This window comes from Anomaloglossus baeobatrachus, chromosome 4, assembly GCF_048569485.1.
Source record: "Anomaloglossus baeobatrachus isolate aAnoBae1 chromosome 4, aAnoBae1.hap1, whole genome shotgun sequence".
Lineage (NCBI taxonomy): Eukaryota > Metazoa > Chordata > Amphibia > Anura > Aromobatidae > Anomaloglossus > Anomaloglossus baeobatrachus.
In genome coordinates this window covers 68,923,737-68,995,825 of record NC_134356.1, presented here as the reverse complement: position 1 = coordinate 68,995,825, position 72,089 = coordinate 68,923,737, and the positions used below count along the sequence as shown (strand labels likewise).

General features: G+C 44.0%; 1 long non-coding RNA gene across 1 annotated transcript; it reads right to left on the bottom strand.

Annotated features, from left to right (window-relative positions):
• Window positions 1-27,955: 27,955 nt before the first annotated feature.
• LOC142301221 (uncharacterized) lies at window positions 27,956-44,919 on the bottom strand. Its single transcript, XR_012752715.1, has 3 exons — window positions 44,698-44,919; window positions 29,463-29,525; window positions 27,956-28,718 (listed from the first exon to the last, which is right to left on the bottom strand). It is a non-coding gene; the product is annotated as an uncharacterized LOC142301221 (long non-coding RNA).
• Window positions 44,920-72,089: the final 27,170 nt, after the last annotated feature.

The window sequence follows — 72,089 nt, the reverse complement described above, 5'->3', positions numbered from 1 at the left end:
TATAAACAGGCCAGAGTAATAGGAGACTCTCCGATCTTTTCCCGAATTTCAGCTCCATGAAGGAGGAAGAGAAAACATATATCCTGCTGGGGGAAGAAGAGAGCGCAGTGGAGATAGCAGCGCAGTATGTGAGCGAATGTCATAGACTCCGAGAAAGAGAACTATGATAAGCCATGGACTTCCATAGCCCCCCATCCCAGATGTGGCCCCCCAATCCCCACCCTGGATATGCCCCATCCACCGTTAATACAGTCCCCACCCTGGATATGCCCCATCATAAGCCATGGACTTCCATAGCCCCCAACATCCCCACACTAGATGTGCCCCATCCATTCTTCCTATAGTCACCACCCTGGACGTGCCCCATCCATCCTACCTACAGTCCCCACCCTGGATGTGCCCCATCCATCCTTACTATGGTCCTTACCCAGCATCCCCACAGTCCCAGTCCCTATTGTACACTTGCTTTGTCAAAACTAATTTGTATTTGATCCTGCCAATAAAGCTTATTTGATTTGATTTGTAAAAAGTATCGCAGAATTGTATGGTGCCCAACCTTGCACAGTTTTGCCCTCTATATTGTTTGTGTATATATGTACTGGGATCAAATCTGTGTGCATATTTAGTAATCCCGCACATTATTGAGTTTCTGTAGTATATGAACATTTACCCACATTACTATTATGTCAATTTTTGATTGAATGCTGCATTATTTCAGCATTTCTTGCCTAGTAGTCTTATTTTTTTAGTATTATGCATCTTATTGTACTTTGTACTTTTGTTACACCTATGCAATTTTGCATTGAACTACTTGACAAGGTGTTTTTTCTGATATGCATGGCACAAACATAAAGGTCTATTTACCATCACTGGATCATATTGGAAGACTGTGATCCCATCTAACTTTTGTCATGGGTGCCCAGGGAACACAGGGTAACTTATGCTGGCCCTAAGACTGCGGCCCTTGCGCTCACCCTCATACCCAGAGGTACCCTTGAAGATAGGGACGTCCGAGTCCCTAACCTGGCCCAATCTGCTGTCCTTGTCCCTGATGGTAAGACCCCCTCTTCAACCCATCATCCAGGGGGAAGGGGCAAGAACTGAAGTCAACAACCCTACCGACAAATAAAGACTAACAGGGGTAACAACGACAACTTGGACACACGTCAACCACACTCAAACGAGCCACTAAAAGTGCACAAGGGGAAACAACAGAAAAGGGGGGGTAGAAAACAGATTACAGAGTAACTTCCAAACCATACAACAAGCATACTACAAACTGCTGCAGCCTGCACCAATGCTGCAGCCAACAAAACAAAACAAAGAGGGTCTCTCCAGCTTCTTACTCCTCCTGGCCAAGCTTCCAAATGAATGAAACTAACCAGCACCCTCTGTTGGAAGTAGAGGGTATATATAGGACCTGGGAGTGGTTCCGATTGGAAACACCTGACCAGTAGTCCGGAGCTGCTGAAAGGTAAACTGACATTAACCCTCTCCTCCTCAAAGGAATGAGAATCCTATTAATCAGCAGAGTCCCACAAGATAAAGTGAGACTCTGACCCAGAACCTGTCACTAAACTCTACAACAGAGAGAAGATGTGACAATTTTAGACCTCTTTTGGTCCATATATACTGGCCCCTGTACCTACTATACCATATACATCACCAAAGACCCAACTGAAAGACCATAGTGTTGAGGCTGAAAAAAAAGGTGAACTACGAGAGGCGAGTATAATTTTTTTTTTTTAATTTGACCCCTTCTCTGCCCTCAAAACAATTCAATGAAAGGGCGTTTGCCTGGCTGGCATTTTGCAGGATAAGTGTGAATCCAATCCCAAAAATGTTGAATCTGATATTTTTGGAACATCATATGTAATCTAAATATCTGTTATGTAGTCTACCGTGCCACCGTAAAAACAAGACCTAACCAAAAGGTAAGCCCTAGCATTGATGTTACAGGGTTTTTGGACTGCTTACAAAATAAGCCCTATTCTAAAAATAAGCCCCAGTTACAGTCAAGGTTGGCGTCAAGGGGCAAACTGGGCTCTCACTGTCTTAGGGGCCTCCAGCGTTTCTATTTTGAGGATAAGAATGCTTAAAGGGGTTGTCTACTACTTTGACATTGATGTCCTATCTGTAGCTGCTTTCAGTCCCAGTGTCGGCAGCAGACAGCAAGAAATGCTCAGCTCTGGAGCTTCTTCATCTTCTAATAGTAGCTGCGGCCCAGTATTGTACATCCGCCTCCTATTGATTAGAACGGTCTCGGCTGCTATCGGAAGATGGAGCAGAACCGTAACTGAGCATTTCCGTCTTCCTACTGCCGCCGCCGGGACCAGAACAGCTGATGGGTGGAGGGTTGGCGTGTTGGACCCCAGCCGATCAGACAATGATGACCTAACCTAAGGATAGGCCATCAATGTCAAAGTAGTGGACAACCCGGACCTTTGCTGACTTCACAGTCATGTGACCATGATGTCACCAAAGGTCCTTTAACTGTGGGAGTTTAGAGGAACTGAATAGGAGATTGGCTGTTTTGTAAAGTATATGCAGAGTGTGTATAAACATGTGAATGTACAGAAAGTGTGTGATGACATGATTATATTTGAATAAATGTTTATTGTTTCTCCTGGAAATAAAATAAGTCATCCCCTAAAAATAAGCCCTAACCCATCTGTTGAAGCAAATAATAATATAAGACCCTGTCTTATTTTGGGGGTAGACGGTATATACCTGACTCATACTGACTGATATACACGAACCTGATACCTGACAATATATTTGGACGCAGAATCTAGTACAGACACTGTTTTACCATAGTATAAATAGGTCACTTACTTTCCTCTGTTCTATTTTCTTCATTTTCTGGCTCTCTGCTTTTCATTCCTGTATCTTTCCCCGTTCCTCCTTCCCTTCGCTTTGAACACTTCATGTGAATACAGATCCCTCTTATTTTTTCCTTTCTGTTGTGTTTAAAACAAGCAAATAGGAGAGGATAATTATTAGGTTTTTGCCACTTTCCATCAAGCCAGTAATGACATGCTCACTGCCACTAAACCTTGCATTGCAGTAATGGGAAGATGCGTGTGCAGCTATTGCTCTTTATTTTAATGAGCCGTTAGTGTCACCCAAAAGAAAGACTCACAAATGCAGGGCTGCAGTTAATTATATTATATGGATCCTCAACATCTTTTCTAAAGATTTTTATGCTAAAGGAGGAAAAAAAATCGAGGCTGGACTTTTATTTTTACATCTCCTCCTCCAGCAAATGTTCTACATTGGCAAGCACTGGGAGACAAAGGGAAGGCAGAAAGGCTTCTTCTAACGCCATCTGTTTTATTACTCACAGATTCCGAGTTAAAAGTTGGGGGTGTATTACACTACATACATCCTACAGGAAGAAATATCTATTATCTATCCATTATCTATCTATCCCTCTATCTATCTATCTATCTATCCCTCTATCTATCTATCTATCTATCTATCTATCTATCTATCTATCTATCTATCTATCTATATATCTATCTATCTATCCCTCTATCTATCTATCTATCTATCTATCTATCTATCTATCTATCTATCTATCTATATATCCCTCTATCTATCCCTCTATCTATGTATCTATCTATCTATTTATCTATCTATCTATTTATCTATCCATCCATCTATCTATCCATCTATCCCTCTATCTATCTATCTATCTATCTATCTATCTATCTATCTATCTATCCCTCTATCTATCTATCCCTCTATCTATCTATCTATCTATCTATCTATCCCTCTATCTATCTATCTATCTATCTATCTATCTATCTATCTATTTCTCTGTCTGTCTATTTCTCTGTCTGTTTAGCTATCTATACCTTTCTTTCTTTCTTTCTTTCTTTCTTTCTTTCTCTCCCTAACTTTCTTATACCTATTGCATATGTATCTAATATTTATCTATCCTCTCTCTCTGTCTACCTATCTATTATCTATCTATCTATCTATCTATCTACCTATCTATTATCTATCTATCCATCTATCTACATATTATCTATCTATAAATTATCTATCTATCTATCTATCTATCTATCTATCTATTATCTCTATCTATCTGTCTATTTATTCTATCTATCTATCTATCTATCTATCTATCTATCTATCCCTCTATCTATCTCTCTATCTATCCCTCTATCTATCTATCTATCTATCTATCTATCTATCTATCCATCTATCTATCCATCTATCTATCCATCTATTTCTCCGTCTGTTTATCTATCTATACCTTTCTTTCTTTTTCTTTTTCTTTCTTTCTTTCTTTCTCTTTCTTTCTTTCTTTCTTTCTTTCTTTCTCTCCCTAACTTTCTTATATCTATTGCATATGTATCTAATATTTATCTATTCTCTCTCTCTGTCTACCTATCTATTATCTATCTATCTATTATCTGTCTATTTATCTATCTATCTATATATCTACCTATTATCTATCCATCTATCTACATATTATCTATCTATAAATTATCTATCTATCTATCTATCCCTCTATCTATCTATTATCTTTATCTATCTGTCTATTTATTCTATCTATCTATCTATCCCTCTATCTATCTATCTATCTATCCCTCTATCTATCCATCTTTCTATCCATCTATCTATCCATCTATCTATCCATCTATTTCTCCATCTGTTTATCTATCTATACCTTTCTTTTCTTTCTCTTTCTTTCTTTCTTTCTTTCTTTCTTTCTTTCTTTCTTTCTTTCTCTCCCTAACTTTCTTATATCTATTGCATATGTATCTAATATTTATCTATTCTCTCTCTCTGTCTACCTATCTATTATCTATCTATCTATCTGTTTATTATCTCTATCTATCTATCTATTCTATCTATCTATCTATCCGTCCATCTATCTATCTTTCTATTATCTATCTACCTGTTTATTATCTCTATTTCTTTCTTTCTTTCTTTCTTTCTTTCTTTCCTTCTTTCCTTCCTTCCATCTATATAGTCATCTATATATCTATCTCTCTGTCTGTCTATCTATATTTTTTATTATATCTATTGAATATTATCTAATATTTGTCGATCTATCAATTCAATTCAAAGAAGTTTCATTTTATTGGCAAGACTAAATACACATTAGTTTTGCCAAATCAATTGTAATAGGGAATAGGGATAGAGACTGTAGGAACAATGGATGGGAACACAACCACAGAACCTTGACCTGAACCTCATTGGTGTCACTGGTTGAGCAGTTCGGCTTTCCGCCCACATGAAGGCAGCCATAAACAGATCACTTCCGGGGGTGGGAGGGTGAGTGTTTTTTTTTTTTTTTTTTTGTTTGTGCACACTACATGCAATCACACTGTTGCTACTCCCAGTGCAAGCCAATCAAACAGCGGAAGCAGCTCACACTGCTCCGAGCACCGAGTGTACCCGAGCACAGCGATACTCTCTCGAATAGTCAGCATACATAAAGCACCTGAACTCCGAACTCAAACACTAATTTTTTTCATAAAGTCTGTGTTCAGTATGAGTGCCAAACAGAACTGTTCGGGTTCACTCTTCTCAATGTGAAAAGACGGCTAAGGGATGGGTTCACAAAATGAGATCACAGTGTGATACGGATGCCTAATCTTCCTCCACCATTGTCTTAGACAGCAGTCTAACCTCTGTCATAACTTTGCCCCCAAAAGTTTCATGCCCTAATCACAACAAGCCCTTTCATTTTAGAAGCCAACCAACTAGGTGATTTGCATAGGCCTGGATTCAGATTAAGGGAAGAGGGGCCAATGCCACAGTGAGAGACGGTCATGGTCAGCGTGGGCCATAGCCAGGACTCCTGAGCTCGGGGACCCTTTTTTATAGAAAAAGTGGCTGCTGAGACAGGACAACCACAGATTTCTTGATTGTAACATCTGCCTGAATTTGGTTTAAAGGGAACCTGTCACCAGATTTGGTGACTAAACGTTGTGGGCACCATCAGTGAGCCCTTATACACAGCATTTAAGAATGTTGTATATAAGAACCCTGGCCACTCTGTAAAACATAAAAAACACTTACTTAATACTAATCTGTGAGGTGGTCCGGTCTGATTGGTGTCGCTGCTCTCCGGTCTGGTGCCTCCTCCCTGCTGCGGTCTCTGTCCTCCTTCTACCCAGCCCAGTATGGATGATGTTTCCTAAGTCATCCCCACAGGCGTGCATTGTGGTTCTGCACAGATACACTTTGATCTACTCTGCTGAGAGCACATCAAAGTACTGTAATGTGCCGGCGCGAGGAAAGGTTACAGACCGCTCGCACATGCGCACCACAATACTTTGATTTGAGCAGGGTAGAGAGACGTGTGGCTGCACAGGACCGCAATTCCATCCTGTCTGGATGATGTGGGACACATCATGCACACGGGCCTCAGAAAAAGGAAGACAGCAATCACCTGAGAGAAGAGGCGCCAGACCAGAGAGCAGCGACCGACACCCATCGGACCGGACCACCCCCTAAGTGAATAGAATAAAAGTGATTTTTTACCGTCTACACAGCAGCCTGGGCTCCTATATACAGTATTCTAGAATGCTGTATATAAGAGGTCACTGGTGGTTGCCGCAGCTTATAGTCGCCAAATCTGGTGACAGGTTCCCTTTAAGACTGCAATTTCTCATGAATCTGAGCAAATCTCCCAAATATTCTTTTTAAACAGATTTGTCCATACACATCTGAATCAGTAGGTGGCCCTCATATGCACATATAGTACAGACATCTAGTGACAGAGTATCCATGTATCATGGGTTGTTTTGTTTTGTGATATTACTCATCTCAGGGTATATTAAACCAAGATCGTTGACCATGACTATTGGCTTTCAGCCTCTCGTACAAGCTACATCTCTTCCATGGGAATCACATTGAAGCATCCTAGCATTGGGCCAACACTCAATGGCCTTCCAGGTAACCAAGAAGATTAATATCAGTTTCTGGAGAATATAGTTATCCATTTATGTGATTTCCCATGGGTCACGCTGACAACCTCTAATATTCTAAGATGAAGTTTTAACTATAAAGTAAGTTAAAATGGGAAATAGGATTGTACGTTTCCAAAACGTCTGCGTTCAGAATTGATGGCCAATACTTGTCTAATTTATTTTCATTATGTACTATTTGCACATTCCCAGTGAGAACTTACACAGTTTAGATTGTCAAGTTCAACGTTAATACTCTTTAAACCCTTCACCCATAAATTGTCCTGACAGGCATCACAGGGTGTGTTCTTGCATATATTTGCATCATCACTTAGTAATATGCATAAAAGCAAGTCCATGCATTAGTTCACATCAATTTGGTTTTACAAAGCCATGCATTTTTATACATAGTTAGAATGACAGACAAACTTTTAAGAATATATTATCATTTAAAGGGGGCATTTCCTCATCCGTTCGGAGAGGCTGTTACTGCAAATAACCATTATTGAAAGTTAAAAGCAAAGCGTCTGGATGGAGACGCTCATCTCACTTAACCTCTTCAATTCTCAAAAACCTGTTATTCTATAATGAATAAAAATGATTCAGGTAGGATTAGTGTGAATTTTATTTTGCTTGTTTTTATTTGTTTGATTTTTTGTGTGTTTTTTGTGTTTAAAATGGTATCATTTTTCTGTATATGGAAAATGTTTTTTAAATAAAAATGATAAAAAAATTTCTTTTGTGGGATGTGCTGTAGATTTAGGCTATGTGCCCACGATCAGGGTTCATGGGGTTTTGGACACAGTGTTTTCACTACATCCAAAATGCTGCATTGTACAGTACAAGTACAGTGGATTTCTAGAAATCCCATGCCCACTGTGCTTGTTGTTCCTGCAGCGGAAAAACTGACCTTTCCCAGCCTTTCCAGCAAGTTAATTCTTTGATGCGGTTACGCAAGTGTTCTCCGCAGGGAGAACACAGCGAGAGACCGCAAGTGCCCGAGCCCAGATCGTGGGCATGAGCAGCAGTGGTCTCCTGCGGAGGAGGCTCGCAGCCCCATAGGTGCATGTACCCTTACGCTGGGGCCACATGGACATTAATGCGAATGAATTGCATGACACTCGGCTCCCACTCTGCTAGAGTGTAAGCCGAGTGTCATGCTACTGTCAAGCCACTGTGATGCGATCACTGAGATCACAGCACAGCCACGGAGGACAGGGCGGGTGGTGAGGAAGAGAGGAAGGAATTAATATCCCTATCTTTTACAGTATCAGCTGATGTGATTCTTAAATTGCACTCGCGTAACACCAGTGTAATGCGAGTGCAGTATGATGTTTCTCTTGCACCTGTGGCACCCCAGTGGTCACGGGAGCCACAGTGGCTTTGTTCTCCTCACCGGGATCAATGCTGTGCTTGCTTGGAGGCAGTGTGGGGACCTCTCCTTGTCTGGAACATTACATGCAACATCTCCTACTCCAGGCCAGCAGGGGAGCTCATAACCTGTTTTGAAAGAAGTCTCTCTGTACATGCTGACCTGAGGATAGTGTTAGAGTGAACAGGAAGGAAGTGAGGCAGAACAGTGTTGGTGAGGAGAAAGAGCAGTCGCTGTTTTGAGCTTTTCAGGACCGAGCGCTAGGGCGGGACACCGGGGTCCTCAGTTACTGGGTGCTAACGGCCCAGTAGCATGCCCGGAGGGCAAGAGATTCTACATTCCTGGCCCACCTTAGTTCCAAGACGCAGCAGCAATATAGAACCCAGTATTGCAGTAATACAAGCGGATCCCTTAACCAGTTCACGCTGCCCGTCACAGGGAACAGTCATCTTCAAGTAAAGAGAGAGAAGGGACGCTGTGCTGCTCCAGGCCGCAATGGCTCCCACCAAGAGTGCATTAAGGAAGGCCTCCAACCCGCCAGGCAAGGAGAGATCCTTGCAGCTTCTGGGCTGACCGGACCACTATAAACCTGGACCATAACACCTGACCAGTAAAGGTAAAGAGGAAACTACCAACTTGTGTCATCCAGTTACTGTCGGCATCCCAGCCCTGCACCCCATTGCAAGCAGGTTGATGCCCGAATCTGCATGTGTTGATCAGAGACACCAGAGGAAACATAGGGAAGAGTGTCAGAATCTGCAATGTGAACAGGGCCTGACCTCGCCATGATATTTGGCGACGTTCGTACAAAACTCTGTGTGACATAAATAGCATCTTATGCTAATGACACTTGGCTCAAGCTTTGCTGTGAGCGTGAACGAATATAATTCACTGTGCTCCGATTCTTTTGCATGCGAGAATCAGAGCACAAGTGCGGAGAAGATGGAGAGAATGATTTCTCCATCTTCTCCCTTGTCTATGTCTGTGTATATTGAACTGCACTCGGATGTCATCAATGCAGTCCAATGTTTCACATAGACTTGTATGGGTGGCCATGATTCGATTTTCAGAGGCACTCGCAGCCTGCAGATTTTTTTCTTATGGTGATCCAGCATGAGAAAAAAAATCACAGATCTGTTCTGCCTCACTGAATAACATTGGTCATAGTGCAACATGATTTTTTTTCACCTTATACTAATCTGATTTTTATGTTTATGTGCAAGAGCCCTAAGATGCATTTGTAAACATGATAACATCTTGTTAAAATATATGTGTCACGGGCGGAGGAGGGGACGCCGCTGCGCTACGCTAACACTCGGGTCCAGCGCTGCTGCGGTTGCTGCTCGGTGGCTCGAGCGGTGGGCCGGATCCGGGGACTCGAGCGGCGCTCCTCGCCCGTGAGTGAAAGGGGAGGTGATTTGGTGTGGGGGATTTAGTGCGTGATGCCACCCATGGGTCGTGGTGAAGATGAGCACCACCGCTGCTGGTGACGGGGATCCCGGGAGCGATGGTGGGGAGCAGCTGGGATGTTGTTTACCCCCTCCATGGGTAGGGGTTGGTGGTCCCGGGGCCCAGTGATGTGATGGGGCTGCAGGGCCGGTGAGGTGCAGGGTCGCTGGGACAGCACAGCGCAGTGCCAGATGGCAGAGATGTACTCACTCAGCAAATGAGGCACAAAGTCTCCGGGAAACCAAATGGCTGGATGGACGGGTCCCGCAGCCGGCTGCTGTATCTCTCCCTGAACAGATGTTGGTGGCTGTCTCTCCCTGCACCTTAGTGTTCCTGTTTGACTACGATGGATTCCCAACGGTAGCCCGCTCACCGGTGTATGGATGCCGGAGGAGCCCGTTTGCCCGCAGGCGCGGGCCCTTGGGTCTCTAGCCGTTGGCGGTGGCTGTATAACCTCACGGTGCGGACGGTTGCCTTCAATCGGGACTTTTGCTGTTAGGAAACCCCTGGGGTTCTAGTCACATTCTGATTTGACTGTTGTCGGCGGCTCCAAGCCTGGTCGGGGTCCGATGGCCCTGCCTGTGTGTGCTGGCTTCACTTTGCTCCCCGATCGGTACCGGCGGGCCAACGCCCGACCCCGGTCCTACGGTTCGGCGTTGCTCCACCACTCCTGCAGATGGCCACCACCGTCTGCCAACCTTGCTGTCAGTGCCTGGGCTCCGACCAAGACACCCAAGTGTTTACTCCTCTCCCTTCCACCTCCTGGACTAAACGGTCACTTTTCCCGCCTCCAGGTCTGTGAACTCCTGGGTGGGTGGGGCCAACCGCCTTGGTCCTGCCCCCACCTGGTGTGGACATCAGACACTGGAGGGAGGCAACAAGGGTTTTGTGTTTGACTAATGTTGCTGTCCTAGGGGTGGGGGTGTTTGTGTATTATCTGTGACGACCTGGCTAGTCCAGGGCACCACATTTGTGCATCTTATAGTCTGCAGTCAGTAATATCAGCAGTGCCAGAACTCCCGGACTCCTTTCTTAAAGCATAGGGTGGAGCTGTGCTCTTATCGCTGAGAAAACTAAGTGGCTGCCTAGTTCTCTACATCTGTGTAATTAATGCTTAGCAGGAGAGACTAAGCTGAGCTTCTAGCAGGTTAATTAAAGCTTGTATCCATGTGAGAGTTACTAGAATGGATTTTTTTGTATGAGAAGGTGGGCAGATTCATACCCCTGAAGACACAAGCATAATGTGTAGAGTATAAATTAATGACAATAATAATGTTTGTGGGAAATGTTGCCATCTAGTGGTCAGTTTAGATAGTGAATGTGTAAACAGATGACAGAAGGATAAGAAAGAGTTAAGCAGTGGGATTAGCCAACAGGGATTCAGTTGCTGTGGGTAGAGGAGAGACTCCATCTTACAGTAAGTTGTAGCTATGGCCAGAGAGAGAGTTTCCGGTTCAAGTCTAGGCGTGAAAACTTCTGAACATCTGGAGTATAAGGCTCAGGGTTGGTGTTAAGATGGCACCGAAAAGCCCCTTCTGTATAAGGGTGGGAGACAAGTTATCGGGATGAAGAATGTTGGAGACTGATCCTGAGAAAGTGAAGCCTTGATAGTGCTATTGAAGACCCTATGTCTTGCGCAATACAGAGTCGGACCAGTTCTCTACTGTCAGATTCTCATGAAACATCTGGGGCACCAGGCTTGAAAAAGATGGTCTAAGTGAGGCAACCAGAACCCACTCCCAGTGGAGGAGTCCGGATGTGGACCTGTGGGTTTGTGAGAGAAGGTATTCTAGTGGTGTTGCCAGCCTAGAGACGAGAACAGCCTTAAAGTGTAATATAATATGAAATAGACTCATTGAAGTGTATTTGCCCATTGTTAGGTTTATCCAGTGGTTAACACTGTTGTTACTAGGGCTGAGCGGATCCGGACTGTAAGAGTCTGGATACAAGAGGTTTCAATGATGTCCGGGTGGCGGACCCGAGCGTGGGATAACCCTGTGCATGATCTGGATCCGGCACTGGGGAAATTAATTGAAAAATGAAGAAAACAAGAGTTAAGTGAGAGTTTCATACTTACGGAGACTTGGTGTCATGGCGGCAAACTGCTTCCGGGTCGCATTCATTTCCTGTACTGTGCAGCTTTTCGTGCTTTCCCCACCCACTGGCCGTCTTGTCATCTGTGATTAGTTGCAGGCAGACGTGTCCCCAGCCTGTGACAGTGTCTGCCTGCAATCATTGCTCATCACAGCTCAGACATAGGCTACACTTACAGCTGGCAATAGTTCTCTATGGCTGCTAGCTGTGAGATGTGTCGTCGTGGGACCTCGTGTGGATTATGACGGACCTGGAGGGGTGTGTTGGGGGTAATAAAGTGGTGAAGGAGGGTGTGTTTTTATATATTTTTCAAAATAAAGGATTTTTCTCTGTGTTTGTACTTATTTACTTTCATGTACAGGTTAATGATGGAGGTATGTCACAAACGCCTGTGCCATCACTAACCTAGGGCTTTTTAGCAGCTGTGTGCTGTTATTAACCCATTATTACCCGATTGCCACCGCACCAGGGCATTTCAGGAAAAGCCAGTATAGCACCGGGATTGTCACATCTAATAGATGTGTGGCGCCCCTGACATGGCCAGGCACCACTGAGTACTGCACCCATGCTGAGTGAGTACAAACAGGTAATCCCAAAGGCTGAGTGGGGTGTGTGCGCACAGGCACACTTTAACCAGGTCACACATACACATTAGAGGGGACCCCTGGGCAGACCCAGGAGGGGGCGTGGCCACCACATCTCAGTTAGTGTGGTGCTGTAGTGAAGCTGGGAAAAGGAGTTGTGCAGTGGCAGTCAGAGGAGAAGGAGTGGAGCAGCCAAGTCTGAAGTGTAGGGCTGAAGAGCGGAATACTGTCAGAACCTGTGGCTGCTGGCAGGGGAGAACATTACCACACAGTCAGTCTAAAAAACATCCGAAGAAAGAGAGCAGTTAGGAGTTGAGTACGAGGACTCCTGGTAATGAATGCACACATGGGGTACAGGTCCCTAGAGCCAGACATCTATTTAGTGGTCTGCTAAATCCTGAAGGTGGTGGGACTAGAGGTTCCACACCAACCATCACAGAACCCGAGCATCAACAGCAACGAGGGGGCCCATAAGGAGGATTGAGCCTGGAGCCATCTTTTCCTTGGTCCACGCTGTCATCAAAAGGGTCAGAAAGGGGAGAAAAGGCAGCTGCGACTTCCCTGGATGCATCCCACGGTACTTTAATTCAGGGGTGGTCCGAAACAAACGTGCTAGGAAGGCGAGTCAGCAGTCACCCCTATATCAGACTGAAGGATACCTGGTTCTCCCTAGTTCATCATAGCATCGCCCGGGTTGCCTCACACTACCAGCAAAAAGTGAGTAAACAGCTTGAAAGACACTTTGGACTGAAACTGCTTATTACTGCGACCTGTGGTTCTACACACATACACCCGAGTCCCTGGAGCCTGCCTCACTCTTGGGAGGCCACACCATCTAACTGCAAATACCATCAGCCCCATACGCTCATTAAACTGCAGTGGTGGTCCCCTATCACCCTGACCGCAAAACCGAGAGTGGCGTCACGACTCCTATGAAAGTGAAACTGACATACCTGTTGCCAGAAGGAGTCCCTACAGAGAAGTCCCCGCAGTGTCCCGCAGGCGACCGCAGCAGCGCTGCGGCCGGGTGACTCAGATGCGGCAATACCGGGCGGCTGCAGGCTGAGAATACCAGCCCCCAGCCGGCCTTATCTTGGCTGGGGATGAACATTAGGGGGGACCGCACGTCGTTTTTTTTCTAAAATTATTTATTTAAATAAAAAAAAAGCCGCATGCGCTTTCCCTTAAGCCGGGGTGACACTTGCAAGGGACTCGCACGAGTCTGACATCGCATCACCGCCACAGCCGCAAACTTCTGACAGGAGTGTGCATGTGTTTCTATGTACATGCACGCTCATGCTCAGAGCATGTACATAGAAACTTTTACTTTTACTTGTTCTATATAAAATAACTTTTACTTGGTAACTTTTGTTACCAAGTAAAAGTTATTTTATATAAAACAAACAGGGTGTTGCCTGATTTGCAGGTGGTGGGCTTTCTGAAATAGAGGAAATGGAAGGCAGCAAATAGCAAGTGAGTTTCACACATCCCATATAATTATTAGGGGCAACACTTTTTCTGTAGCATGCCAGGGCATAATAGTGAAAACCTAGCTCACCCACAACTTCCACCTGATGTCACCCTACTGGTGCACAAACTGAAGAAAAAAATTCTTAGGACATTCGATTTTCAGAGAAAATTATTTAATGTCCCTTTATATGCATTGGGGTCTTTATAGAAAGCAAAGCATAATAAACCAGATGGAAAAAAAATGGAAAAAAAAACCAAAACATAACGATCACCTCTATGTGGTATCAGTCCTAGAGCAGACATCTGGCATAGACTTGGGTGAATAGGTCAATACTGAAGCACCAATTAACAAACTTTGTGTGACGGTGGTCAAAACCATTAATAGCTTCGGGTCCCTGTGGGTCGGATGCGACCATGGCTGTGAAGGTCTCCATGTCTTTATTGAGTGGATTTTTGGTGTCAGACAATGAGGAAGAGGACATTCAAACAGTAGCATTAGTACCAGGAACCATGGAGCAGTCTGCAGTAAAAGTGTGCTTCAAAGTCAAATGTACCATAACTACAAAGTCAAAGTGTTGTGCCCATAGTTAAGGTGACAAAATACTGTGTGTAAGGTTTAGTAAAAGAAACCAAAATCTGTATCTGTGAATCCGTGGCGGGTGAATCCTGGTCAACATGAAGGCCTAAGCATAAGTATGGCTTGCACACACAAAGTCCACACACCCCACCAGGAATACCGCTACCAATTCCTTCCCCCTCACTCTGTGGAGGGGATCAGTGGTCACTGAAAGAGAACTGCTGAGCAGAGGCAGTAGAGTCCACTCGCCCATGACTACATCCCCGTGCACCTGCCCCTCTACACAGGCGAAAGATCATGGCGTCATGTGTGTGTTAACATGCGCAGAACAGTCCCAAGCCTCATCAGAGCTGGGTGACAGTGAAGAGCGGTGAGGACACAGAGGTAAACTGTAAGGTGACTATACATATATATTTGTTTTTAACATTTTTAAACCTTTTGATAGTTTTTGAGGGTTCAGAGATATGTCAGCCACAAGGACGCAAAATATAAAATCCCTGAAATTGGGTGAATGTGGACTTTTGTTAAATTTTTATAAATTTAATTTCACTCCTACACGTTTGCACCTCTGTTTCCTCCGAGCATCATTGCTGGAGGTCTATCTCCCCAGAAAACAAAGGATTCTATTCCACTCTAATATTTTCGCTCATCTCTACCAGTAAAGCTTCTTTTATTCCCCCAAAAGTAGAGCAGACGTTCGGGAACCATTTCCTGCATCATGTCTTATCATTTAAGTAACAATGCAAGATGGCTGACAAGCCTAAGCTGAAATCTCTCATGATTTCCCTGTAATCTGCTGGAGTGGTCTTATTATGTAGCATCCGAGACACAAGCAGAGCGGCTTTCTCCTGTAATCTTAGAAATAGCACATTATTCCTTGCGCGAAGCGGTATACAGAAGTTTACACAACAAAATAACAAGTTATTGCACAAATGTCCATCAAAATGCTTAGGCTCCTTCTTTTCCTCGTGGCAGAATCACTGACGGCATTGAAACAAAATAAAGACATGACAGCAAAAGAAATCAGAAAATGTAAAATATTCTTGTTACTCGAATACAGATGTCTTCTCTCTCCGACAAACATGATCCCGGGCTTGTTGATTGTCACATGCCGTTTCTTTCCCGGTGAGATGATTCAATTACTTAAATGGATGGGGCCTTTGCATACGTGTGGATTATTCTTATTTATTTCACATTTTTTGAATAGATTCTCATGTAACAGAATCGGTGACTCACATATCAGTTCCGGTCCACAATGTGACGGAACAGTTACTCATAATCCGCTCCCCTCCCAGCACACTTTAGCTGTAGAAGTTGCACTGCCTATTCTTGGAGAACATTATGAATAGGACTATTGTGCAACCAATATGCATTTGATATGGAAAAAAACGGACTACAACAAAGGAAAAACATTATAAAGTTTGATTGAATATACCCAGGTGAGAGAAAGACACCGGCTGTGGCTCAGAGATACCGGCCTGTCTGTATAGAAAATACTCCTATTATGTAAGGCAAAACCGGATGATGACAGAAGTCATGATTTATTATGGGGCGTACAGTTCAGTAATGTATACTGTACTATACGGCTGCACATTTTTTTTCTATTTCTTTCATTCTGTGCTCAGTAGAAAGAACAGAAAATGAGAGCGGGTAGAAAATGAATTATTTAGCTCTTTTTTTTTTTCTCGTTACAACAGATTTTGGAATTGACCATAATGAAACACAGCTCAAGGATCCTCACCTTATAATATGTGGCAATTAAACATTTATCCGAAGGAATGTCTACTCTTAAACGGGTTTACTTTCGGCCTAAGAGCTAAAAGGCCGGTAGTAGCTATCTTCCTGCCTGTTCTGCACCTACCGGTGATTCTCCAGCTTTCACTGAGGTCACATAAATAGGCCAGCAGCTTCTCTTCCGCTCGGCTCTGTTGATAGGGCATTACTGGGGAAGTCATGCTGATTGACAGTCGAGTCTGATCCCTGCAGCACTCACACTCCAGTGACAGAGCAGCCTGGAAAAGGAAGAGATTCTCTGGCTTTCGCTGAGGTCACATAAACAGGGCAGCAGCTTCTCTCCCGCTCTGATATGTTGATAGGGCATTACTGGTGATGTCATGCTGATTGATAGCCGGATCCCTGCATCACTCACACTCCAGCTATAGATCAGCCGGGAAAAGGAAGAGATTCTCTGGCTTACACTGAGGTCACATCAACAGGGCAGCAACTTCTCTCCCACTCTGCTCTGATGATGAGGCCTTACTGGTGACGTCATGTTGACAGCCGGCTTCCCACTGCAGACACACTTCATCAATAGATGGTTCCGATCATGTATATAGGGAAAGTTAACCATGGATACCTAAGGTCCTGCAATACCCTGAACATGAGGTAAGGGATATATTGAATCAGAAGAACTATACTACATTTCTAATTGGAGATATTTGCTAATATTATTATTATTATTATTATTATTATTCCTACTACATATTGAGATAGGATCTTGAAGATAAGAATACCCCTTTAAAAGGAACCTGTTCCTGGGAAGCAGTTCTGGGTGTATATTGCTAATCCCTGCCTAACTGTCCCTGTATACACTAACATAGATAAAGAGATCTTTAGAAAAAGGATTTCTAAAGATCCTATATGATATCCTAATGAGGACAGGGACTAGTTGCAAGGGTGTTAGTTCCTACGCTCATTCCATGGTAGCATCCCCACAGGGGATTGCTAACATTCTATTCAATGCCCACTGCCTAGCGTCATCACCAGGGGTGACGCATGTACCGGTGTCCATTCCTACAGCCTCAGATGCCAGGCACTGCGCATAATCAGAAGTCACTGTGTGTCGCCCTGGGCAAGCCAGGGGTCACAGGTCACAACACCACCACACCCCACACCCCAGGTAGGCACACCTAAGCTGAACCAAAAATCCTTGTTGCCTTCCTCCAGGAGTCTGATGATGCACACCAGGGGGTGGGCCAGGCGGTTGGCTCCGCCCACCAAGGAGCTCACAGCTCTGGAGGCAGGAAGTGTCAGGCAGTTAGAGCCCAGGGAGGGCAAGTGTAAACACCTAAGTGAAAGTAAAGAGAGAGAAGTGGTAAAGGAGGAAAGCAAGTGAGGTGACAAGAAGAAAGGAAAGCCTGAGAGCCCAGCTTTGTGTAGGGCCAGTACAGCAAGGTCAGCGACGGCGGTGACTGTCCGGAGGGGGACCGTTTGAAAGTTCCTGGAAGGACCCCGTTGGCTGTGTGCCCGGTGGTCTGGAGCAGTGTTCCGAAAGACAGTCAGCACCAGGGCAGGGGCCTCTCGGACCCCGGCAAGGCTAGGAGTCGCCAAATTTGCCGAATCCGTCAGTGACGGGGACGTAGCTCTCCCAACAACCAAGACCCGACAGAAGGCAACAGCCCAACCCGTACAACAGAGGCACCGCCACCGCCAGGGCACCAGTCTCTGAGGGCCAGCGCCTGCGGGCAAAGTGTAGTGCTCCTCCGGCCCAGCTTGAAGCTGGGGAGCGGGTTACCGGTGGGGACCCATCGCAACCATCAGTACATACAGGTGCAAGGAAAAGGGACATCACTGTCACCTGCCGGGAAAGCAAAGCAGCCGTCTGTGGGACCGTCCTACCAGCCGTTGGTTTACCGTACGAACTGTGTCCGTGTCTCAGGCTGAGTGAGTACCACAGTGCCGCAAGGCACAGCGCTGCTCCCGCGTCCCTGCGCCCACCAGGCCCTGCACCTCACCAACCATCACCGGGCCCCGGGATCACCAACCCCTACCCACGGAGGGGCAACACAACACCTGGCTGCTCCACATCACCATCCCCGGGATCCCCGTATTAAGCAGCGGTGGTGCTACCAATCACCACAACCGTGGGTGGCGTCACGGACATTATCCCAACACCCCAAACAACCCCCCCTTTCACTCACGGGCGAGGAGCGCCGCTCGAGAAACCCCCGGGATCCGGCCCACGGCTCAAGCCACCACTGAGCAGCAGCCGGACCCGAGCAGAAGGGGTGAGCGCGGTGTGCTGACACCCTCCTCCCCGCCCGCGACAACTTGGCGTCACGAACAGGATCTTACCGCTCTGCCGTCTGGTAGAGGTGCGCCTTGTTACCGCCGGAGGTATCCGGCAGAAAAATTTCAGAAGCCGCCATCTTTGGCGCGAAAAGTTCCCGCTCGAGCGTCTTCTCGAGCAGTAGAGGCGCGAAGGCCAGAACCCCGCCCCGAGAGAGGAGGGGCCGGAAAGAGCTAAGGGGGACGCGATGGCGGCTGGCCGCATGTAGCTGCGGCTATAAAAGCAGGGACGCCAGGACTCTGCAAACATCCCGTTCCTGGAAGAAAGAGAGAAAGCCATCATGTGGATGCCGTCCCGCGACACCGTACCCCCCGCGCCTGGAACCGCGGCGTGGGTAGAGATCCGGACCGCGCAGCTCTACCAACGGCTGCAAGTAAAGATGCAGCTCCTCATGGAGGAGTGGGAGGCCGACATGGCGGACGTTGTAGTCACCGTGCGGAGACGCGAGGAGGAAGCGGAGAAAGGGAGGGTGAGTGACCCACGTCCCGACGCCCTTGAGGGGCCGGTCATCGCGGCTGTGGGGCCCGGTCCAAGCCCTCTCCCCCCGTTGCCTCCCTCGCCACCCGTCCCGGAGGCCGTGACCCCGCCACTAGGCCTGCTACCACCGCAACCGGTAGCAGTACCCAGCGTCCCCGCCCAGGCGGGCCAACCTGTAGCCGGAGTCTGCAGCAAGTCAGCGGTGTTGCCGTGGAAGACTCCGAAGACCGAACCGGAGGCATCCCCTGAGAAACTCCCCGAGCCGGAGCCGATGACCCGCTCCGGGCCGAAGGCCCAGCAGCGGAAAGCCCCTAGGCCCATCCCCCACACCTCGGCTGAGGTTGCGCCGGGTTGTTGTTGTAAAGCAGCGCCCAAGGCCAAGACACCGCGGGACATGCCCCCCAGATTCGTAACAGTGGGCAATGTCCAGGATGTCCCGCGGGGCCCGACCCGTGCGCCGGCGCTGGCGGCAGCGCCGTACTGGGATAGGGAGCCGGTACCGCTGGGCGTGGAGATCGCCGAGAGGGAGAGGAAGAAGGCTGAGATGGTGGCCAGAGCGATCCGGGAGAAGGAGAATCTCCGGCAAGCGATGTTCCGTGACCGGGGACCGCTGTACGAGGGACAGGTGAGGCGGTTTGATGTCCGCCGGGGCTACGGGTTCATCTACGAGCCGGGCCTGGAGGCCGAAGTGTTTGTAGCCCGGCGGGACGTACATGCTCACCTGCCCGAAGAACATTCCGGCCGTAACCTGATGCCGGGAGACATTGTGCAGTATACCCGGCACTTTGGGGAGCGAGGGTGGTTTGCGCTGGACGTTAACCTCAGGAGGGGCCCGGAGGCCCGAGCGAGCGCAGACCTCTACCCCTTGCCAGCAGCCCCAGCGCTTGAAGGACCGGAGTAGGGCAATGAATGCCCGCAGCACCGTCCCCGTTGGGACCACCTGCTTGTTTGTGTTTGAAAAAGTTTTGAAAAGTTGAAAGATGATGAAAAATGATGACACCGAAAAGTTACCTGATTATCTGCTTGATTTGCAACCGGCTGGAGCCGGCACCGTTGTCCCCGTGGGGACCGTTTAAAATGCATGGGAACTATCCATGGACAAGCCCGTGAACTTTGCAGGGCAACCACAAACGTTAGTGGATTGTAAATATGTTGGTTACCGTTACCGTTTCCGCAGGCCGCCTCCAGAGAGGCAGGTTGGAGGGAGGGCCCTGAGCAGAGCAGGCCAGGGCCCAGCCACCAAAGGAACCGGTGGCTACCCTCTGGAGGGGAAGGACAGATCCCGCTCGGGTACCGTGTGCTGGACTGTGGGTCAAGGGGTGCTGCCTGGGTTTTAGGGGCAGCATCAGGGCCAGGTTACTTGGGTGGGAGAGAGCGGAAACCGTGACCGTATACCGTTGAAACGTTAAAAGTAAAATGTGCCTCCCGTCTTGGGAAGAATTTAAAAATGTTATGCATGTTGTTTAACCCTGTTATCCCTTTTACAGAAAAATAAAACCGGTGTAGGACGGCAGCCCGCGGACGGTCTGCGTTTTGCTAAGGGGGAATGTGTCGCCCTGGGCAAGCCAGGGGTCACAGGTCACAACACCACCACACCCCACACCCCAGGTAGGCACACCTAAGCTGAACCAAAAATCCTTGTTGCCTTCCTCCAGGAGTCTGATGATGCACACCAGGGGGTGGGCCAGGCGGTTGGCTCCGCCCACCAAGGAGCTCACAGCTCTGGAGGCAGGAAGTGTCAGGCAGTTAGAGCCCAGGGAGGGCAAGTGTAAACACCTAAGTGAAAGTAAAGAGAGAGAAGTGGTAAAGGAGGAAAGCAAGTGAGGTGACAAGAAGAAAGGAAAGCCTGAGAGCCCAGCTTTGTGTAGGGCCAGTACAGCAAGGTCAGCGACGGCGGTGACTGTCCGGAGGGGGACCGTTTGGAAGTTCCTGGAAGGACCCCGTTGGCTGTGTGCCCGGTGGTCTGGAGCAGTGTTCCGAAAGACAGTCAGCACCAGGGCAGGGGCCTCTCGGACCCCGGCAAGGCTAGGAGTCGCCAAATTTGCCGAATCCGTCAGTGACGGGGACGTAGCTCTCCCAACAACCAAGACCCGACAGAAGGCAACAGCCCAACCCGTACAACAGAGGCACCGCCACCGCCAGGGCACCAGTCTCTGAGGGCCAGCGCCTGCGGGCAAAGTGTAGTGCTCCTCCGGCCCAGCTTGAAGCCGGGGAGCGGGTTACCGGTGGGGACCCATCGCAACCATCAGTACATACAGGTGCAAGGAAAAGGGACATCACCGTCACCTGCCAGGAAAGCAAAGCAGCCGTCTGTGGGACCGTCCTACCAGCCGTTGGTTTACCGTACGAACTGTGTCCGTGTCTCAGGCTGAGTGAGTACCACAGTGCCGCAAGGCACAGCGCTGCTCCCGCGTCCCTGCGCCCACCAGGCCCTGCACCTCACCAACCATCACCGGGCCCCGGGATCACCAACCCCTACCCACGGAGGGGCAACACAACACCTGGCTGCTCCACATCACCATCCCCGGGATCCCCGTATTAAGCAGCGGTGGTGCTACCAATCACCATAACCGTGGGTGGCGTCACGGACATTATCCCAACACCCCAAACAACCCCCCCTTTCACTCACGGGCGAGGAGCGCCGCTCGAGAAACCCCCGGGATCCGGCCCACGGCTCGAGCCACCACTGAGCAGCAGCCGGACCCGAGCAGAAGGGGTGAGCGCGGTGTGCTGACACCCTCCTCCCCGCCCGCGACAACTGCACTTCTGGTCATGCGCACTATGAAGCCAGGTGTATGCATCCTGGCTTCAGAGATGTCCAATGCGGATGACTAGAAGTGCTGGGGACTTCTGATCATGCGTACTGCCCGGTGTCTAAGGCTAAAGCAACGAATAGGTATGCATGTTACCGCTGGTGATAACGCTGCTAGTGAGAGTTGAATAACATGTCAGCACACCACTGTGGGTGTGCTACCATGCTAAGAGGGTGGAGTGAGCACAGGGGCTAATGCCTGTGCGACTAGTCCCTGCACTCATTAGCATATCTTAAAGGATCTTTAGAATACTTTTTCTATACATCTCTATCTATGCTGCTAGATACAGGGACAGTGAGGCAGGGATTAGCAATATGCAACCAGGACAGTTCGTGGCTCTGGCTTCATATTGCACTTGACAGGTTCCCCTTAATTCTTAAGCCCATAGTTAAAAAATAAAATTGTTTTGGACAACCTCTTTAAAGGCTTGTTGCCATCTTGCAAGGAGGTGCCATACAACTACAAATTGACATTCTTATATAATTTTGTGACTTTACGACACAAGAGATTGTAGATAATCCTTAAACCCTTGACTGCCCAGAGTTTTGGACTTTTTGCACCTCTGCTATTCAGGGCCATTTTTCACACTTTTGACATGTACAAATAAAACCTTCCTTGATAATGTGATGTCTCACCAGGTGAAATACATCCTTGAAGACCTTGGATGCGGGTGAGCAGCTGTTAAGGCAAACAGATAAAGTTTATGCAGCAGGGAAAACCAGATGGAGAAATGGAGACTGTTGTAGAGGAGCAATTAACTGAAAGCAATAATAAAGCAGAGTTGAAGGAACAGCAAGAAATCATGAAATTCAGGAGGAGGTAGAATAGACTCAGTGACGTAGTAGAATTGAGTTTGCAGCAGAATCCAATGTGAAACCGAAACAATGTTATAGCAGAATTAACTCAATGTAAAGCTCAGTTTGTAACGGAGTCTGAGCAGAACTGGCATAGTGGTCTATCTAGCAGAGTTGATGCAGCAGCAGAGCTATGCTTTTCAGAGAGTCTAACTCAGAAGTTGGATAATGGAATAACAGAGTTATGTAAGTGATAGAGCAGAATGTTAATGCAGAAGCAGGACACAGTAGTGGGGTGGAACCCAACTACTTCAAATATCAGGTGGAACCATACTGCCGAGTCCGGCTAAATGGTCCTGGGTAGTGATATCATAAGAATGTATCACAGGGGTGTGCAGAGGGAATAGTGGCTTCTAGGCTTACCTTAAGACTGGGGCCCCTGTGCTGTTCTTTATCTTGAAGGTAGACTTGATGGTAGGCAGGTTCGAGCCTCCAACATGGCCCTGTCTCCTGTTCAAGCCCTGATACTACTTGCCCCCACCCAGGGAGCGGTCCGGAAACCTAATCATCAAAGCCCCACAAATAATCACAGACAAGGATAAACGTAAACTTGTGCACACTGCACTCAAACACAAAGGGGGGACAGATAGTAACGCAAAAAGGAGTAAGAGATAAATACACACACTTGTAGATCACCATGCAACTGGATAACCACAGGAACCAGGAAGCAAGGAGCTACTGTATATTCAACACTCTGCCCCAAAATCCAGAAGCTTTAAAGGGTGAGGACAGCTGGTGGTGATCAACAGCCTGGGCTGCCAGCAGATGATCACAAGCCAGCAGGGAATAACTCCTGCTGTACTGGAGAGCAGTGAAACCAGAACCAGCCAACGCCCAATACCAACTGTGCAACTAATGAATCCCAGGCAGTTTGTCAGACTCTGCAGTGTGAACAGAGTCCGACCCTGCCATGTCACCTAACAAGTGCAATGCTGAACACCACATGACAGAATTCATTGAGTTGTCATGATATATCCAGTGCACAGAGGCGTAAAGGAGAATGAAGGGTCTAGTAATGGATCTTGGAAATGTGAACAACAGGCCCAATGTCAAAATTCCGCTCCACTTTATACACACAGGCAGCTTCATGCAAATGGGCATCAAAGTATAATTTTTCTTAACAAATGAATAAGAATTATAAATGTAACATAAATACAGCACACAACACCTCCTAAATATAAACATGTAACATACAGAACAAATATACACTACTTATGTTGATGTGTATACAGTATATGGAAATTTTCATAATGTCACTGGAAAAAAAAAATCTTGTTTTGGACTGGAAATTTTTCAAAAGTAACAATTGATAAAATGTAAAGATTACATATCATAAAAAGTAAGTGCACCCCTTTACCTTATATATAACAGGCAGTCTATATGTTGCTGTTGCCTTGTCATGGCTATTAAATATAGTCAGGGAATTTGTCATCAAACTTCTGATACCTCATTTGAGAGCAGCATAATGTAGGAAAAGAGACTCTGATTACAAAGATGTATCACTTAGTGTATTAGGTGCAGCAGCTGTGACATAATCAGATCTCAGAAAGCTAAACCTCCCACACCACAGCTATCTGTGTACATTGTCTATTGACAGTAAGCTGTTTAACAGAGGAGTGTGTGGTTGGTCCAGCAGTCACATGAGACCTTGTATGGGCAGTGATAATATCGTGGTGATAAAGCAATCATTATAAGTAAATAGAACACAGCCTGATAAGAGACACATTGCTGGATACTGTGTTTTAACCCCTATATCAGAATAAATAGCAACAACCTGCTAACAGATTCCTTTCAACAACTGCTAAATGTCCTACTTTATGTAAAGCATTTATATTTGATTGACCATTTGAAACCATGAATTGCGGATGTGACTAGCGCAGTATATTTATATATAGGATAGGGTGAGGAGCTGCCAGCCATAACTTTAGCATAGTATTAGCCCAATGAAAAAAAAAATAGACTTTTACGTGCACTAGAAGCAGTTTTAACAGGGAGGACAGGAGCACTCTTGGAAAGAAAATACAAAGATTAGTGAAAGAAATAGTAAGTAAAGCTAAGGCTTTTCAGACTCACCTAACACTATACATAAATGTAAATTTTAGTTTATTTTTTGCCTCTATCATATTATGTTCATATCATATGAGAATAGAAGTCAATATAACAAACTTTACGTTTTCTGGACTAGAGTCCTGATTCAGTTATGGTATATTGATGATGATGAAGATATTTTTGTTTCCGGTTGCAGTTTGAAATTCCTCAAAAAGACGAGAGAAGACAAGGACAAGAATGTGAATTATTTGGTTGTGTTAAAGTCAAATTTAATTCATAGGTTATTCTCAGCCTTATTGACTATTGACTTGGGGGGAAGAGCTCTGACCACTAAGATCCTTACAAATCAGTATGTGTTGGGATGTGGATGAGATGCATTATCGGGAATAATGCCATGTACACATGGACCACTGCTTTTTTATTTGTGGTACTAAGGCCATTATACTGATTAGAGATTAACAATCTATTCCAAGGATGGGTACCTGGAAATTCCTAACCTAGGTTAATGGAAACATGTGCAACAGAACAAGGATAAGGCAGAGCATATGTTGCTCATCTGTCACTGTTTAGGCACAGAGCGGTCTAGCTCTCTTATGGTTGGCTTTACTTCTTTGCGTCATGCTTCCTCGGTCATTTCACCACAGTTCAGTTTACCGGATGATGTCAAGCAGTTGTTAGTCTCGCTCCGCATCTCCGTCCTCTTCACTATAGGCCAGAATTGTTCAGAAAACATTGTTTTTTCACATGGAATAAGGCGGGCTTTACACGTTGCGACATCGGTAACGATGTATCGTCGGGGTCACGTAATTAGTGCCGCATATCCGGCGCTGTTACTGACATCGCAGCGTGTAAACCCTAGGAGCAACGATCACCGATCACAAAACCGTCAAAAAGCGTTGATTGGTGACACGTCGCTCCTTTTCATAATATCGTTACTGCTGCCGGTGCGATGTTGTTTGTCATTTCTGCAGCACCACACATCGCTGTGTGTAACACCGCAGGAACGACAAACATCTCCTTACCTGCCTCCACCAACAATGCGGAAGGAAGGAGGTGGGTGGGATGTTATGTCCCGCTCATCTCTGCCTCTCCGCTTCTATTGGCCGGCCGCTTACTGACTTTGCGGTGACGTCGCTGTGACGCTGAAAGCACCTCCCCCTTGAAGGAGATATTGCTCGGCGGTCATAGCGACGTCGCCGACCAAGTATGTGCGTGTGAAGCTGCTGTAGCGATAATATTCTCTACGGCAGCAATCACCACATATCGCATGTTCAACGGGGGCGGGTGCTATCGCGCTCGACATTGCTAGCAATTGCTAGCAATGTCACAGCGTGTAAAGCCCGCCTTAGTGTAAGAGTTTTCGATTAGGTTGAGGTCTGGGGAATGTGGAGGACAATCCAGCAACTCTACTTAATTGTCATTGAACCATTTATTTGCCTGTCTCAAAGTATGTTTTGGGTCATTGTCCTGCTGGACCACTATGTCACCCTTTTCATACCTATAGTACTGGAGTATACAAAGTAACTTTTCTTGTAGGATAGTCACATATAGCTCAGCTTTGAGAGCACCATCGATCCTGGTCAAGTATCCAACGCCTTTGGCTGTGAAACAATTTCATATTTTCAGGCTTCCTCCATCGAACTTGACAGTTCCTTCAATTTCTCAATCCATTAGACCCTTTTTCCCTTGTTTTTTTCAAACTCATTTGCACCTATCAGCACCAGTCTATTGATTTTCATTTCATCACTCCAAATCACCCATTTCCAAGCTTCTACTGTCCACTTTTTATACTTTTTTGCAAACTCAAGCTGACGCTTCTTATGACGATATTGAAGTCAAGGCTTCTTCTCCATTTTTCAGGCCACCATCCCAGACTTGTGTAATGTGCATCACACAGTGCTTACGTGGATGTCTGTTATCTCACTATTACAAAGCATACAGGCCGCCTCCAATTCCGTTTTTGTCATGCCAGAGCTGATAGACTCTGTGATGAGCTGAATTATTGACTCCGATATTTTGCCCGGATGTCCACCTCTTGGCTTTTGAATGGAGGGACTGACTTAATTTCTTATTTTTTCAATTGTCATGGCCTCACATGATGCAGTTTGGCATTTTTCTTTGCCGAGAGACCACTATTGATGAGCTGGATGAAGCTATTACTCTTATCTTAGGAAATCTTCTTCATGGCTGCTCCTAGATTCGAACCAGTTGTTGTTAAAGAATGTTGTTCCATTCTTTACTTTATCTAGAGATGAATAAAATTATTGAAACTAGATTGGAACCATTGACCTTTCACTTGAAAATCAACCTAATATCATACTCAGCTATTAGGGAATGTGAGAACAGGTTGTAATTTCTAGTATTCAGCAAGAAATATTTTTTTCCACCACCAGGAGCAAAACAGTAACAATGCATTAACATGACAAGAAACTGCATAACTAATCATATGCTAAATATTTTCAAGTCACATTTATGTATGAGATAGACAAATTTATTTTCTATATATTAAAGGCACTCTGAAGTTCAAAGCTGTAGTGTATGGTGAGATATGGAGCCTGAAAATCAAAAGTTCAAAACATTGTTACCCTTTTGCTCTTCAGTGTAAATTGGGGATAGCTATATTCTTTTAAATATCCATCAACTTATTAGATTCTGAACCAATGCCATTATGTACAGATAATGTGAGAGTTACGTCGGTACACTAGTGAAAAAAGGTTACTATCTGCTTACCCATACCCAAATACATTGAGATTACTTTGACATTGCTAAGCCCTTCCAGTACTTTTGATTTGATGCGAAAATTGGTGAAGCTGATAAATGCAAAACTCAAAATATTTGCTCACTTTTACTAAAGACATCTGTCCCTTCAGGACCCATAATTCCGTGGAAGGGTTCCTAATTGGAAAATCCCTTTAAATACCTCCAATATGTGGCTTATGGTATCAATTTTTATGAATTAAATTATCGTTATGAATGTATATTAGCAATATAATATAGAAGGTTGTAATTGTATTTCTGCCAGCTTTAATTGACTTTCTCTCCTCTCCTTTTACAACTATAGAACAAAAAATATTGTTGTCAAAGAAATAAATAATTATAAGCATCCCATCTATCAAGCACTATTGCTTTGTTAGCATGATACATTTATCTATTGGTATACAGATATTAAATTTGTCAGGTAAATATCAGATGAGAAATTGGAAGCATTATTGATGTGTAAAGACATGGGTTGTTTACTTTGTGTTCACTTTAATACTGGATGCATGGAAAGTTCTTATATTTCTAATTTATTTATCATGCTTTCTTATAAGCACCATCAAATACCACAGCGCTTCATAGACATTATCATCACCTTTACCATTGGGGCTCACAATTTAAATTCCCTATCAGTATGTTTTTTAGAATGTGGGAAAAATGAGTGCATGAAGGATAACATTTTTGCAGATGGTGTCCTTCGTAGGATCCTTTTCGTAGGGTAGTTGTGACCAAATCCCCGGATCCCCTTACTAATGACTAAGCCAATATGCTGCCCCCAAATTTTTGTCTATCCTAAGAAAAATCCCTTCAATCTATTCATGCACAGTGGCATTATGTTACGCTCACCGAGGAGCGTTGAGCGTCTGGAGGTGGACCCACTGGACCGTGCACCGGACTCCCCTGAGAAGACGACCAGCAGTGAACCCCTATACAGGGACTGTGCGGTGCCTCCTCAAAGGGCCTAGATGCATGGCAGCCAGGAACCGGTAGTAGGAGTCTCTGTACGGCCAGGTGTAGCACGGGTGTGACGTCCGCAGCAGGCAGAACACGGTTGTGGCACCGGAGATGTTTACAGCAGGTGGCACGGAGACGTTCACTGTAGGTATGGCATGGTGACGTCCACTGCAGGTATGGCCGGTGACATCCAGAGTAGGTATGGCACGGTAACGTCCACTGTAGGTATGGCCGGTGACGTCCACAGCTGGAAAGGTACAGATGGCACTACGGCGAGACGGAAGATTAGCAACAGGTAGATGATGCACAGATACAAACGGTAGTACACAGGGGCCTGGACACTAGCAATGCACTAGTAGGAGCGTTGCTCGGGCGCCTGCTGCCAGGGGAGGTGAACCTAAATACCCATATGGTAACAGGTGACCTCTAAGGTCACTTCCAGATAATGGGGCGCTACCGCTTTAAGAAAGGGGGCGTAGCCTCGTGCGCAGCCTAGAATCACTTACTGCAGATCTGTGTGTGGACGGGAGACAGGAAGAGGCTACAGCAGATCCTGGAGCAGGGCGCCCGACCCGGGAGTAAGCAGGATGCACAGCAGGACCCGAGCCAGAAGCAGAGCCTGCAGAGCCATGGGACCGATAAGAGGAAGGACGTCGCTGCCGGGGGCTGGGACCGGGAGTGCACGTGTAGGCCATGCTGGGGCTGGGCAGATGTGAGGGAGAGCGTCCCCCTCAGGATCTGGCGGGACCAGGCGCTACACATTAAAGTTTGCCAGCGATGAGCATAAGCAACAACAATACAGTTATGGCAGGCTAGGATTACAAAAAAATTGAGTGCAGCTGCGGTTAATAAAATAAAAACCTTAAAATGAAGATTTGCTGCGGAAGTAAAAAATTTGGTAAGTAACTCACTTTTCCTGATGTCCCTATACCTGGAATTGAAAGGGAGTGTGACGCCGACTTCCCTGCACTGCCTGCTTCTCCCTCCTGGTAAGGATGCTGGTTCACTCACATCTGCTGCCACACACGTGCTTTTTCTGTCCCGGCTCCTGCGGTGGCTTTCAGCTTCTACGGCCTGCACATGTTACGCAGATCAAAAATATTTTTTTAGCGTAAATTCACAATTATTCCAACTGTATTATAACGCAAATTGAGATTTTTAGCAAATGATTGATCAATAATTTGAGCCGCCCCTGCCAACGTCAAGGCAAATCTCTATAGGGGGTCCTAACTCACCTGAACTCCGGAGATCACCCCGGCCTGTCTGCAGCTGACATGAACTGAGCCGCAATCGCCGGGGAATTAATCACTCGGCGCTCGTGGTACAGTCTTGGCTGCACACCGACGCTCAGGTGAGAGCTCTGGAGTGCAATGCAGGTACCTGAATCCAGGCCTGGCATTATTGGAGATTCCTCCGGTAGCCAGTCCGACGCTGGTCATAACTGTCCCTTTAATGTGGGCTCACCTGCATTATTCCCCACACTTGTCTGCTGATCTGATCAGCAGACATGTGCAGCTAACATCCGTGCTGATTAACTAGTTAGAACACTGTGTAAGGGGTACTTTGCACGTTGCGACATCGCTACTGCGATATCGTCGGGGTCAAATCGAAAGTGACGCACATCCGGCGCCGGTAACGATGTCGCAATGTGCAAAGCCTAGGAGAGAAGATGAACGAGCGTGAAACAGTCAAAAATCGGTGATCTGTGTCACGTCGGTCATTTCATAATGTCGGTGCGTCCGCAGGTACTATGTTGTTTGTCGTTCCTGCAGCTTCACACATCGCCGTGTGTGAAGCCGCAGGAGCGACAAACATCTCCTTACCTGCGCCCGCCGTCCACCAGCAATGCGGAAGGGAGAAGGTGGGCGGGATGTTTACATCCCGCTCCTCTCCGCCCCTCCATTTCTATTGGCCGGCCGAACGCACCGCCTCCTTGAAGGAGGGATTCTTCGGCAGTCACAGCAACGTTGCCGAGCAGGTATGTGCATGTGGAGCTGCCGTAGCGATAATGTTCGCTACAGCAGCTCGCACTATATATCGCATATGTGACGGGGGCGGGGACTATCGCACTCGGCATCGCTATCATCGGCTAGCGATGTCGCAGCGTGCGAAGTACCCCTTAAACTCTGACACTGGCACGGATCACACCATTCTCCGCTGCCATCAGTCAGCTGATGACCCCTATCACTGTCATGCTGTGCTTACTGTGAATGGCGGCAGAGCACCAGCATTCACAGGAGAACAGCATTTCTGCTGTTCAGAGCAATCGCATAGTGCAGGCTTCAAATACACTAAGAAGTCAATAAAAAATGTATAAAAAAATTAATTATGAAAAAATGAAACAAACATGTTAAAATCATCCCATTTTTGTCCCATTGAAAGTTAAACAATAAAAAAATACATATTTTGTATTGCCATGTTCAGAAATGCCTGATCAATCAATATATAAAATCAATTCATCTGATCGGTTAAGGGCGTAATGAGAAAAAAAATCAAAGCGCCAGAATTAAGTTTTTTTGGTCACGGCAACATTGAATTAAAAAGCAATAAAAGGCAATCAAATCATGGTATCTACCCAAAAATTGTTTAACTAAATACATCAGCTTAAGGCGCAAAAAGTAAGACATCACTGAGAACCTGATCCTGAAAAATGAGAATGTTACGGGTCTCAGAAAATGGTGACAAAAGTGCAATTGTTATTTTTTTACAAACTTCTACATTTTGTTTCACCATGTAGATAAAAGTAAAGCTATACATGTTTGGTATCTACGAACTTGCACTGACCAATCATACTGCCTGGTCAGTTTTACCATATAGTGAACAAGGTACATAAAATGTTTCAAAACCAATTGTGAAAATGCCCTTTTTTTTGCACTTGGAATTTGTCCCCATTTTCCAATACAATATGTGGCAGAATTAGGCCTGTTTCACACATCCGGCATTTCGCCGGATTACCGGATCCGGCACACTCCAGTACAGGGTAATTCAGTACAATGGCTTTGCGGCAACCTCCGGTCATATGCTGTCATGTGACCAGAGCATATGACCGGAGCTTGCCACGATGCCATTGTACAGTATTAACACTGTACTGGAGTGTGACGGATCCGGCAATCCGGCGAAATGCCGGATGTGTGAAATGGCCCCTAATGATGTCATTCAAAACCACAGAAAACAAACCCTCATTTGGCTATCTTAATGGAAAAATTTAAAAAAAGTTATGGCTCCTGGAAGAAAGGGAGGAAAAAACAAATACGAAAAATCAAAAATCACCAGGAGGTGTAGGGGTTAATATGGTTGATGAAAAAGATATAAATAAAAAGTAAAGAGAAAAAAAAAAAATTTTTTTTACTGTAGGTTTTTTAATTACCTTTTGTGTAAATTTAAAAACTATGTTAACATTTGTGTAACAATAGACGTAGAGTTCTCGATAAAGAGTAAACCAGTAAACGCCATTGTTTTGAGAAGTGTTCAACCACTAGAATATTTTCCTGCTAGGTGAACAAAGTAGTAAAGAGCTCCTTGCACTCGATGCACAAAGCAGTTTACCAAGAATGAAAAGTATACTTGAAAGGCTATTATGGACAGACTGAAGAACACTTAATGATGGCCCCCAAAAAAGAGATGACATCTTGTGTCTAAACAGAGCAGGAAGTGGCTCTAGTGTTCAGCTTGACATACAAAAGATGATCTTGGCACTTTAATGATAACGGACGTGGACATTGCTGTGAAAGGACTCGGTCTTTAATAAGCCGGTGAGACAGTTTAGTGTACAGGAACGTACAACGAGATGAGCATTGGAAGAGTTAAGCTCGAAGAGCAAGCGTAAAAGGTATGGGAGGGAGAGAAGGAGGAAAGCTTCGGAGAGATGGACGAGTGCTACACAAAAGGAAATGCAATTTATTTACGAACAATAACTGAGTAGCAGAACAGCTCTGAACAAGATAAGGAGCCAAAGCTAAAAAAGCCATTGTGTATCCAGAGATAACAAACTATTTACTTAGTCCAGCAGGGGAATGTTTAGTGTGGCTTAGAAGAACACTCATTCTGTAATATTCTCATGCCGATAAAGCCTGGAGAGCCCCCAAACTTTTATTATTGTGATTATTATTACAACAACTATTTGTATTATTATTGTTATTCATAACGTTGCAAGTCACGGTTGGGCGCCAGATTCTGCGGTAGCAATGTACAGATTGTATGGCGGTAATCATTGGCTTTTTTAGAAGAAGCACACCACCGTTCTGACCTGCTGATTCATTCCTGAAGAATCTGGGCAGTCGTCATTTCAATATCTTCCGTCTTCCTTTAAATACATTTCCCACCCCCTTCCATGCATAATGAGTCAGAAACAATTACTTGCGGACCATTTTGCAAGTACACGTATAGAACACTTTTGTTGGAGCACTGCAGTGATGGGACCAACAACAACTTGCCTTCAGAAGCCAGCACAGAGGAGTCTATGAATCAAGCAGGTTTTAATAATGAGATGGCACATATGAGAGAAAACAAAGACGTGGGAGGTATCTGATGGGGTGCAGTGAAAATTGAAAAACAATTTGTGGTGTGATAGAAAAAAGTTACTTTCAAATACTTTATATAAATACATACCGGGGGTCATTTGCTAAAATTGTTGTAGTTAGTGGAAGTAGGAGAAAAGTTAAGCATAAACTTATAGGCAATATCAACATATTTGGACTACACATTTGGTAACTTCTTATTTTATTTATTAACTGGTGCAAAAGTGTTACAGAAAATAGATTTAATTAAAGACACCTTTCCATATAACTTTTTATTGCCTAAACTTTGCTAAATGTGTAAGTAGTGTAGTGTAAGTGTAGTAATATACAATTGTAGTCTACTCCAGTTTCCAGCGCTGCACCAGATCTATACTGGGTCACATGACATCTATTCTAACTTTCCTATCAAATAGTTCATAAGTCAGTGCAGGGGTGCCATGGGGTCTTTCTCCGATATCACACAATCAACAGAGCGAGAGATGGGTGAACAATCCAGAGATCCTTTATTCCACGCAAATCAGAAGATCCATAAAATAATCCACCAAAAAGAGGGTAAAGTAGTCCAGTAATGGGATAAATGTCCCAGAAAGTTAGTCATAGTCCTCCAGCAGTCCTTTTCCAGGGATATCAAGGTTTCTCACAGTCTTTCTGGGGTGTCAGCTTCTCACTCAGAGGATCAATCTTACTCCTTCTCTTGTGTCTTTCTCAGCCAGAATGATTATTCCCCCAGGTAAGCAGAGAGTTTAGGTGGATCCCAGGCCCTACTCCCCCAGACTAGGGACAAAATCCCGGCAGGGGGTGATTAACCTGCAAACAGGACAATGTACACACAAGGAATACACAGAGCACCATACCTAAAATACGAACCTACACAAAATTATGCACAACCCCCCATATTCCACCATCACAAGGGGTAATCTAGATTGCTATTTGCCAAAGGCAACTAAAGACCTAAACTAAAGACCTTAGACTCAAATTTGGGTCTATATGTGAGCTGTTAGTAACTTTTACAAAGTAAGTTTATGAAAAATCGTTCTGCTCCCACTTAGACAAATGTTATGATCTGGTAACAGTGGAAGATTACAAAAAACTCCCATTGGTGAAAAAACACCAAGAAACAGGAGTAGTTGGAAACTGGACTGACCGCAATCCCCTAACTCTCAGACCACACTAGTAGTAGCCGTGGAGCATTCCTAAAAACCTAGACGCCACGTCACAGCCTGAAAAACTAGCTACACCTCACAGAATGAAATGAGGAAATCTGCCTTGCCTCAGAGTAGTCCTCAAAGGAGTAGATAGCCCCCCACATACAAAGATTACGGTGATATAGGAAAACACAATACTCAGATAGGAAAAATAGATTTAGGAAAGGTGAGGCCCAACTAAGTAGGTACAAAGCAAAGGAAAGGAACTGATTGTGATCAGTACAAAATCCCTGTAGAAAAATACCAAACTCCTGATAGTAAAAATGGCCCTAGAGGTCATACGACGTCACCCCCACTATATCAGGTACGCCTGTAAATAATGGGAGAACAAAATACCAAAAGAACACAAAATACGGAAGAGCAAATAATCAAATTAGACAAGGATAAAATCCCTTTTCCTGCAGGAGAGCTAGCAAAAGGGGAGCCCCCCTGCTTACAACACAATTGAAACAAAACATCACCTGCAAGAAAACAGATACAATGCAAAACAAGGAAAAACAACACCCTAAGGTGTAAACCAGGAAGCAAGGCAAAAACTGAACACTTATCTACAGAAGTCTTGCTCATGAATACAGGGAAGGACAAATCTCCAGGCCAGGAACAGAGACTGAGGAATATATAATTATAACCTGCGCCAGCCAGGCAAAAAATGCTCTCCTATTTAGACCAGACTCCAATAGGACTTCCCCAATTCCCAATTAATGCCGACACCTGTCTGAGTCACAGGCTTAGATTCAGCTCCACTACCCTTCCTGGCCACCAGAGGGAGCTTCAGAACATCACCCACCCAGACGACATTCACAATAGACAACACTGTGATCAAGCAAGTCAAATTAGATGTCATGTGACCAAAAAGAGGACTGGAGCTACACTGGAAACTGGGGAAGACTGCACTTACACTACACTACATATACATTTAGGCGGGATTAGGCAATTAAAGGTTTCCTGGGAGAGCTTTTTTAAGTGCTGAAACATTTTGAGTATTTAACTGCCACAAATTTAAACAAAGTATGATTTGCTTTTAACAAAAACTAAAAGATGGACCTAGGTATTTTTTCAACCTATGTAGCTATGTAACTATGTAAAAACGAGTAAATGGATGAGGCTGAATTCACAGGATCGTATGGCATCCGATGCGAGTGCATCAGATGTGATATGCTAATGACTCTCGTCTCCCACTGTCCTGCCAGCGTGAGCCGTGTGTCATGCAACTGTGATCCTATCCTGTGATCGGATCACAGCTGCAGAAGACAGGTAGGGATAAATCTCCCCATCTCCTCCATTGTCAGCGGATACGATTATCGCACTGAACTCGGATGTCATCCGAGTGCAGTCCGATGTTTCACTCGCACCAATAGACGTATGGGTGCGAGTGAAACATCTCTAGCTGACAATCGCAGTATGCTGCAAATTTTCGTTCATCCAGACTCTGGATAAGAAAAAAGCTGACAATCTGCTCTCCCTCATTGAATAACATTGGTCCAAGTGCAATGCGAGATTTTGCACTCAGCGCATTGCACTCATTTAAGTCATACTCTCATGTGAGCGTACCCTTAGACTGAGGCTATGTGCACATAGAGTTTTTTGAAGCAAGTTCACTCTAATAGAAGACGGAAATTGTTTTACACAATTTTTTCCAAATATTGTAAAGAAATGTTCATATGTTCAGTCTTTTGAGCTTTTGTGCACTTCAGGTTTTGTAAAATGCCATTGATGAAAAAAGTACATGTCAATTCTTTGAAGAGGCTCTTAATGAAATCAACTCGAATCTAAACACTGTCCAATTAAAGGGTTAAAAAAACCTATTTAGGAAAACAAAACTTTTAAAAGAAATGAAATTCTCATCAAAAAACTTTACAAGGGGGTGTTCACACTCAGACTCAGGTTGAATTTTTTGGAACAGTAACTGAACAAAAACTCCAAGTGTTTGAGTTTTTTTGGACGATTCATAGATATTCTACTGTGTGAACATATCCCAAAAAAGGAGGATTTTACTAGAAAATTGCAATTTTTCTCTACTTCAAAAAAGTTTAGGTGTGCACATAACCTTGCTCCATGGAGGCATCTGAGATTTGACGATAGTTTCATGACCATTTTATAAATCTTTTTTCACAAATCCCTGCTATAGGTGTAGACCAAGCTTGTGTGCTTCTGATTTTATACATACAGTATGTATGCACAAGAAATTGGTTAGAAAGGAAAATATGGACCCTCTCTGTAACGCAAGCATAAAGGGCCTACAAATCTGAAATACATCACGATATCTTTGCATGAGCCATAAGGAAAAATGAGTGACACCCTTCGATTTTGAGTAGCATTCTAACATATCAACTTATCAAACTTGCTTTCCAAACATCACTGGTAGTTATAGATTCACCCCAACAAATATTTACATTGCACATTGGACATTGGGAACCCAAGTCTCAGGAATCTTGGGGTCCATCTTTTGGGCGCTAGTAGTCAAATATTTTTCACTTTTCCTGAGGTTAGATGATAAATTATTTTTTTATAAGAAACCACCTAATGTATTAGGGAAGCTCTAACTCCAGAAAGGCCCCATAGAAAACAACTTGAGTTATATCGATGATACATATAATTTTGCGCATGAATTTTTCAACTCCATATTTTGCTGTGGTCATCCTTCTAAATATTCACCATACTGATGACTATGAATATACAGTATATCAACCATTTTCCCTTTTTCCTTTGCTCTAATAGAGATAACTGAAAATGAAACATGTTTAAAGGGAATCTGGTATCACATTTACCCTATAGTAGCCATTTCCGCAACACTTTTCAGCCAGGTACCTAAAAAACATGTTCTAACCCCCAGGCGCTATAAACTATATACTCTTGAAAAAGCTTTGAAGTTGCCCCATAGGCATTCTTGGACAATGCTCTGTGCACATCTCAGCAATATAATGCCCCTATGAATGGTGTGGATCATAATATCTTCTACTTCTTCCACACAGTCAGCAAAGCCACACTCATCTCTTACGGCTGTGTATACCAATCATAAGTTACAAGGCTGGAAGAAGGCCACAAGCAAGTTTTGGAAACACCCTTTGGACCACTTGGTGATCATTATAATGCAGTGCTGGTCAACTTCATTGCTTATTTTAAGGTAGATGGTGATGCTTGGTGGTATGCTTTTTTGCAATGCACTAAACGGCTGAAGAACATGGTGGCAACAGAATGAGGTGGCAACAGCTGATGGCTGCCAGTAGCCACCTTCTGAATTTCATCAGAAAGAAGAAAATGTGACTGCTAATGTACTCAGGTGGTTATTTGTGGTAATCTCATGTGAGTGCAAGATTATGTCAGAATTTTTATGGTAGCTAATGGAGGAAGATGCAAGGTCTATTACTGTATCTCTTGTAATGACCGGAGGTCCTATAGGAATCCAGTGAGTCATAAGACAGAGACACAGACAGAAATTTAACCACACTGAGTTTACTGACAGGATTGGGGAGGGGACATAAGGCAAAGAGCAATCCATAGCTTGTACCCTTAGACTACCACACTAAAGCAAATACAGTGAGATACACTTGTGGATCAGAGTGTCAGCCTCAGAGTTCCCAAGGATATGTTTCACAGCCAAACAGGTGCAAATTTATCTGAGTACTACACGGACTGGTTGTCAGAGTTCCGGGATTTCCAGTTTTCTTCTGAAGGATCTTGCCCTTTGTTTACATGGAGTTTTCTGTTCTGTTGCCCTACTTCCTGTTCATCTGTTTAAAAGCCCGCCCCTAAGCTTAGTCTAGTTGCTTGAGTATACTTCTTCCTGTGTACTCCAGCCCTGCTGCTCTTGGTTCCTGATTGCTATTTGGATCCTGTTGAAACACCCGACACCGGCTCTGGACTTCACCTGGTCTCATCAAGCTGTGCCCGGACTCCGTCTGCCGTCTCTGGTCGGCACTTCTGCCCGGTTCCTTCCGTTTCATATCCACCGTAGGACTCACATCACGTATGGATATTTTTGGACTATACCTGTTGCCCTTTCGTGTCCCGGCTGCTGCGCATTTAGGCCTTCTGGGGTGATCGCCAGACAGCCCCTGTATAGGGGTTCGCTCCTGGTGGTCTCCCTGGGGAAGTCCAGTGCGCGGCCCCGCCCCGGGAATTCCCCTTTGCTCCGAACCTGGCAGGTATTTACTGTGTTTATGCTCTGTTCTGTGTACATATTGTTGGTTGCATATTATAAACATCTTTGCACCAAGAACCCGTCTCTGGTTGTCATTGCCCTAACGCAATCGAAATCCTCAGTTCATACAATAGTATTACACTGGTATAAATACTAGAACAACAGTAGGGATGTAAATCACTTGGGTGTTTATCAGTGGGGAATCTGTAAGGCTTCACATCAACTTACAATCTTACAATTCTATAGGCAACACAACACATAGTCCAGAAGAACGGTATATGTACATATACTCTCAGCAATTTGTATACCTGGGTATATCTGATCTAAAAGGTACCATTAACTCTGAAGGAATTTGTCACAGGCCTGTGAAGAGTCCCAACTGTGGCCGCTTCCAGAATCTTCGGCGGCAAAAAGGGAATACCAACGTGCACAAAAGAATCCGTAATATTTTATGCTGCAGCTCTCCAATAGCCTTCATCTATAGTCACTCACAGTTCTTTGGATCACAGGGATGAGAATCCTAAATTCAGGTGTCGTCTCCTCAGTAGGGTCTGTAGCAAGTCCCTTCTCCAGTCTCTTAAGGGTCCACCCACTCTCTCCTCAGGGGTTAATCTTGCTCTCTCTATCGAGGTCCCAGACGCACGTTCCGTTCAGCATCCAACCTTCACCTCTGAGAAGCATCTTTCCATAAACATCTCAGTTCTCTGCAGCAGGAAAGTACAGTCTTATGACTCCTCTCCCGCGCTTGGCCAGGCACACCCCAGCCACTCTGCTCCCTCTCATCCAGGCTCCCACCTTTGTCATGGAGGAAACCTCTGGGTCCCAGTGCCCTCTCCATTCTCTCCACACTTAATGAGTCACACAAAGAGAGAGAAGACTTGACAGAATTCACAGGACAGCTCACAGCACTTTACACATTGTTGCACTGTGATGCAACTGCATTTATTATTAGAAATAGGCCAGACACCAAGCAACAGTGACCAGTTTCTTATTTGTATGTTTTTTCTAGTTTGTCCTTTATGGTATCTTTATATTATTCAAAGGTCTCATACACATGACCCTAAAAATCGGACTAGTGCTCTCTGTTGTTTTGATGGATATCACTAGTGTCTGTGTAATTCTATGAGGTTGTGCACGTGTATTATTTATTCCTCGGTCCAAGTCTGTTTGAGGAAGAAATTGCAGCATGCATGTTTTGCCTCCGTAAATCGAATCACACTCGGTCATGCAAGTCAACGGGTCCATTAAAATAAAAAAAAACACAGTGCAGTTGGATGACATCCAAGTCTGGTATGATTATCACAGACTGACAAAATGGAGAAGATGGAGAAACTTTTTTTCAATCTTTTCCCCATCTGAAAAGATCAGATTAAACTCTGATCACACTCTGATCAAACGCTGATCGCACTCTGATCCCACTCTGATCGCACTCTGATCGCACTCTGATCGCACTCTGATCGCACTCTGATCGCACGCTGATCATACTGATCACACTCTGATCAAATGCTGATCACACTCTGATCCTATTCTGATCATATTGATCATACTCTGATCGCACTCTGATCGCACACTAAACAATGCCTGATCAAAGTGTGCTTTGTATAATTGAATGATTTTTCCTAGCCTCAGAATCATTCAGAAGCCAGAATCAAAATTATCCAGCAGAGCCCCACTGAGACCAAAAAGTGAATGGAGATGACGAAGAGGAGTTAAACCTTTGGCAGAAAACCCTATAGAAAAACTATACACATACAGTTCCGTGTTTATAAGGTACAAGATGAATCCATATTTGAAGAGTAGAGAAGTTATCTACCATTAGAAAAAGAAAAGTAAATTCTTATAAAAAAATTACATATTCAGAGGTATAAGTGATGCACCCCAGGGCTATGGGGTGCTCGTTTCCTGGCGGTGTATCGCTGGGATATGTCACTGGGTGGCCGTTGCTTGGTTCTGTGACTCTGGGGGTCGCTTTAAAAGGGGATTATTTACAGGGGAGATGTAATAAAAGTTTTTGTTGTGACACCACATGTGGGTTGCAGCTATTTAAGTGGAGCTGCTGCCCAGTTCTCACTACTGGGGTTGGTGTTGGTGGCAGCCGGGATGTTGGGCCCTCCGCAAATAGGGCCAGGCCCCAGGGGATAGATGATGTTGTTGGGCACGGAAAGAAGGTAGGCCACACAAGGGATTGCAGTGTAGCTGGTTTCTTTACTCACAGCGTTGTTATGGCTTGCAACCCGGTGAAGGCTGGTCCTCACCACTGATCCCTTTAGTTCCAGTGCCGGTGCGGTGACCTGGTGGCTTCTTTCCCCTGCACCTGTCTCTGGTGGTTCCCCGTGACTTGGAGCATCTGAGGGTCCCCTCCTGGTTCTCTTTCAGTCTTAGTCCGTATAACAGGTAGCTTGAACCCTGTGGGGTTGGTTTCTCTGGTCCTGTTCCCCGGTTCTCCCGTTGCTAATGTGTCCCAAACTTTAAGGTCAGTGAGGTCCTGGATGGTCCCCTCACTGTGCAGATTTGATCAGGTCTGCCTGGAGCGTTTGGCTGACCTAGGGCTCTGTACCCCGTTGGTGCTATGGTTCCAGGAGTTCTCCAAAATACTCCACCGGCAACCACACGCCTGGGCTTTCAGGTCACCGTTACACTCTCCTGTCAGTACGGTTACGTCCGTCTCCTCTCACTTTCACTTACTGACTGTCTGACCCCTCCGTCCTGGTTGTCGTCTAGTGGACTGGATCGGCTCCACCCCTAGGAGGCCATCCATTGGGTTCAACCCTAGTCTGTCACCAGTCCTTGGGGAAGGGAAAAACAGAGATTATATATGTGTTTTGGTGTTACCGGCACTGGTCTTCTGGGTCCCTGGGGGTAGGCCCTGCATCTTTGACTGTATGCAGTACCTTGTCGCTCCTGATGGCTTAATTTCTCCTATGTATTCTATGTTTTCCTCTGTTCTAGAGAACATGACAAGCCACTGAGCCTCCTGAGAGGTAATTCTGTGTTTGGTGCTGCTAAGGATTGAATAAGTGGTCACTTTTTCTTCTATCCAAAATATTTTTGGGATATGGCCACTGGCCTCCATCAACTGTCGCTATGTCGCTGGCCTATGCCCTGGAACAAATGCAGTTGCCAGATCACAGATTCCTGTAATCTGAACGACGAGTTCCCTTTAAAACTTCATGAAGAGAAAATAATACATAATTTCTGTTTCTGACATGCACAAATACATTGCCGAGACTTACTATTTTCAAAATTGCTGAAACTCTCCGAAATCATCGCTTGTTTCATATATTTGGTGTGTTGACTGATTTTTCCGTTGTAAGTAAAGAGACATTTGGCCTTGTGGAGAGGGAATCTGAGCTGTAATCACAAGGTCCTCCTTGATTCTTGCCTAAAGCAATAAAAAATACTAAAGCCTATATGTGCAAGGGAGAGATCCTGCCCTTAATTACTTCTGCTGTGAGCAAGAATCAAATACCGTGACCTTGCGTTCTCCATAGCTATAAAATAATGCACTGTACACAGTGAAAATCCCAAACTATTTTAACCTAAGCTGCACCTGGCTGCCAAATATATTCAGAAAATGTAAGTCAGAGCATTATACGCTGCTATTGCGGAGATGCATACGATTATGACAATGTGTTAAAGGGGTGGTCCACTACACAGCATTGTGGCCACACATCAATGTAAAGCTCATAAAGAAGGCTTTACTCAAATACCTTGTGTAGTCAATTGTGCCTCTGAGCGGCGCTATTGCGGTCCTCTCACCCCATCACATGACCCCCAGACTTCGTGACCTCTGAGATCCGGTGATGTCATGTCAACTTCCAGTTGTCCCGATAACACCGAGGCTGGCCCCAGTCTCCTTAAGTGACTGTGCTGTGGGTGGAGTTTTGCCGCTTGGCATAGACCAGCATGTCGCGTGCTCTCTCCTTCACTCTAGCCTTCACTGCACAGCACCGCAAGCAGGAGCTTGGCTGTGACAAGCAGCAAAACTCCACGCAAAGCACTTTCACTCAGGGAGACTTGGGTCCGCCTCGGTAATGTGGGGTCAACTAAAAGTTGATGTGACATCACCGGATCTCAGAAGTCACGGAGTCCGGGGGGGGTCACATGATGGTGATGAGTGGACTGCAATAGAACCGCCTAGAGGCACAATTGACTAAACAAGTTATTTGAGAAAAGCCTTCTTTATGAGCTTTACATCGAGGTGAGGCCACTATGCTGTGTAAGTGGATCACCCCTTTAAAGATAGAATTAATCGGAATAAAAGGGTTTTTTACATCTGGAAAAGCAGATTGTTTTCTATGATTTCTGAAGAACAGATATAGTTGTCTCAGATGGGTCACCACCAACCCATCTCTACGATCCTGCTCCTGCTATAAATGATGGGAGCCGGTACCCCAGTGAGAGCCACTAAATTCCCTTAATGGCACTCGCTGATGGTAAAATTACGGTGTTTGGCGGATAATACCCAACCCACCTGAACAAAACCCTGCCTGCTCAACAATTTAATTGGCCTGTTGCAGATGGACGGGGTTTAGCATCAGGTGGATGGGGTTTTGCGCTCATTAACATCATCTTAAATGTGTATTCACCTGGGGTGAACATATATTTAATAGGGATCCATTTATGATACAAAAAATACTGCTCTTTTTGATAAGCAGAGCCAAGGGAGCTGGATCGCCAAAAAGAGCTGGACTGGGCATTACTTAGATATAGGGATGACAACAAAACTAACCTCTTTGGTTGAAGTGTGTGAATAATAACAGTTAAGGGTACTTTACACGCTGCGACCTCGCTAGCGAGATCGTAAGCGAGCATACCCGCCCCCGTCGGTTGTGCGACACGGGCAAATCGCTGCCCGTGGTGCACAACCTCGCTTACCCCCGACATGCACTTACCTGCCCTGCGACGTCGCTCTGGACGGCGAATTGCCTCCTTTCTAAGGTGGCGGTTCGTGCGGCATCACAGCGACGTCACATGGCAGACGTCCAATAGAAGCGGAGGGGCGGAGATGAGCGGGACGTAACATCTCGCCCACCTCCTTCCTTCCGCATTGCTGGAGGAGGAAGGTAAGGACATGTTTGTCCCTCCTGCGGTGTCACACACAGCGATGTGTGGTGCCGCAGGAGCGACGAACAACATCGTACCTGTAGCAGCAGCGATATTAAGGAAATGAGCGACGTGTCAACGAGCAATGATTTTTCACATTTTTGTGCTCGTTGATCATCGCTCATTGGTGTCACACGCTGTGAGATAGGTAACGGCGTCGGATGTGCGTCACTACCGACGTGACCCCGACGATATATCGTTACTGATATTGCAGCATGTAAAGCACCCTTTAGACTAAGAAACTCGTCAGCTGCAACATCTCCCTATATAGCACTCAAATCTTTGGCTTATTAATCACAGACTGAGGCTACCACTTCAAATTTCAATCTGCTTCAACTCTAAAGTGGTCAGATTAGGACCTTTTCTATCCCTAGGTGGAATGAGCTGTGCGCTCTGACCTCCTATCCCTAAGCTGGAAAACTGTAAAATGGCTCTTACTGGGCCAGACAATATCTTATATAGTCCCTCCTAATCGGCTGTGATAGACCATGTGGTGTGAAAGCTGCAGGGAATTATTGGGAAACCCATCCATTTGCTGATGATGTTATGAGCCCACTCGCTGAGTCTTCAGCAGTATGATTAATGTCACTGGGCATTTGTTATTTTTTTTTTGCAATCCAGGGAAATGCAATCGATAATATTTCGGATTCAACTAAATTTGATTCGAAGATCGATCTCCTCATGTATAGTTTTAACTAAATTTGATAAACTTTCTATAGGAGCATCATTTCATGAATAAATTGTACTTGGATATTTAGATATTACAGATCTGGCATACTTTATTAATTATCTTTATACTTTTTTAATTTTTTTTCTCAAGCATGATGTGCCTAAAAAATTTTTCCCCGTAACACTTGATAACAATTGCTGCTATATATACACTTGTCAGCCTCCAACTAAACTCATATAAACCACATATATTATTTTTCTTCATGTAACTAAGAGATAACTAGCTTAACACCGGATTATACCACACACTGCGGCCTCACATCATGCACAGTGAGCTAGACTCTTCTTTCCATCCTATCCTTATTTCTTGAATCTTGCTGAGAAAGAGGGGGCACAAACTATTAATGCATTGTAATGCAGAGACACATTGGTATTAAGGGCTCAGGACGAAACAAGAGGCTGCTTCATTTTGATGGGCGCCAAAATCAGTGACATAGCGTAGAAGTTTATGGAACCGGCCCCCCATTGCCTGATGATTGAACCGCTAAAGCCCTTGAAGTGTCAGTCCCGGCAAGTGCCTGTTCTCATAGATGGGGATTAATACTTACCCATCTCTGCAGAGACATTTCAAAGGAGAAAGCAATTCACGGCCATGCCTCACGTCTGCCAAGGCAGTTTTCCATCGTCTCTCTCTGTTTTTTTCCTCCAGGCTGGGCGTCCCTCTTGCCACATTACCATTATGAACGAGAAATAGAGAGGGAAAGACCAAGAATGATATTTGGCATCTTGTTATTTACACCCGTTGGAAACAGGGAGCCACCCCAGGCTGAAATCTGTGCAGGAATCACACAGATCCCTGCAAATCAATGGCTATGAAGCTTCGAGAGCACAGTGCCTTTCAGCTGGTGGCGGAGCTCAACAACAGACCAGCTGCACAATGCCGCACTGAGACTCCTACCAGTTGCTATGTATTTCCTCTAATAGTTTTTTTTACAGCTTTTTTTTTTATCTTCCTCTTTGGTTACTTTCAGCACAGCTCCTAATGTCTGGAATCAAATGAAAGCACTCAACCATATAACGCCTTCATAAATGGTGTACACTATTCTCGTTTCCCAATTTGCTTTCAAGCCTGTGATTTGGACTCCCAGTGACAGCTCTTTGTCACCTTCGGTTAAATATGTTCTTCCTAGTGTTTCAGTCAGAGAAAAATAGATTGTATTCTCTGCAGGGTGTGAGTCTACGCCTGTGGAAATGTTGGTGGCATGCCTTGTTCTGCTGTACTGGGGAAACAGATTAGATGACACACTCGGTAAACTGGTACTGGTGTCACGTTGCATAACAGAGCGGAATACAGAGAATTAAGATAAGAACATTAACAACATGTGACAAAAGCAACAAGACACTTCAAAAAATAGAGAAGACAATAAATAAGAAATGCTTATCCCTAAAACAGAAGATTCTGTTACCCAATGCAAATGCTTTCTCAATGCCCCGTACTTAACTGCTGATGGCCACATACTTACAAGGCATACCGGACAATTCTCCAAACTTGGAGACCTCAAAGACTCCTGGAAGAGTTTGGTGCCATTGAAACCTCCTGGAAAACAGAACTTCTGCAAGCTTTGTTAACGTAATGAGAAGAAGGATGCCTTGACTCATGATATAGCCCTAGAGGCCAAGTGCAAATTTAGTGGGTGTGGATGACACGTCAAGAAGCATGGAAAAGGGGTGGCCAAACAAAGAGAGTGACTATTGGAAGAAAAATTTAATGGCACACATTACACAGTTCCTAATATGTTGTCAGCATACTTTTCTGGGATTATGTGTACTTTCATATAAAAATAAATTATGCAGAGCCAACATGAACCCCTCCAGGAAAAAAGGGAGACCTCAAAGACTCCTGGAAGAGTTTGGTGCCATTGAAACCTCCAGGAAAACAGAACTTCTGCAAGCTTTGTTGACGTAATGAAAAGAAGGATGCCTTGTCTCATGATAGGGCCCTAGAGGCCATGTGCAAATTTAGTGGGTGTGGATGACGCATCAAGAAGCATGGAAGAGGGGTGGCCAAAAAAAGACAGTGGCTATGGGAAGAAAAGTTTAATGGCACATATTACAAAGTGCCTAATATTTTGTCAGCAAACTTTTCTGGGATTATGCTACCTTCATATAAAAACAATTATGCAGAGCCAACATGAACCCCTCCAGGAAAAAAAGGAGACCTCAAAGACTCCAGGAAGAGTCTGGTGCTTTTGAAACCTCCAGAAAATCAGAACTTCTGCAAGCTTTGTTGACGTAATGAGAAGAAGGATGCCTTGTCTCAAGATGGAGCCTTAGAGCCCAAGTGCACATTTAGTAGGCATAGATGAGGAGTGGGGTGGCCAAAAAAAGTGACTATGAGAAGAAAGGTTTCATGGCACATATTACACAGTTCCTATTATGTTATCAGCATACTTTTCTAGGCACATACGTACCTTCATGTTAAACAAAATATGCAGAGCCGACTTTAACCCCTCCACCCCTGGGCAATTTTCCATTTTTTGTTTTTCAATAACTATAACTTTTTTTATTTTTCCCTCAATATAGACATATGAGGACTTGTTTTTTGGAAGTCAGTTTCCAAACCCTAACTCAGAACATCAAACCTCAGGTTCGCTCATCACTACCTGCCAACTCTCCACTTTTGGAGGCTCCAAGAAAAAGGAGAGATATCAAAGAGTCCTGGAAGAGTCTGGTGTCTTTTAAACCTCCTGGAAAACAGAACTTCTGCAAGCTTTATTGACATGATGCCAAGAATGATACCTTGTCTCATGATAGAGCCCTAGAGTCCAAGTGCAAATTTAGTTGGTGTGGATGACGCTTCAAGTTGCATAGAAGAGGAGTGGCCAAACAAAGAGAGTGACTATGGGATGAAAAGTTTAATGGAGCATAATACACAAATCCTAATATGTTGTCAGCATACTTTTCTGGGGACATGCGTACCTTCAAAAAAAAAAATTATGCAAAGCCGACATTAACCCCTTCACCCTAGGGCGGATTTCCATTGTTCATTTTTTCATCCCCTTCTTCCAAGAGCCATAACTTTTTTTTATATTCCCATCAGTATAGCCATATGAGGGCTTGTTTATAGTTATACTTTTGAGTTATACTTTTGAATTACACTATTCAATTTGCCCCATATTTTACTGAAAAATAGGAAAAAAATCCAAGTACGTGAAATCGCATAAAAAGTGCAATTCTACAATTGTTTTTTTATTGGTTTTTATTTACCATGCTCACTGAGTAGTAAAACTTGCCCTCGTATTATGATTCCCCAGGTCGGTACGAGTTCATAGATATCAAACATGTATATTTTTACTTTTATCTAAGAGGTGAAGAAAATTCAGAAGTTTGTAGAAGAAAAAGAATTGACCCGTAGCAATCTCGTTTATCGGGATCTGAGGCTCAATTATGGCTTCCTTTTTATCTTTTTGAGCTATCATTTTTGGTTATACCTCCTTTTTATAGATGCAATGTTTTGATTGCCTGTTATTGCATTGTAAAGCAATATTGCAGCGCCCAAAATCTGTAATTCTGGAGTTTTTATTTTTTTCTCTCTCTACACTCTTTACCAATCAGATTATTTATGTAAATAATTAGAAAAAATCTTGTTGGGTCCCTAGCATCTTGATATACAACGAAGATAAAGCACACATTTGGGGGCTGCAGCCTCTAGCTGTCTGCTTTAACTGCGCTGGGTATCAAAATACGAGGGACCACACGTCATTTTTTCCATTTAATTATTTATTTTTACTCTCAACTTCAGGTTCTCAGACAGATAATGTGAGGACAACCAATCACTGACGCCGTCACAGAGGGTGGGGGCGCAGTCTGACTGCAACCAATCACAGACGCTGTCACATAGAGTGGGTGGGGAAGCAGTGAATATTCATAAGGTTTAATGAGGGGACCAGGAAACAGTGTGACAGCTGTGCGGAAACTCCATAAGCATAATTGTCCTGTTTTAATCCGCGTTTTGCTTCATTTTTCTTTTTTTTTATTTATTTTTATCTGGGTGGCCGACCCTGAACAGTAATACAGACTACCCTGAGAAGTCCGTGTTCAGAGTCAATACATATGGGCCCCACATTGGCTTCCATATAATATAATGCCCCCACAATGCATTCTATATAGCATAATGTGCCCCACATTGCCTTCTTTATAATATAATGGGCCCTACATTGCCTTACATGCAGTATAATGCCCTTACATTGCCTACCATATAGTATAATGCCTCCACAATGCATTGTATATAGGATAATGTGCCACAAATTGCTTTCCATGTGATATAATGGGCCCTGCACTGCCTTACATAGAGCATAATGCCATCAGATTGTGTTCTATGTGGTATAATAGGCCTCACATTGTACTCATTGATTTGAAAAAAAAAATCTGGTCTCTGGTTCATGATACTTGAGGTTCGGGCAGCATGAATAAGCTGACAAGTTCCTTTAAACATAGCTAAAAGTGCCAAAGAATGTGCAATAGGGCAATAAACATTGTAGATAGTATTTGTCAAGGAGAGCCAGGGAGATCATACAGATATCCCACCGCTGCCATTAATTTGTCATGAACAGCACTCTGCTGCCCCCAATTGTCAGCATAATTATGCAACTGAATGATTTAAAATGGGCGAGGCTGTGACTGCTAGGCCAATTAAAAAAAGCACCGCCCAACCCCCTCCGGAAATGTTTTGCTTTTAGCCCACAGCAAAACACTTCCGGAGGTGAGTGAGCGGTGATTTTTTTTTTAAATTTTTCCAAGAGAAATACATCTTATAATGCAGAATGTAAGTCAAATTTGAGCTAATTGCACACTTCCAGCAGAGGGCATATTACTGAGAAGCACTCAGACACGAGCACAGCGAAATACTCAACAGGGGAATTTTCATGTCATTTTCCGAGCCTGAACATTGAGCCTCAAAACTGAAGGTTTGCTCATCTCTACTTAGAAGGATTCAGCTAGTCAGTTTTTCATCACATGATGTTATAGAATGGAAAATAGAAGAATTAACTGGGTAGAAGGGCAAAATGAGCAATTGAAAGTACACAGTGGTATGTAATATGATGATTGCAATCTAATAAGAGGATGAAAACTTTGATGGGAATGCTTCTTTAAAATATATTTAATCATTTTTGATAATTTTGGATTGATTTCTCCTTGCTCTTTATGGGTATACTTCTTATTATCATTTCAGTTTTTTAACTGAAACCAATTTTTCTATAATAATGTGCATGCAAGTGTCATGCTTTTTTTTGTTTTTGATTTTTTTTTTACTGTAGATTGATATGTACTAACATATACTAATCATTTTTTATTTCCCTTCTGATATGGACTATTGTCCTTTATACCATAGACTTAAGGGCCCATTACACTCTACGATATATCTAACGATATGTTGTCGGGGTCACGTCGCTAGTGACGCACATCCGGCATCGTTTGACATATCGTAGCGTGTGACAGCTACGAGCGACTGTGAACGAGCAAAAATACTCACCTTATCGTTGCTCGTTGACACGTCGCTCATTTTCAAAAAATCGAGCGTCCTTCTGCGTGCCGGTTGTTCATCGTTCCCGAGGCAGCACACATCGCTCCGTGTGACACCCCGGGAACGATGAACACAGCTTACCTGCATACCGCCGGCAATGCAGAAGGAAGGAGGTGGGCAGGATGTTATGTCCCGCTCATCTCCGCCCCTCCGCTTCTATTGGGCGGCCGCTGTGTGACGTCGCTGTGATGCCAAACGTCCCTCCCCCTTCAGGAAGAGGATGTTCGCTGCCCACAGCGAGGTCGTTCGAGAGGTAAGTACGTGTGACGGGGTTAAACGACTTTGTGCGCCACGGGCAACTAATTGCCCGTAATGCACAAACGATGGGGGCAGGTTAGATCGCACGATAAATCGCCGCATGTAAAGCGGCCTTTAGGATATTATCCAGAATATTGATCTTTTAAACACAACAAATGCCACTTTCATCAGTGATATGTCAATATAGATCAATATTTATGTTCCAAAATTGGGAAAAAGTGTATATTTCTCATAGAAATAAGCATCATAGATCTCATACAAACTTGGAGAGGACAAGGGTTGTTTTGTCCACTCTTTTTTATTTTTCTATTTGTGGAACTAATGGTGAAATATGAAGCATTTGACTTTTTTCTTTTTTTTCCACTGAAAGGTGAATTGTTCAGTAACCTGCAAGCTTAGCAAGGGGACTTCATAAGACATCCCTTTCCTATACTATGACTACATCCTTTTCTGATTATAGCATATTATTTACTATTCATTTGTTTAGTTGGCAGAGAAAAAGTGACTGGTTGAAAACAATTGTTGAAACTTTTTACCCTACCAAATTTCCTTAACTTTACTCATGATGTTGACAATACGTTTGCATATTAGAAGTTGTGGTCTTTGCAGTTGTTAATTCAGGAATGCAAAAAGATGGCCTATCTTTTTTTTACTACGTGCCTAAAAATTAAGTTAGGTAGTTGCTAACAGAGGCAACTACCAGCCTCTTATAGCTGGCATTGGCACTGAGTGGTCATTGACTGCTCTTGCCAGAGATTTAGCTGCTCTGGGTCAACAGAGTCTGTGACCACTTTGTGCCAATAGAGAAAGGTGCTGGATACAACAGGCATGAAGTTTCAACTACCTGCCTGTTGTAGCCGGCATCGGCACAAGGTGGTCATCGACTGCCTCTGCTAGTGATTCAGATGCTCTGGGTCAACAGAGTCTGTGACCACTCTGTGCCAGTGGAGAAAGGTGCCGGACACAACAGGCAGGTAGTTAGCAACTAGCTGCCTGTTCGTTCTTAGGCACAATGTAAAAAACAGTAACTGCTTGACTCCTTTTAGTTGGCCATTAAGTTTAGATGAGTGGGGGTCTTAGTTTGAAGAACCATTTTATGTATTTCAGTGGGACAAACCAGCATTAGGCTGAGGTCACATATCTAATAAGGTTGGAGTCACAATACGTTATAGCTACTCCTCAGTGGCTCCATTGGGGCTCCTATATGAAGCCCTGAATGTGATTCAGACCTATCTGCTGATGGGACCATTGACTTTAATGAAGCAGATCTACTCATTTTGTACTCTGTCTGACCTCATTGTTCCACTTTGCTTCGCCTGCCTTAAATACCAAGACTGCCGAAAATGAGGTCAAACAGCACAAAGTGACTCTGTCTGTTTCATTAAAGTTAAATGGCGCCGTTGACTGATACACCTTGATTCCATTTTTCAGGCCTTCAGATGGAAATCCAAATGCAGCTAATGACACATAGCTAAAATATGATGTGAACCGGACCTAATAATCCATTTAAAATGGATTCAGCTCCTGAAAAAAAATAGATGAAAATCTGGTCCATTTTAATACGGATCCCTTTATATTGACTTGAATGATTTTGAATAATGGATCCTGCAGCAATCAGTAATTTAGGTGCATCAAAAACATTGCCCGCATACGTTTTTCGGGGTCCAGCTAAAAAAATTATTTCTGTTGGATTTATTTTTTTTAAATCATCACTATTTTTTTCTGTTTGAAACTGATGCAGAATTTTTGTTTCCTGGATCCACTATAACATGATGATTGCCTGACGCGTGAACTGGAAATTTTTAGAGTAGGCCATCAAAAAGTTTTACTGGATTCGTTTTATTTAACCTTTGCATAAATACCAACACGCCTTTTGATTTTTCACACATATAACAGTATGGGGATCTCTTACATTATTTTGAAGGTGAGTCACCTTTACCTTGTTTAGGACAGGTGTTAAATCACGTTGTTCTATACACAAGCAGGTGCTTCCGAATAAGAGTAAATTCTTGGTTACGTTAGCCCAGTATGAAGATTATTCAGTGGAGGTACCAATGGTGAAAGCCATCTGTTTGAGGTTTTTTGGTTTTTTTTGGCTAGCGGACTATAGGCGGGCTTTGCACGTTGTGACATTGCAAGCCGATGCTGCGATGTCGCACGCGATAGTCCCCGCCCCCGTCGCAGCAGCGATATCTTGTGATAGCTGGCGTAGCAAAAATTATCGCTATGGCAGCTTCACATGCACTCACCTGCCCTGCGACCGTCGCTCTGGCCGGCGACCTGCCTCCTTCCTAAGGGGGCGGGTCGTGCGGCGTCATAGCGACGTCACACAGCAGGCGGCCAATAGCGGCGGAGGGGCGGAGATGAGCAGGATGTAAACATCCCACCCACCTCCTTCCTTCCGTATAGCCGCCGGCGGCAGGTAAGGAGATGTTCCTCGCTCCTGCGGCGTTATACACAGCAATGTGTGCTGCCCTAGGAACGAGGAACAGCATCGTACCTGTCACAGCAGCGTAATTATGAAAAAGTCGGAGCCTGCACCGACGATACGATAACGACACTTTTGCGCTCATTAATCGTATTATCTAGGATTTACACACAACGATGTCGAAAGTGACGCCGGATGTGCGTCACTTTCGATTTGACCCCACCGACATCGCACGTGCGATGTTGCAACGTGCAAAGCCGCCCATAAACAGGAGGCATTGGAAGATTTTAAAGGGATTATCTGGGACTATTATTATTTTTACATATTGTGCTAAACAGGCAGGCAGTTGCTATCTACCTACCTGTTCGGCCTGATGGCGTTTTCCGCCAGCTCAGAGCAGTAACAGACAGCTCCTATAGGCGGTTCCCATGCTTCCCCTGAATCACGTCAACAGAGCAGCTTCTTCAATTGCACTCTGCTCTGTTGATGTCAATCATGCCAATGTCATGCTGATTGACAGCTAGCTCCCTGCTACCAAACTGTAGTAGGAGCTTCATTTCTTCCTCTCTGCTCTGTTGACAGACCTTATCTGCCATTGCCATGCTCATTGATAGCCAACTCCCCACTACCAAACTGTGGGGAGCTGGCTGTCAATCAACCTGATATCTGCAGTGAAGCCCCATCGACAGAGTAGCCTGGAAGAGAAAGAGCTGCTATGCTGATGATAGGTGAAATGAAGAAGGGGATTCATAGGCTGAGCGGACAGAGATTTAATCCATGCAGAACAAGCAGGTAGTCAGTAAGTATTTCCCTCTAAATTCTTTGTTCCATGCACAGCATCAACAAAGAAGCTTCATTTCTTCCTCTCTGCTCTGTTGACAGACATTATCTACCAGTGCCATGCGCCGGCTATCAATCAAAATGACATCTGTACTGAAACCCCATTGTCAGGGCAGCCTAAAAGAGAAAGATCTGCTCTGTTGACGGAAGGCAAAATGAAGAAGGGGAATCATCGGATAAGTTGGCCGTGATTGTATTTATATAGAACAAGTAAGTAGTCAGCAAATATTTGCCTGTAAATGATTTGTCCCATACACAAAAATAATGAAAGTTTTAGATAACCATATTTAAATCTGTCAAAAAGTACTCATATTTGGTGAAATGATTGATATTGCATTTCCTCTAAAAGTATTTGTCTATACAGGATGGGAAATTTCCTCTATTTATTTTCCATTAGTTATATTTTGCTAATGTATTCTGCCCTGAGAAGAGATTGTTATTTTTTACATCTGTTTACATCCCCAATGGGCCTTACATTTCCCTATTTTCATATTTAGACACTAGGGACAAATTCATAGGAAACCATTGGGTTAGAGGAAATCAGAGGACCTGATTAATCTCCAAAACATAGTATGAATCTCATACAAATGATATATATCCAAGACCCCAGTGCTAGAAAGCAACTGGGCAAATCACTAATTCACCAAATGTCCAACTTTCTCAAAGAAGACCTTTCACCAGGTTCCTCATGGCCACATCATGGAATAGTAGTTGCAGTGCTGAGTGAAACATACTTGTAGATATACTAGATTGCACATTTTTAGGTTATAATTTATGATAAGCCCAATTGGGCAATGACAGTGCTTTTATTTTTACTAGTGATGTTTCCATGTTCTCTGGCATGAGGTTGACCAAACATTAGCAGGCAACAACGTACAAGGGAAAGAAGAGCATGCCCCCACAATAGCTATGAGCAGGTTTCTCTTCTATGAGACTTGTAGTAACAAATAATCTGTTATCTTCACTGATATATGGGCACAATTTTGTAGGATTAGATAATAATTCAGGTTGGGGTGTACACATTGATCTAGGCCAATGGCACAACAATGAAGACAAGGATAATGGACTATGCTGGTCAACAAGCAATGAGGCGGAGCAGAAAACCCAAGAAGACACAAAAGATTGCAGAAATGATCACAGCATAAAGTGTCTAATCTCTAAATAAAAGTTTGTAATGCTTACAGCACACAGTAGGTTAACCAGCACATCTGAGGAGTAGCAGATGCCAGTTACAGAAATCACAGGAGAATACAAAGATGACTGAAGTGTAAGAAGAATACTCTCTAAATAAGTTTGTAAGGCTTATAGCAAATAGCTGCTGATTTTCAAGATCTGCGTTGCAATAGATTCAAGCTGTAGAAATCACAGTATAATGCAGAAATGTTTTCGGTGTAATGTGAGTGGTCTGTAAATAACCGTTTGTAATGCTTACAGAAAAGGATTGGTTAACCAGCAGGTCTGAATAGCAGTAGATATTAGGGAATAGTGAATTGATCCACATAAAATTGATTTCGAATTGAATTTGTTTTAAATTTATTAAAATGTGCAGTTCAATGCGAATTCTAACACTTTTGGATTTGTTTAGTAATGCTCTTTCTCCTTCTCAGTACTGTGATCCACGCAAATGTATTCACTGCAAACCAAATTATGGAGGGAATATTCGGTGAAGCCAGTTAATTGAATTTTCAAAAGATCCGCTCATCTCTAGCAGATGCAAGTTGTAGAAAGCACAGGAGTTTGTTGAGATGATTCTAGCTGAAGAAACTGGATGATGGCAAACTCCAAAAAAAAATCAGCTGAAAACAAGACTAACTGATTTAGAAACAGTGGTGTGTTTAATTGGACCTTGAAGACCCTTGGATGAAGATATCAAAGAGGCGTGCTGGGTAAGTAGGGAGCAGAGCCCGAACGTCACCGTGATCTCTCTGCATATAGAGACCTGTGACAGGTCAGGTCAGAGCCTGTGTCTCATGCTGTTGGTAGATTAAATGTGTTTCTTTGCTTTGGTATATGAAGGGTTTATGTCAGTTTTGTTGCCAGCAGCTTTCCAGCAGTCTATGTCAGATGAAGCTGCTTAGTTACCACGCCCCTCATCTTTAGATAGTACCTAATCCCAGCATCCATTGTTGTGGATAGAATTCATTCTACTCTGATCACCTTGGTGAATAAATCTGCTGGGGTTCTGACCTGAGCCCATCCATCTACTGCCTTGGAGTCTGGCTGCAGCCATGGAGTTTGTGTCTTACCCCGCCCCCCCCGTGTGTCTACTTTTCCCTTGTCTTGCATTAGCGCAGCGTTGGGACTAGTGATACTCCCCTTCCAGCTCACTAGCCAGGGTTGCTGCATTGTTTTCCTAAGGTTTCAAGTATCCTGCTTGGTGACAGGTGTGGAACCTGTATAGGGCTGGCTAGAAGTGAAAGATACAGCTACAGATGAGTGCAGGAGGTGACCCATCTTCTCCCTCCTTAGCACCATGGGCCACCATTGTTATAGTGTCCATGGTGTTCCCCCTTTTCGTTTTGGTGTTTTTTGCAGTTCGCCAGACATTCACAAGTCTGAGCGCAACTGTCATGTTGTGTACACATACTTATCCTACTCTGTGCGTGACATCGACCCTAGAATTGAGATAGGTGCGTAACAGAATTTCTTATAAAAAAAATGTCTGGCAAATGTAAGGTTTTCCAGTTTGAAATTACATCTGAAGACCCGTCAAAAAGACAGAGGAAGATGTTTTCAAATCATCAGAGAAAACATGAAAGCAGTAGAAGTCGTAGCTGATATTTTACAAGTACGTGAAAATCTAGAATGTTTTATTGCATGTGAGTTTAGATACATAGCGTTGTCACGGTAATAGGTGTATTTTCCCTCAACATCTACTCTTTATTGTCCCATCCGCATGGCTAGATAGGCAATATTTGTGCTATTATCCACTTTTACATTTGGCCCTTCTTTATAAATCATGCATGCCATGTTGTCTGTGACACATTCACTTCTCCCCAATTATAATAATATTAAATGTTATAGGATTTGATAACATTGCATTTGCTGATATATGTGGTAAGCTGTCCTACCTTAGGAATTTTTTTGGAAGGTTGGTTCCTGATGATAGGAGTGAGTACATTTCGAAGTAGATAAGTATTTTAAGCTGAATAAATAGTCAGGCGCATAGCAGCCAAGTATGAAAGAGAGAGAGGTGAAAAACCCAATTTTGAGAGATTCTATTTTGCTGAAATATTTATGTGGAGTAGGCAGCAGAAAGAAATTTACAATCTTACCACTGAAAATGAGTAAAATGTAACAGAATCATCTCATCCTGTATCAGACTGGCACATACCGGAAGAATGAGGGGAAGAGCACCTGCCGAGTAGCAAGAAACCTTGCCTATATAAAGCGGAACGCTTGGGTCAAGATTTCTCAAGGGTTTATAAAGTATAACACTCCTTATCTCTCCTTACTGGTAATGGAAGTTAAGGATACCAAAATGTTACTCTTTGATAATTCAGCGCCATGCTGTGTTCTCACTTGCAGACCATGATGATTTGTACACCAGTGGAATTGTGCGGAAAGTGCTAGATCCGCTCGCATCTGATCTATAATTGAAAGTTTTTGGACAGGCAACGGATACACAGACGTAAAGAAATCTATTGTCAGGAAGTGTTTCTTTTATTTAATCTGACTTGCTATTGGCTTGGTTTTCAAGAAATTACCGTATTTCACGTGGTGAAATGGGGAATAAAAAAGTTAAAAGAAGGAACAATAACAATTGGCAAAATAGCAGACATTCAACAACTGCCTAAACCCCAATCGGATATATAGAATTATTTGACAGTTAGTGAATTTTTAATTTGCATAAGTGATTTTTAGTGCAGATCTTCAAATACCATGTTTATCTGAAATAACACAGGGGCTTATATTATTCTTTGCTCTGAAAGATGGGCCAGGGCTTATTTTCAGGGGATGTGTTATTTCTTTTTTCCATCAACAATAATCTACCTTTATTTTTGAACTAAAAAAATCAACATGTATTCAAATACTGTATAATCATATTACATTCTGGAACATCAACATAACTCTCCAAACCATGTGCGTAGCTACTGTCTGTCTGTCTGTCTGTCTGTCTGTCTATCTATCTAATGTCTATTTACCATATTTCTCCAAAATTAAGATACTCTCCAATATTATTTTTTGCCCCCAAAAATGTGCTAGGGCGTATTCTTGGAGTATGGCTTATTCTCAGCGAAACACAGTTGGGGGTAAGTTTACCTTCCCAAAAGAAAGCAGAACCCCTTTCCCAGGAGAATCATACTTACCAGACCCTGGACATTTGCATCAATCCCTGGTCCTCCTGTGATCTTTGGCAGATACTCCCAGCAGGTATGCTCCACAGTTGTCCTCCTCTGCTTTTGGCTGACTCTCACACACATCAGGCAGCACACACACTCATACACACACGCATCAGATCGCACACATCAGGTCGCACACACAATCACATATCAGATCGCACACACAAAACATCTGGTGATACCTACTGCTTCTGGACGACAGGAGAAACAGGGACGCAGTGCAGTAGAGCTCAAGGACCTACAGTGGAACGCATGAATGCCACGGTAAATATAGTGCGCTTGCTCCCATCTTCTATCCCTTCTATCAACATTTTTAAAGGGAACCTGTCAGGTGCACTATGCATCAGAACCACGAGCAGTTCTGGGTGTATATTGCTAATCCCTGCCTAACCGTCCCTGTATACACTAGCACAATAGCATAGATAAAGAGGGCTTAAGAAAAAGTATTTATAAAGATCTTTTATCGTATGCTAATGAGCGAGGGCAGTAGCCCCAAGGGCATTGCTTTCCTTGCTAGTCACCCCCATTAGCATGTTAGTACGTTCCTGTGGGCGTGCTATCATGCTAATGAATGTGCAGCGTCAGAGGATGATCTCACTCACCTCTCTGCTGCCATCGCCGCTTGATGCTGGATTTCAGCTCAATGCACATGACTCCGAAGGTTCGGTTATGCGCACTACTTCAGTTTGAAGCCGGGACGCTTCATAGTGCGCATGACCGAAAATCCGGGGTCATGTGCACTGAGCTGAAATCCAGCGTTGGACGCAATGGCGGTGAAGAAGTGAGTGAGATCATCCTCTGATGCTATCATTCATTAGCATATTAGCACGCCCACAGGGGTATACTAACATGCTAATGGGGCTACTAGCAAGTGAAGCAATGCCCTTGGGGCTACTGCCCTCGCTCATTAGCATACGATAAAAGATCGTTAGAAATATTTTTTCTAAAGATCTCTTTATCTATGCTAGTGTATACAGGGAAGGTTAAGGAGTGATTAGCAATATGCACCCAGAACTGTTCGTGGTTCTGTGTGCATATTGCACCTACTGACAGGTTCCCTTTAATTAACAGATTCTGGTCCCCATAAACCTATATGGGGACTGGAATCCGACCCAGATTTTAAAAACCAGATAAAAGGGACCCACCTTTTATCTGCAAGTCCGCTCATCACTAATCAGGTTCACCAATTTCCCAAAAATTTGAGCAAAATTTCATTTACACCAAATTGATTCACTCATCTCTACTATTTATCTTTTGTGTCACCCAAAGCTTTTTATAGATTGTACTCTCTTGAAAACGTGTTCCTCATGCCTCTTGCATGTATTCTTTTTTTGTTTGTTGCTATATATTGCCTTTTTTATCTCTACCTTTTAAGCTCTAAATTATAATAATAAAGTGCCACAAAGTGGTGCCAAATAAATATTATTATTTCGATCAGTATAGAAAGTATCTTTTAATAGGTAACCTTTAATGAGCTGTTCTTTCTTAATCACTTGCTTTAAGCCTTATTTCGACTTTCTTTTATGCTTTGTGTTTCATTTGCTACATTTTTAAGGTCCCTGTGAACTGTTGCATCCTTTACATATCGTTGACTATGGCTTTAATTTATAAGGAAATGATGGCAAAGTTCACAATTTAGAATGGAAGATCAAGCATATTCTGAGATAAATTTGTAATAAATGGTTTCAAGTGATAAGAAAATAAGAAATGAAGCATGGTGGGAAGAATCCATATGTTTCTTTCATATGTTCATTTTGCCTTAGGCCACAGATTTTTCTGAGCTCTTAGGGTGCAAATAATGATCATAAATTCATGACAAATTCATGGTTCTCTGAAACAAATCCAAATTGAAAAATGATTGTGAGATCTTACACGTATTAACTTCAATTACAGGGATCTTGGTTTACTGATAAAATAACATGAAGGAATAATATGCAGATGAGATTTGCGCTTTATGCTTTCCCGTCTGCACAAGATTGATAGGAAACTAGTGTTTTATTTTGGTTAATTTAAAAAATGAGTAAGATCCTCCCTTTGCTGATTTTTATACATTTTTCATGTAGAAATGTATCTGTAATAATGTCTCTAAAATTCCCTAATATTTACCTTCATAACAATATTTAGCCTCACGATCTTACTGGTCTATGTCTAAAGCAGACTTTACATGCTGCGATATTTGTACCGATATCGCTAGCGTGCGTACCCGCCCCCATCCTTTGTGCGACTCGGGCAAAACGCTGCACGTCGCGCACAAAATCGCACACCCCCGTCACACGCACTTACCTGCCCTGCGACGTCGCTCTGGCCGGTGATCCGCCTCCTTTCTAAGGGGGTGGTTCATGTGGCGTCACAGCGATGTCACACGGCAGGCGTCCAATAGAAGTGGGGCGGAGATGAGCGGGACGTAACATCCCGCCAACCTCCTTCCTTCCGCATTGGTGGTGGAGGCAGTTAAGGAGATGTTCCTCGCTCCTGCGGTGTCACACACAGCGATGTGTGCTGCCGCAGGAACGAGGAACAACATCGTTAATTAGAAGAGAACGATTTTTAGTTTTAGGACGACCTCTCCGCAGCAAATGATTTTGGCCGCTTTTGCGATCATTTTAGGTCGCACACAAGTGTCACACACTGCGATATCATTAATGACGCCGTATGTGCGTCACTAACGACGTGACCCCCGACGATAAATTATTAAAGATATCGTAGCGTGTAAAGCCCCCTTAATGGTATCTTGTCTAATGATTGTTAGTCCGGTGGAGAAACATTTGTCCCTTGTCAACTCGGAAAGCTCTCTTAGGCTGGTTTCACATCTCTGGTATTTTGCCGGAAGCCGGATCCGGCACAAATGCGGTACAGTTACATTCATTTACAATGGAAGCGCGACACTATGCGGACACAAGCGGTTGTGTATGAAGCATGTGTCCGCATAGTGTCGTGCTTCCATTGTAAATCAATGTAACTGAACTGCATTCGTGCCGGATCTGGCGTCCGGTAAAATGCCGGAGATGTGAAACCAGCCTTAGCATGTTACCTACTGGATTCCAACCCTTCAATGAAAGCCAACATAGTGTCACTATTTACTTTCCTTGTTATACAAATTCCTTTTCTGTTGAAGCAATAATTTAGTCTACTGTCCGCGATGCTTCAATGCCAGGATGGGCAGTTACTTTTCCAAAATGGCCACATGAGAGTACATGACTGTTGTGGAGGGCTGAACCAAAAAGTTCAACTAAATTCCACTCATTACAATTATTGGTTTATCTTCATCTTCATCACTTAACATTGAGCAAAATTAAGTTTGGAGACTCACTGGTAATGTTAATACATGTTATCATAGGGCTTAAAGGGAACCAACCAGCAGGTTTTTCACATATAAAGTACAGGCAGTGAAATATTGGCGCTAGAAGGTGGAGTAAAATCCTACCTTTAGTTTAGATATTTAATGCTTGATTGCAGAAAAATCTTTTTTCAAAGCTTCAGAAATTACGTCATTGGTGCAGTGGCTTGAGCATTGGGGTGAGACTTTGTGGGTCACGTCCTCTGGAATGATTCCTCCTCCTGCCTTGCCTCCTTTTCTTTATTTATATTTTGCACCACCACCGTCAATGTCGATGTTGGTGGCATGTCTGTTACATTGTCTTCAATACAATGGCGCCCGAATCGGCACAAGCGCGTACCCTGATCTCCGGTGCCATTTTATTGAAGACACTGTGGAGACGAAGCGATGGTGGTGCATGCGCAGATCGAACTTTTCTTTCATCAGCACATGCACTGCCGCAGCTCATAGTCAGCTCGGAACGAGATCCAAGCCCCCGATCATAGTAGTGCCCGCTCATCACTAGTATTTACCTGTCCAAAAAAGTTTTTATTGATTTTACTAGTCCCCCTAGGGGACTTTATCACTGCACAGTCTGATCGCGTCTCCTGATTAGAGCAAGGCTTCAGCATCACTATGATTAGTCGAAATTTGTCTCTCCTGTGAATGGCGGTGCTCTGCCAGCATTCACAGGAAACGCACTATGGTAGTGACTGCAGTCATCACCTTACCGTATGGCACATTTTAAATAAAAATATTTTAGCGTAGGACTGCCCCAAAGAGATTTGCCGTGACGTGGCGGGGTAGCTCAAGAAATTGCAATTTTTTGCCAAAGATCTCAGATTTTAATAATAAATACAGTTTGGAATTTTAAGTGCAGTAGTGCACATTTTGTGGTGGCTTTCTTCTTTTTCTTGATATGTTGATATGAGTTCGTTGGATAAGACACTATTTGCGCTGTCCTGTCTTATAGTTTCTCATTTCCTCCAGGACAAAGACACCTGAGACCCTTGTCTGATCAGCTGCTGTGATTTCAGAGGCTATTGATCAAAATAACCAGTGTTGTGGTAGTAGCCATATAATATCCTACAGTACAATATTCTGCCATAGACAGGTATTGGATATGGGGAAAGTGGACACTGCCTGTACATGAGGCAGCAATGACAACTAATCATCAGCTGCAGCTACTTGTAGAAAACAAGTGCATAGGACACATCATATTCATGATAAGTTCTCACCACCCCCAGGATACTTACAAGGGACCCAGAAGACGTTTAGCCACGTCCTCGGTGCTGAAACTCTACCATCTGAAGAAGAAACAATGTCCCATACTCCACCATTTGTGCTTCTTGGTGCAGCTCCCCACTAGCTGCAACTTTGTAGAATATCCAGGAAAATCAAAGGCACCAAAAAGCTCCTCTCCATTTATAAATCTTTATTTGTCCCAGTATACAAAAGAAAAAATGCAGCAACGACGTTTTGGCTGACACAGGGCCTTTTTCAAGCCATAAAATTTATGTATGTAATTTTTATGACTTGAAAAATGCCCTGTGTCGGCCAAAACGTTGTTGCTGCTTTTTTTCTTTTGTTTGCTGGGACAAATAAAGATTTATAAACGGAGAGGAGTTTTACGGTGACTTGGATATTTTTGGATTTCCTACTATCTGATGAAGCTGACCCAATGACCCCGGTAACGTTTCCTGACCACGGCTCTGCTTCCCCTTTTTGGCTTCTGACGTGATCTCTTGGCTCCTGACCTTCGTGCTTCCACCTATTTACAGTTTGCTCACTCCCTTGTTCAGACTTGACTTCCTGGTTAAGACCTAGGCTTGCTGACTACCCTTTCACTGGTGCGTGTGCCCCCTAGTGGGCTATAGTCTAACTGCTCTTTAGAGTTCTATCTCCATTCTGCTTCTGTGTCCCCTGGTGGAAGCCTGACAATTTGAATGTGCTGTCTAGTAGGGCGGGCCAGCTCTAGTAGACATTGGGTATTTCCTAGCGGGTCAAATATAATTATGCTGCAGGCAGATTTGGTCTGCGTACCTGATTTTCACATATCACAATTTGCAAATGTAACCCAAGACAGTAAAAATTTAATATTTTCTTTATTTTTATACTTTTTATTCTTTCATATTAGATTTTGGTGCTTGACCTTAGTGATCTTTTTCCATACAAGTAATAAAGGAGAATAAATATACATAATTTATTGTATGGAAATGTTTTTGCTCATTTAATTTCTCTCTGAAAAACTTTTGATAAACTTTTTGTTTCAAGTCAATACAAAGGATAACATAATGCAATATAAAAAAAAAAGCTTCAAAGCAGGACGCTAACCCGCTCTTATTGCTTGGCTTTTAATTTGGGAATGCCAGACTTTATAATTAAAGGAAGAGCTTTGGAACCATAGGAAAGGTAATTTACACCATTAAACAGTGTGAGTTATATAACTTGCCACCACTAAAGGGTATATCTGTCTGCTAGTATACCAAGATTTAATTGTCTCTCACTTCCCACAGACAACAATTGTCATAAGGATGCAAACTGAATGGACCATAACTCCCCAAACTCTGGGATTTTCTGTTTGTCTTTTTCTAGAAAACATTAAAGTAATAAAACAACAAACTTCTTATGCAGAGAACCAAAAGTGATGCAGCAACATTTTATCTGATTGGAACCAATGGAAAAAGTGACTATAATTGTAAAACTTTAGGTCAATATCTTCTTAAAGACACCACAATAGTAGGAGCACTGGTCAGGGGTTGATCACTTTGTCTTGTTAGTGCCGCAGGTGGAGGATCATGTGACCTGTCCAGTGCATTAGCCTCCTCTAATTATAAAACACCTTGCATATGAAAGCTCCTTCTCTATTGGACAAGGCTGATGGACAGGTTTGGTCACACACTCATCCTTCTGTTACTATTGTATGAACAGAAATGGTGGTCAGGTTACAAGGAAAGCTGCAATAACAAGAGAAAGTGACCAACCTGCTTAAAAACGGTTTTTAATATCAGATCGGTGGGGGTGTGACATCTTTCTATTGATCAGCTGTTTTGAACCTCTTATGACGTCCAGTAGTACACAGTGTGCGAAGCCCAAAGAGCATAACTCTGCGTACAGTGCAGTGTATTCTAACATCTGCTAGACACCGATGGGTCAAGAAGGCCATCTCGGACAGACTTAAGGGTGCTTTACATGCTGCGACATCGGTAACGATATATCGTGGGGGTCACGGTGTTTGTGACGCACATCCGGCGTAGTTAGTGACATCACAGCGTGTAACACCTATGAGCGACCTTAAACGATCGCAAAAGTGGCAAAAATCGTTGGTCTGTGACACGTCATTCATTTACCAAAAATCGTTGTCTAATCAGTAGCGAGGTTGTTTGTCGTTCCTGCGGCATCACACATCGCTGTGTGTGACACCGCAGGAACGACGAACATCTCCTTACCTGCGTCCACCGGCAATGAGGAAGGAATGAGGTGGGTGGCATGTTCCGGCCGCTCATCTCCGCCCCTCCTCTGCTATTGGGCGGCCGCTTAGTGACGCCGCAGTGACGTCGTTATGATGCCGAACGCATCTCCCCCTTGAAGGAGGGATTGTTCGGCGGTCACAGCGATGTCGGTGCAAAGGTATGTGCGTGTGACGCTACCGTAGCGATAATGTTCGCTACGGCAGCGATCACCAAATGTCACACGAACGACAGGGCAGGTGCTATTGCGCACGACATCGCTAGCGATGTCGCAGCATGTAAAGTACCCTTTAGTGTTAGCTAGAGGAACCCCAGCCTTCACCCTTCAGCCACTTTATAGGGATTTGGTCTTACAACAAGGTCTACTTGATCGCTTCCACAGAAGGGACTGCTGGCCGGTGGAGCAAAGGCAAGAAAAGTCAAGGTAGGTTGGGTCAGAACCAAAAGTGCAACAACAGTAGAGAATCAGCAGCCAAAAGATGGCCAGGAAACAGGACGCACAATCCATCAATCAACTTAGGCGCAATGGAAACAGAAGGGGCAGGAACTGGCCTGGATTTTACATGTATGTACTCAGGTACTGTTTTCAGATTTAATTAAAATGAATGGGATCTGAGATGCAGTACCATAGAATGGCCACTATATAGTATAGAGAGCTGTATTCTGGCTCAATACACTGTATATATCTGGCTTCCGCAAGAGCTACATACTGATGAACATGGGGGGTGCCAGATTTTAGACCTCCCCATCGATCTGATATTAATTACCAGTCCTAAGGATAAGCCATCAATATCTAAGTATTAGACAATCCCTTTACTCAATAAATTCTAAAAAATACAGTTGTGCTCATTGAGTATAAATAGTGATCTTGGGAATTAGGCCGAGGACAGACGGGGATTACTGCGATCCCCTCGCATGACACTAGGATGACGCTGGCAGTACAGCAGAGCCGAGTGTCATGCGAGTGTCCCTGCAACTGAGGTCCGATCATGCGAGCGGACCTCAGCTGCGGGGGGCGGGCCGGCACTCAGGAGGGGCGGGCCGGCACTGATGAGGGGAGGGAGGGATTTATCTTCCTCTCTCTTCCATAGCCGGCTATTGCCTTTCTCGCACTGCACTCACCAGTGTACTGCGAGTGCAGTATGATTTTTCTCTCGCCCCATAGACTTGAATGGGTGCGAGAGAAAACAGGATTGCATTACACCCGCAGCATGCTGTGATTGCTTTTTCGGTCCGATTAGGGCTGAGAAAATAATGGCTCATGTGTGCTGACACAAAGGCTAATTATGGTCCGAGTGGAATGCGATTTTTTATCGCACTCCACTCACACCGATTTTCATACCATGTGGCTTAGGCCTTAAGGCTGATTACACGAGACGATCTATCGTGCGATAGATCGTCGGGGTCACGTTTTTTGTGACGCACATCCGGCATCGCTTGCGACGTCGGGCTGTGTGACACCAACGAGTGACGCAGTATCGCTCACAAATCGTGAGTCGTGTACTCGTTGCTCGGTTTCATAATCTCGTTTAATTAAAATGGCGCCGGTTGCTCATCGTTCCCGGGGTAGCACATGCCGCTTCGTGTGACACACCGGGAACGATGAACAGCAGCTTACCTCCGTCCGCGGCACCCGCCGGCTATGTTGAAGAAGGAGGTGGGCGGGATGTTTACATCCTGCTCATCTCCGCCCCTCCGCTTCTATTGGCTGGTCGCCGCGTGACGTCACTGTGACGCCGAATGTCTCTCCCACTTCAGGAAGTGGACGTTCGTCACCCACAGCGAGGTCGTCCAGAAGGTAAGTACGTGTGACGGGGGTTAAACGAGTTTGTGCTCCACAGGCAGCAATTTGCCCGTGACGCAAAAACGACGGGGGCGGGTACGATCGATTGTGAAATTGCACAATTGGTCGTCCCGTGTAAAGCAGCCTTCACAGTCTGCTTCGACCTTCTGCTACAGAGATAAAAGATAATAGATTCTACACAAATTGTATGAACAAAAGGATCGGGGCCACTGAACAGAGAACTGCAATTGTGCCCCATCCAAAGCAATTCTGAGTAGTTGCAGTACCTGAATAGCATGTCTAAAATCCAAATCACACTCCCAATAAATTCTTGCAATGGGAAGGGATTTCTTAAGGCCGTGTCTGAACACTCTCCTTAGACATTAGCCTCTGAATCTTGCCAGCACCTCACTTGCACTTCCAGTGGTGTTGGTATGGAGGCACATTTATGTTTTACATTAGTCTGGCTGGGAAGGAGTCTTTGTCTTGCTGTAGGGTGCTGATGAGCCTTGGGGGAAGCACTCTAAACTTCAATTTCATATGTTACCAGGTTTTTGCTATGTAATCTGAGGACAGCATGTGGTAGGAGCTGAGACAATGATTTCAGGGATGTGACACTTATAAGACTGTGTGCTGTTATTTTTATACAATGACTGTTTTATCAGCAGTACATTATCACTATCCTTAATAGGGCCCACATTACACCTGGTCCAACCACACCCCCAGGACTGGTTGACAGCTTACTGCTACATCCAAAACTCTGATTGTGTCACAACTGCTGAACTCAGTAAATTACACTGATAAGCAAACCAAGGACTTTTACTTGGGATGCAACCTAATAACACACTGAGTTATCAGGGAAGTGAGAACAGGTTGTTATTTGTAGTATTCACAAAGAAAAAGATTTTTCAAACGAGCAAAACAGTAACGAATGCAGTGACATGACAAGATTCTGCAGAACTAATCATATGCACACAGTAATCTAAGTGATACATCGTTGAACTCGGCCTTTTCGCCTACATCATGCTGCTCTCAGATAAGGTAGCCAAAACCTTCTGACAGATTCCCTTTAAATTCGGACATTTAATAATCAGCTTTAGTGGATAACATCTTTGTTATCCCATGGGTTTTATGTGCTCCACATATGATTTAAAGGGAATCGGTCAGCAGGTTTTTGCTACCTCACCTGAAAGCAGCATGATGTAGGCAAAGACGCCTTGAATCTAAAGATGTTTAACTTAGATTACTGAGTGCAGCCATTCTGACATCATCTAAGCATTTAGTTTAACATGTAGCTGAGCCCAGGGAGCTGTTCCGCCCACACAGGCTCTAAATAGAGATTGCAAATTGACAGTGAGGTGTAAATCACTAAGAGGGGGTGTGCCAGACCGCCGTGCTTGTAACATTGTAGTTCAGCAATGATAATCACTAGATGATATAGCCTCTAGTAATAGTAAACAACAGCACACATTCTGATAAGAGAGGCAGAGATGATATTTGTTTTTAACCCCTACAGCATGCTGTCCTCAGCTTACGTAGCAAAAACCTGCTGACAGATTCCCTTTAAAGATAACTGGTATGACATAAGAGTTTAGTATAATTCTATAGTATCAACTACAACGGCAATGCAGAGGATTTAAACACCAGCACTGTTCTCCAACAGTGTTCACCTAATGTTTTTTGGCTCCTATTTTGTAAGTATAGATTGACAAAAAAAAAAAATGAATTGCAAGGACATGATCGTCGGTCTTTTGTAATCAGACTTATAGAGCCGAAATTTTCAAAAAATCCTGCGGTGTAAATAAAGCTACCACAGTTGGAGTCCTGTGGACTACACAAATAAGGAAATTGCCTGGCAAAATCCTGTTCACTTTCCTCTTCAACCTTTATTAAATTGCTTTTACAGGATACAGTAAAGCACTAGGCGAGGATTTAATGTGCAAAACGTCCACTTTGAAGATTTAAAAGCCAACTTCTAAACCCAAATGTAAAACTTTAGGGAGAAAAAAACCCTAAAAAATCTCCAATAATATACGGGATAAGAATGGCTGCGCAATAGTATATAAGGATATCTCGGCTGCAATTGTTTGGCTTTTTTCTCTTCGCGATTTGTTTTATTGATGATTTTCTGATGTTTAGGGCGAGCATGCACCAGTAGCGTTTTTTAACATTGTGCTAATCCTGTGTGGATACAATATAACCATAAATTGGAATTTTGAGGTAAAATAAGGACATCGGCTTTATCCATTGTTCCCTCTGTATCATACATTAATGTAGAATTTCCTTCTATTCACTAAGAATAGAAGTGTATTGTATTGTATTGAGTGGTATTGTAATTCTCATCCATTTTGCCTTGTGGCCAAGTAAAAGCTTACATCAGATTCCAGATCATTACGGAAATTATATGACATTTGGAAACAAAGGAAAATATATAGAAAATAATGATAAATTCTGCAACCAAGTATTGGTATTCGGTATACAGTATATATTCAGTGATGCTGAGCTGCCCAATAATCAGCCATTAAAGGCAAATTCATATATGAGCACCACTGGCTTTCCGGGTATACTGTTCAACTATGAATGCCTCTGTTTGCTGACTACTCCTCTCAGTCATAAAAAATCAGAAGACCTACTCTAGTTTGTGAAGTTCAAAAACTAGGGAGCAGAGAGCGCAATAGAGTCTTACCAGATTAAAAATAGTGGTGTTATGAGGATAAAGGCCCTGTCACACGCAGCGATATCAATAACGATATTGCTAGCGAGCGTACCCGCCTCCGTCGTTTGTGCGTCACAGGCAAATCGCTACCCGTGGCGCACAAATTCGTTAGGAGCCGTCACACGTACTTACCTGCCTAGCGACGTCGCTGTTGCCAGCGAACCGCCTCCTTTCTAAGGGGGTGGTTCGTGCGGCGTCACAGCGGCATCATTAAGCGGCCACCCAATAGAAGCGGAGGGGCGGAGATGAGCGGTCGTAACATGCTGCCCACCTCCTTCCTTCCTCATTGCCGGCGGCTGCAGGTAAGTTGTAGTTCGTAGTTCGTGTCACACGAAGCGATGTGTGCTGCCTCGCGAACGACGAACAACCTGCGTCCTCACCAATCAACGATTTTATGAAACTGAACGATCAACGATAAGGTGAGTATTTTTGATTGTTAACGGCCGTTCGTTGGTGTCACAAGCAACGACGTCACTAACGATGCTGGATGTGCGTCACGGAATCTGTGACCCCAGCGATATATCGTTAGATACGTCGCTGTGTGTGACAGGACCTTTACACTCACCTGGCAAGGTTGTGAAAAGTCACAACCCCTATGAAGGTATCAAAGATGATGACGGCTGCTGCAGCCCCATGTGGGTTACTATTCGGTGCTGGAATAAAGAACCGCGGTTAACACCGCACTACCGCCAATAAGAAGAAATGTTGATTAATAACAAATTCCTTTATTCCATAGGTCAGGTCTATGCATTTCAGGGATCTAGTCCCCTTCTTCAGGACCAAGGAAATCAACAATTTATTTTCTTGGTCCTGAAGAAGGGGACTAGATCCCTGAAATGCGTAGACTTGACCTATGGAGAAAAGGAATTTATTATTAGTCAACATTTCTTCTTATTGGCGGTAGCGCGGCGTTAACCCCGCTTCTTCACTCCAGCACTGAATAGTTTCAGAAGTTGTAACGCTCACAGCCAGGGTAGGAGGGACTTAACTAAGTGACTACCACAAGGCGGACACCAGGTACCATTCCATTTCCAGGACAGTAACCTGGATTGTGACAGCTGACCCCCAGGACAGGAGACAGACTCCAGTATAGACACAGGAGCAGGTAGGTACAGGTGGGATGACTGAGACAGACAAGCAGGCAGGTATGGACAGGTATGGTGGGCATGGCAGGGACCAATAGATATGGGAAGGCAGGTACAGGTGACAGACACAGGGGTAACAGGACAGGAGCTCGAGACCTTACAACTAGCTAGCAGACGGGTAGCTAAACTAACTAAGGACGTTCCACAGGCAATACCCCTAATAGGAGGGTGCCTTAAACACATAGTGCCTCTCAGCCAATGGTATATTTCTTCAGCCTGATACCTTGTCCTCTCTAAGCTGTATTGTTTATCCTGGATAACCTCCCTGATCTGTTGCATTCCTACATAGTCTCTTAGTCTGACATTTTTGTCCTTCTATTTGCTGCATTGTTTATCATAGACAAGCTTGGTGTACTCCTATCTATCTTTATTAGGCAGTATTTTAGTACGTACCTCCTTTCTCAATTATTTTATCTGGGTTTTTTTGTGTGGAAACCTTTTTGGCTATTCATTCTATGTGGCCAGCTGTATGATCTTGCCATTTTTTTGTAGGTTTTGCAGCAGTATTTTGGGTATATTTTTTTTAATTAATCCTCACTATATTTGTGCAATATCCATTATAATTCCATCTTCTCCAGATTTTCTCTTCTCTAATACCACTCTATACAGGGCCTGTGCAGTACAACTTTCTTTGTGCATATATATATATATATATATATATATATACATATGGACATCAAAAGGTATATATTGCATTGCACAAACCCAGAGATAATATATATATATATTTATATATATATATATATATATATATATATATATATATATATATATATATATATTATCTCTGGGTTTGTGCAATGCAATATATAACTTTTGATGTCCAGGCTGTGCAAGAGATATATCTAAATATATATTTCTTTTTTTATTTACTATTTTATTTGCACTAGCAACGGCCAGCAAACACCCGTTACTCAGCATCCCCGTAAATATACGTCTCGGGACTGAGTACCCCATAGCCCTGGGCGACCACATGGACTGAGTTATTTATCTGTATGACAGTGGTTTGCTCATCTCTAGATCTAAAGACAGATCATCATATAAAAGTCCCTGACGAACCCTTTAAACAAATGTAGGAGAGTGTATCGTGACCTGCAACCCCCTGAAGACGTCATTGTTTGTATCGCGTGTACAATGTGTATTTATATGTGTAGTAGTGGTAACACATGTAGATCTCATATATGTGTGTGTGTATTTGGGGTGCCATGCTACCAGCTGCCACTAAATGTCACCGGTCCTGGGCTCCATAGTTGGAGGGGGAAAGTTTAGGTCTGAGGTAGTGGCAGACCTGACAGGGTAATGAAGAAGTTGACCCCCAGTGAGGGATATATAACATTGAGGATTTCTTTCTTTGAGTCAGTTAGAAGTAATAGAGAAGTGCAAGGAACATATGTTGTAGAGTGGAGAGTGTGGTGTGGAGGAGAACAGGCCAAGAGTGTGCAGAAGGGAGTCAAAGTGACGGGAACGGACTACAGCTCTACAGCTTTAGTGAGGTGAATAGAGACCAGATAGCCCCCCTTTATCAAGCAGGCTGCTGTTAATAGTGTAGACAGTGGTGAAGTTGGTGTTGACTTATGGCCACTGACACTGCAGGAGTAAGACTTTAGGAGTCATCTCGTTTTTACACGGCCATGCCAGTTTGTCTAGCCATGGAGTCAAATAGTTGGAAGTCTAGGGGATAGATGAAGTGCCCACCCCCATCCTCATTGGTAGCCATAACAGAAGAGCCTGGGTTGTACTATGAGTTTAACGCCTGTTGAGAAGTTTAGTGTAAATTCTGTTATCAGCAATATGAAACCATGTTTAAAGCATTTGTTCAGTAAAGCATTTGCAGTTTTGATCCATTGTGGACTCATCTCTAGCAACGCTCAATGTGACATCGCATAATGTGAACAAGATCCAGAAAGGCCGGCTGAAGGTCGAGACATCCCACCGCAACCAGGTGCCACCTCGACACCCACTCCACCATTCACGCAATTCCCCGTGCCTGTAGTGTGCCGCAACGAGCGCAATTCTGAACCCCTTTACCCACAACTACCACCCCTGGCCACGTTACACAAATCTATATATATAATTGCCTTATTCTGTCTGTCTGTCTTGCTCCAAAATTGTGTCAC